At 36.9% G+C, this 72,089-nt stretch overlaps 1 protein-coding gene across 2 annotated transcripts; it reads right to left on the reverse strand.

The window, feature by feature from the left end:
• Positions 1-13,992: 13,992 nt before the first annotated feature.
• Positions 13,993-22,747, reverse strand: LOC142164190 (uncharacterized). 2 transcript variants are annotated; one of them, XM_075221506.1, is made up of 6 exons: positions 22,608-22,747; positions 22,278-22,423; positions 15,167-15,420; positions 14,775-14,859; positions 14,462-14,528; positions 13,993-14,365 (listed from the first exon to the last, which is right to left on the reverse strand). In XM_075221506.1, exons 2-6 carry the CDS (start codon positions 22,343-22,345, stop codon positions 14,312-14,314), a joined length of 528 nt encoding a protein of 175 aa, XP_075077607.1. In that variant the 5' UTR covers positions 22,346-22,423; positions 22,608-22,747; the 3' UTR covers positions 13,993-14,311. The 2 variants fall into 2 exon arrangements, with proteins under 2 accessions (XP_075077607.1, XP_075077608.1); XM_075221507.1 differs by having other exon boundaries at positions 15,167-15,425.
• Positions 22,748-72,089: the final 49,342 nt, after the last annotated feature.

The following is a 72,089-nucleotide window of genomic DNA, read 5'->3' on the forward strand; positions in this document are numbered from 1 at the left end:
ATAAAAACTTCATTAAATAAGTATAATAATAAATTTCGAATCAAAGTAATGTAATGTACGAGAATTTCGAATTCGAACTTATAAAATTTAAATCCCGAATTCGCATCTAATTAATGCTCCCTTATGATAGGTACTTATTTATTTGTAAGCAACCAAGACAAAAATCAAATAACTCGTAGAATATAAATAAAAATTCTGAATTGTAATATTCAATCAATTGTAAATTCTGTTTTTTAGGGAGTGGAGTTATGAGATAATTATTTATCCGTAGTTGATGTCCTTTTGTTACAAATAAACGCTTAAAACATTAAACATCCACTTCGACGTGGTTACTATGGTTATGAACGGAGGGGAGTGAGAATTTAAAGTTTATGTGTTTGAAATTTTAGTACGTTTAAGTTATTAAATTCTAAATAAATAATTTATATATATTAAATAAATTTCTTAAAATAAATATAGAGTTTGAACTAAAATGATTGAGTTGGACAGAACTCGTACCGTTAATACAAGCTCTGCCACTGGTTACGAAAACTTTGAATTGAGAAAAGGGAGATAAATACAGTGCACTGACTCCACCAAAAGTTAAAGGAAAGGAGAGTAGTTGTGGGAATGATTAATGAATGTCAGAGTTAATTACATAATACATATATGTCTCAGTTAACTGAATCTAATTTTGGCAATTGGTTAGAAGTTCTGTTGATTCTTCTTCTTCAGCACAAGTGACAACATTTCAGCAACAATAGTCAACCTTTGTGTATCTTGTCTTTGTCTATGATATCCCAAAATTTCTTTACTCTTGACTTTTTTATGCCTTATTTATCCACTTGCTTAACAACTCAAGAGGCGGTTTGGTATAATTGATAAGTAAAAGTAATTCTGGAATAAAAATTTAGTATAGTCTTATTCCTTATTTGGTTAATAATTCTGAGATAAGTTAAAAATAGTACTGGAATAACTTATATATATCAGAGGGTGAAATAGTAATCCCATGATAAAGTAGTAAAATTAGTAAAATTGACAATTCCAGCATAACTTGTCTTCAAACCAAACAACCCCTTAATATTTTGCATGTTTGCGGCGGGGATGTTTAGAGAGTAATTAATATCTAGATCGTTTACACTCAGAGGCAGATTTACAGCATAAAGTTCACGAAAACTCAATAGTTTTTGCTCAAATATAATCTTGTATATGTGTATCAAAATATTCATTAAATATCAATAAATATTTGACTATAAAATCTAGTTGTTATTGTTTATTAATTTAAAATCGACATAAAAACTCATCAACTTTAAATCATGAATTCGCCTTTGTAATGGGTACTTCCTTTCCTACTAACCTTCTTTTCCCTATTCTTCTTTGGAATTAAATCAAAATGATCACAATAACGAAGCAAGTGATCTAGAAGATCACATGACATAACATTTCATAAAATCTCAGGAGAGGTTCAAGTACCTGAAAATATGAGTGAATAGATCTCTGTGTTATGTCTTTATAAAAAAGAAGGTTGGAACTGATATAAAATGTTCGTCGACTATATCTATGATAATACTAAATATATATGAGGATCTTAAATCTGGAGAAACAGTTCAAGTAGAATTGGTTTCATACGAAAAATATTTAGTTTTGGATCTACAATTCAAACACTAGAAAGTATAAAGTCAATGGTGTGTGCAATTATCTTTATCTATCTTATATGTCTAGCATGACATGAAAACTTGATACACATCTAAACTCTATTTATATAGCTTATATGACTTAACTTATATGACAATCCCTGAAGTATTTAAATCGCTTAAAGCATATACAATTCTTGGTCCTGAAGTACCACATCCTAAGTACAATTTATGCAAATATATATCTTGCTATAACTACAACATGATAATATGATAGAGAGAATCTCTATTGTGATATTGAAAAGGCCATTCCACGGTATTTTATAAAGACATTACATATCTGTCAAAAATGATGATTTCAAGGTACAACATATTCATTCAAGTTAATATGGCTGATTTATTCATTAAAACTCTACCAACGATCTTTTGAAGATGGTGCACAAGATTGGAATGCGAAGGATCAAAGATGTGAATTGATTTTCTCATCATGATGAGTTAATATGCGTTGTACTCTTTTTTCCTTACAAGGTTTTGTCCCACTGAATTTTTCTTACAAGATTTTTAACGAGTAACTAAAAGGCATATTTTTAAACATATGTACTCTTTTCCCTTCTCTAAAATTTTTTTTCCACTGGATTTTATTTTAGTTAAGGTTTTAATGAGGTACATTATCTTTTGAATAAATGTTCAAGGAGGAGTACTACAAATAGAATTGTATTTAAGGTGATTGTCTGTATTTTAGAGATATTTTAGGGTTTGTTACTTTGTGGCTAAGTCACTTTTTGCCTATAAATAGAGGGGCTCTATTCAATTGTATTCATCCCAAATCATTAAGAATTCCATCTTTCTAATTTTCTCTGCAATACTCTTCTTCTTCTTTTATTGTTTTATAACGACTTCTTCTTTTTTATTTTACTTGTCATGTTTACTAAAATTAGTTATTCCAAAATAACTTGTTGTTTAAGAAAAATATACCTTTATTTTAATAAATATGGAGATAGATTAATGTGGTGAAAGCAAGAAGTAGTGTTAAACTGAAATTCTAGAATAAATAAGGATAATTTAGTCAAAATATCTTTTTAATTAATATTTTCTTAAGAAATACCAAAAGGAGAACGTGATAAGTAAAATGAAAAGGAAAAATATTAAAAATAATTACCTCTAATTAATTTTTGAAGTAATTTGATTATATAAATATTCTTATACCATTCCGCATAGAGATCGAACTGTTTAAAATACTTGTTGGGATCAAAAGGCGGAGCTAGGATTTGAACCATATGAGTTCGAGATTATAATCCTTTTAAATTACTGAGTTCTAAATTAATAATTTGCACATTCATTGGATTTCTGAATGCAAATACAAAGTTTGAATAAAAGCTACCGAGTTCGGCCGAACCCGCAAACACCACTGTGGCTACGCCCCTGTTGGGATCACTTTATTGAAAATAGTTGTTCGAAAATACTTATTGTTTAAGAAAAATCATTTTTTTAATCTTTAGTTTTACCCTTATTTTAATGCGGTGAAAGCAATCTTAAGAGGTGTGAAAGGAAAAAGTGACAAGTAAAATAAAAAGGAGAAATAATATATATAATTACCTGCAATTATTTTTTTAAATAATCTAAATATATAAATATTTTTATACCTTTCTGCATAGAAATTGAACTGTTTAAAATTTTAGATTGGCCTTCGAAAGCAGTGTGTGTAAAAGTAAAAACTCTCGGCTGGACAACTTTAGAAAGGGGTGTGGGTATTAGAGCAAATGTACAATGTATTTGCTATTAATTGTGTAGACAAAAACAATTAATTGGATAAATCCACTGCATGTCTCAAAGAAAGACAAATAGACCCAAATTTGTCTAAACCACAAGTTTAAAAAACCTTCTGATACATTCTAACCTTTTTCTTTATTCCTCCGGTCCTTTTCTTATTTTCAATCAATGGGTCCCATCTTTACTTTCTATTTGGGCAAGTCTTTAGTTTATTTGTGTATTTAATTAACCATACATTTATTCATTTTCATTTTTTAATTTAAGGTTAGCTTCATGTGAGTTTTAATTGTATTTTAATAAAACCTTGCCTGGTTCACGAAAAGAAAGGAAAACAAAAATAATGTATGTCGGTAGTATCGGCATGAACAGGATATTATATTATTTTGCTTGCCATAGGCGAAACAAGGTTTCATGTCGACTTGTCTCAACAAGACATATTTGTAATAGGTATATTTTTTAACTTCTAAACAGATTAAGGGTATCAGTTGGGTTAGGGTAGCGGTAAGGGGTTAGAAATATTCATTTAATTGCAAGCTATATTCATTTTGAGACACAAGATGATGTGCTTTTTTCACACATTGTAAGACTTTCAAACAAGATATGTCAATGTAATCAAAAATATGAAAGAGCTGAAACCTTCGCAGGCAGATAAGAAGTCAGAATTTGAAGTTTATGGGTTCAGGATTGTAGTCAGTTTAAGTTATTAGATTCTAAATTAATAATTTGTACATATATATTCAATGAATCTTTTAAGATAAATACATAATTTTGACCAAAGTTACCGAGTTTGACCAAACACGTAAGGCACATGAGCTCCGCCTTTGTTCGTAGGACCTCACAGATAAATATATATCTATCGGTGAAGACGAATTAGCAGGAGAATTTGAAGAATAACAAATTTCTTATAAAGAGGTTTGAAAAAAACTTAAAAAGATTACATAATAGGAATTAGAGGAAATAAATTTGTAATTAGATTAACTATCTCAAAATGTAAGTTAAGGCACCCATAGAATTCTTTTCAGTCTCCATCTTTTAAAAGTGGTTACATTTGCCCCACCTAGGGAAAAAAGAAAAAGAAAATAAACGATGGATAAAGCAATAAAAAGAGCGCTATTGCATTTCAATCGGCTCTTTGAGTGCATGATTCACAAGTGTCAACTAAGAAATTCATGTACCAACTGTAGGATTGTTGCATTTTTCTTTAGTCATCTTAATTTAAAAATTTATTAGTCCGATTAAATATACTAAGTAAGTTCGCTAAAAGAGGTAAAATGCTCTTTAATTACTTGAAAATTCTTCATTTTCAGAACCAGAACTCTTATATAAAGGCGAATGCTGGGTATAATTATTGATTCAATTGAATCCATCATTTTCGTGAAATATAAGTGTGCATTTTAAAAAATAAATATTAAATTATAAACTTATAATTTTAAAGTATAACGATTCACGATTCATTAATAATAACTGTAAAAAGTTGAATTATTAACTTTAAATTCCGGATTCATCTTCTCTAAGCCTAGTCACTCACCTTAGTCCTTAGGCGAATTTATCATAGAACACACGAGTTCACGTGAATTTAATAGTTTTTATTTAAATAATATATATATGCGTTAAAAAATCTACTAAATATTTATAAATATTTGACTGTAAATTCAAGTATAATTATAAATTTATTTAAAATAGTGCAAGAATTCATAAATTTTAAATCTTAAATATCGTTACTTAAAAGATCAAACAAGCAAATCTGACACGATTAAAAAATGACAAAACAGAAAACCAACCAAAAGGAAGCAATTCCAAAGAAGCTAATTTTGCAGAATATTTAATTCTTTCGGTTAAGATTTGTACAAATTGTCAGCCCTAAGTTTAATTTCCCCCCTCTATACAGGCCACCTGTTGAATGTGATTAATATGCTGCTGTTGACAAGGAAGCAACAGCTACTCCCTAAAAAGATTAGTACTTCACGTAAACTTTAAATTCTATTGTCAATTTTGTGTCTATGTACATGTACTAGAAGTTTTGAATTGAGATCTATATATATCTAGACTGCTTACCAAATTTATTTTGGTGGACTTTAATACTTATATAAACGTCAATTTTAACTTTTGTTGATAAATTCACGTAACAATGCACGCTAGCGCTTTAATTTGTACATTGTAATGAATTCTGATTTCAAAGGATTTTGTCAGCAACAACGGCTACTTAGTGTACCATTTGACGGAGGGAATGAACTGTTATTTCCTTATATGGTATTGGATAACTTTCTGCGTCTATGTGTTTTTTTCAGTTAACAGATTGATATTCGATATTTATGTTCTTACGAATGAACTCATTCCACATTTAAAATTATAGGTTTAAAATCTAATATTTATTGAAATGTTCATGTTTTTCACATATATATCCATATTTTGCATAGAAAATACTAGATTTTGTTAAACCAAGTAATTATGTTCTCCGTCTGCTACTAGCTCTATTGTCATATTGGTTACGCTCAAGATGTCTACGCTTCAACTTGCCATATTAATAGAGGAATAAATTGTTGCCTTGTTATATGTTCTTAGTTGATTCTCACTTTATGAATTAATTTTTAGATTGAATTAGATTCAAACATCAATTTATTTACATGGTAGAAGAGCTAGACATATCCTAATTTTTATTGATCAATGTTGGGGCTCCACATATCTATATTGTTCACGTTCCAAATGTCCAACCTAGGGAGGGAAGAACATAAGTTGAATATCCCACGGTGAGTAGATGAATTGTCGTCTCGAAATTCTCACCTCATAAACTAACTTTTAGTGTTTGATTAAATTTAGTCTCCATCTAATATTCTACAAAAAATTAAAAAAAAGATACATTGTGTCTATGTACATGCACTGAAAAGACTAAATATCAATACTGCTTACCTAATTTATTTGGATAAACTTTCATAGATTATATTATCATTCACTTGCCGATGCATGCCTTTTTTGTATATACATACAGAAAAGCGTGCATATCCAAATGCTTTTTCTCTTTACATTGGAATGAATTCGGATTTCAAAGGAAATTGTCAGCAGCAGCAGAATAGTACTTCACGTAAACTTTGAATTCTATATATATATATTGTGTCTATGTACATGCATTGGTAACGAGATGGAATACAAATTTAAGACCTTTAATCATTTGGATATGAATATATCATCATCAACTTTAACTTTTATTGATGAATACATTCACTTATGACTTAACGGTGCATGTTTTTGCTAGCTATCGATATATATATATACTTTTTGAAATAATGAATTTGTATACCAAATAATTGTTACGTTTGGTTGTTGCTAATTTGTCTTTTTACGCTCAGTTTTTGTAGGAATTTAGCCAGAAAAAGCAAGAAATGCGACTATGTGTTATATCATGCGTTCCCACGGTGTAATTTCATTCATGCATCTTCTTTGTTCTCAGGATTAATCCTTTTGCTTTTTCTTCTTTCTCAGTCTATCTTTTGTTTTCTTTTTTCTTTTACTTTTAATCTTAAGAATGAAGTTGAACGGTGCCTATTACTTGAGCAACCCTCTCTTATTATCAGCAGTTAGTTTGATATTTCAACTACCTCAATCAGGACATTTTTTAAAAAAAATATTAAAAAATCATGTTTTTTTTCAATTGAGGAATTGGTAGGTTTAAGATTTAAAGTTTAGGAATGTCTTTAACAAAATCGTTCAAGATGTATAGAATTTGTTTAAATATAATAGTACTATGAAGAATAGTAGTAACTTTTGTATTGGTAAAGACGTTAGATAAATTCTAGTTTAAACACTCCATGTTTAATTGCATAATCTTTTTCCAAATTATTAAGGAGTACAAATCTTGAATACAAACTACAAAAGAAAAAAAAAAAAAAAAGAGAGAACAAGATTCTATACGCACGTGTCAAACACATGAAAAAAATTGCAATAATAGGTGGAGACAGATAGACATGATGTTGCAGCTCTTAAGTCTTTTGTGTTTCATCTATAAACTTTAAAAAGATACAAACTGATATGTTTATTCAGTTACATTATTGCCAAGAATATAAAAGATTAAAATAATAATAGATGAGAATGAAAGAGCGAATGCATCATAATTTTTATTTAATGTTTGTTTTCAATTTTAATTTGGGGTTTCCAAGAATATAAAAGATTAAATATTATAACCAAATGAGAATAAAAGACCAAATACCTCAAAATTTTATTTAATCTTTTTCTTTTTTGACTTAATACTAGTATATGTTTTTTGTTTCCAAGATAGGGTAAAATAGAAGAGAAAAATTCATATAAGTAATACCTATTAGTGGGAATCGATTTTAGACTTGGTAAAAAACTTCTATAATGATAATAATAATAATAATAATAATAATTATTATTATTATTATTATTATATTTATTTATATATATTTATCTTTTTTTACTTGCATGTTCATTTATTAGTTGATGGAAAAAGAAAAAAAAAAGAATCTACGAGATATTCCATGCATTATTTATATAAGATAAAAATAAAATAATCCCCTAATTAAGGATGTGTGGGTGGTGGAGAGGGAAGTGTACATTGAATATTACTTGGGAAAGGGATGACATGTAGGGCTCTATGCCTTTCAATTCCTCATATACTATATAGTTATCCTTTCATATGTCTAGGGTATGGTCTCTAATACTATAACCCTAGCTCTGAAATAAACTTAAAGCAAGACAGAGGATAGGGTGGTTGTATCTCTCTTTCATCATTTCATTGTGCTTTTCAATATGTATTTAGTATTTTTATTGGTGCTTCGACTAATTCGATATAAAATTCATTAAAGAGGATATCCCTCCTTATTAATTAGGGCTACTTAATTTTTAAGGCTCAAACTTGAAACCTCTTATTAAACATGAAGAAACTGTATCCATTTCATTGTGCTTTTCAATCTGTATTTAGTATTTGTATTGATGCTTCGACTAATTCAAGTGCGTGCGATATAAGATCCATTAAAGAGGATATCGCTCTTTATTAATTAGGGCTACTTAATTTTTAAGGCTCAAACTTAAAACCTCTTATTAAACATGAAGAAACTGTATCCATTTCATTGTGCTTTTCAATCTGTATTTAGTATTTGTATTGATGCTTCGACTAATTCAAGTGCGTGCGATATAAGATCCATTAAAGAGGATATCGCTCTTTATTAATTAGGGCTACTTAATTTTTAAGGCTCAAACTTAAAACCTCTTATTATACATGAAGAAACTGTATCCATTTCATTGTGCTTTTCAATCTGTGTTTAGTATTTGTATTGATGCTTCGACTAATTCGAGTGTGTGCGATATAAAATCCATTAAAGAGGATATCGCTCCTTATTAATTAAGGCTACTTAATTTTTAAGGCTCAAACTTGAAAGTTGAAATCTCTTATTAAACATGAAGAAACTGTATCCATTTCATTACAAACGTAGGCAGTATATATATATTTTCTTTATATGAGTTTTCATATACTCTCATAGCTATGCTATTATAAGTTTCTTGTTTTTCAGTCTCTCTATCCAGGGTAGGGGTAAGGTCTGTGTACACACTACCATCTCAAACCCTATTAGTGAGATTATACTGGGTTGTTGTTGTTTCCCACTTGTTTCTTGATATTTATATCAGAATCTTTTTCTCAGAGAATTATATACAACAATATGGTCTGGGTTCAAGGGATGTTTCCATTATGCAACAACTTGTTGAAAACATTATCAGGGCTATTGCGAAATTGTGAAAAATCAGAATATTTTTCTAATTGTTATGCCTTTTGTTTTGTCGAGAAAATAGCAATTTTATTTCTCTGAAAGATAATGACAATCCATGGTACTTCAAAACAATTGCTAGCTAGTAACACTCTAGCGATTCCTTCTCCTCATATTATACCTGTTTTATATTTACAAAAGATAATTTTAGAAGAATTATATTCTTTTATTCAAATTGAAATGAATTATTTTGAAACATTTCCTCTATTACAAACATTTTAGCTCTAGAGGTGGTTTCCACTTTCCTCTACTTGGTATTTTTTCTATAAAAAAAAAAAATGGTTCAAAATCCAGCTGCTCCAAAAAAAAAAAAAAAAACAACTAACAATAAAGTTGTCCTTTTACTTCAACTTGTATATTAAAATTTTTAAATAAATAAAGTAGATCAACTTTGAGCCCATCTTACTCACTAGTTGTCCAGAGCAAAGCAAATGGGGTGTCAATTGGCAAATTGCTGTTTTCAATGCTAAAAAAACAATGCCAGTTCATTATCTATTGTCAAGATAGCAGTACAGATTAATTATTTCTAGATCAAATTGCTGGATTATAATTTAATTAGGGTTCAAATCTAGCTAACTTAATCTTCTTTTTAGCTAACACATATTGGTAATTAGTTTTTCCGTTGTGATTCTTTCAGATTCTTTAATACAAGTGTCCTAATCCCTTTCCCAACTCCCTTTTTTTTTTTTTTTTTTTTTTTTGTGGATACATAATTAACCAACTTCGAGTAGACCAAAATGATTGTGAGAAATTTGAACTATAATAGTTTTTTTTAAAAAAAATTACAAAATCTTACTCACCCAAGTGCTGCAAAAAATAAAACCCAAGTAAGATATCACGTATAAATTTTTAATCAGTTAAGTCATCATAGAATTACAGGGAAATAAGGACGAATATATATGTAATTCCCTTCGTCCCATTTTAAATGTCGTTTTAGTTCTTTTTATGTCTATTAAGAAAAATAATAAATACAAATATAGTTTACTAAGTTACTTTTATTAAATACTTTTCGAGAATTGAGCAGTTTTAAAAAGAAATAATATAGTTGAAAACAATAATAAATTTCACCTTGAATTTCTAAAGTGATAATTATTTTAGAATAATTTTTTTGAGCTAAAATGACCGTTAAAATGGGACGGAAGTAATAAAGAACAAGGACAGTTTAAGGGTTGCATTTATATCAATGCCTGCCATATTTTACTTTCAAAAAGCTCAACAAAAATATTAAAATAAACAATCATTTAAGTAAATTACTAGTTTTGGCGGTATTATATGATATACTAACATACACTCGTATCAATTCTCAAGCAAGAGAAAGTAAACCGAGATTAGTGACTCAGAGCTCAAAATACAGTTGTACCCTACTGTAATAAAATTCTAGGACTTAGTGTCAAAAGAGCTTAATAATCAATTAAGTAAACATCGGTAATTGTTTAACACGACTAAATTATTTCATCCGGTCCATAATAAGTGATTTATTGGTCTTTGGCACACCCCTTAAAAAATATTAACTCCTAGAAAAAAAAGAGTACTTTAACTAAATTACCATTAATTAAAATTTGCATATTGTTAACTTGACACATTGAAATATATAAATAAGGACAAATTTGGAAAAATAAAATTAATTACTTTTTGATTATGTAAAAGGGCATTTATTTTGGATTAAAATAAAAATGTCAAAAGATCACTTATTATGAACTTGAAAGTAATTTATTAGCGCAAGGCTCATCATTAGTCTTAATTAAGTATTACTAACTCTTATACACAAAAATAATGAATATGCTAGAATAAATAGAATCTACATAGAATAAAACAATTAATTGCGAGGAAAATCAGGCAGATGTAATGTGGTCAAATGGATTTGTTGAAATAGGACATTTGGAGACCAAATACACTGTAATCTTAACTTAAGACATAAAAGACCAGATTTTTAAAGAATTAGGATTGGTTTTTATAATTTTCTAACACATTGAACGGTACAAGAGAACGATATATTATATTTGTTTAGTGTAATATTTTATTAGCAGTTAATCAATTCCAAATCGCCTTATTATGCGGGTGTTAGAGTGTAATCTGCAGGAGATTATTTTCTTTGTCATTTACCAAGTAGACTCGTGATTTTATACACTGACAAAATCATTTGAGATTTTTGCTTTGAAGTTTTAAAGATATGATTTTACAAAAAAATGTGTGATTATTTTAGCAAAAGGAAATCAAAAGAAGATTTTCTCATTTCTTTATTATAAACTCCATATATTTTGAAACAAGGTTAGACTGGAGAACTAAACTTTTTTGTGAGTAAAACAATGCACATTTGAGGAAATCTTTGTTGGAGATTACAAATCAAATCGAATGAAATAATTTTGATTCGAGGAAAATTCACATTGGAGAAGTTAAACTAAAGATACTAATGATTTGGTATTACAACCTGCTCATTTAATTTTATCTGGCATAAGAAATAATATTAAACATTGCCGATTTAACTTCTTTATTGGAGAAAATTAAAAGGAAAAATAAAACAATTAGTGGAAAATAATGGAAAAGTGAACTCTATACATGAAACTTCATAGTTGGTTGTGATAATTAAGACATTTTGTTAAAAATAATTTCTTAGCTATAGTGTCCAACTAAAATCTATGTAGATGGATCTGAAATCATATTCAACTTCATAATGAGTGAGATTAGTAATCTAAAAATTAAGCCATGTAACCAGCAATAAGTCTATAACAAGTTAGAATACACTAATAATATAAAAAATATACTTAACTCTATTTGTAATATATATAAATTAAATCCAAGAAAAGCATAAAAAAAAAAGGCATAAAGAAATGAACACCCCCTCCACCCACACACACAGAGGGAGGGAGGGGGGCATTGGGCCTATAAGGACTTATTTGGGATAGAAATGACACCAGGTAGCCACTTTAAAAGACTGTTATTTAAAAATTAGTCAGTGCGTCCTCAATTTCAGTTTTTCAGTTTAAGTTTTCGGGAAAAAAGTGTCATGAATTATCTTGAATTTAAGATTTTTAGTTTAAAATTTCAGGTTAAAATAAGTACTGACTACTCTCTAAATAACATCTCTGAGAATGACTATCTATGCACTTGCCCCCTTATTTGGGCTAGTGCATTGCATGTTGGACTTTAAATCTCGTACAAAGTCCTCAATCCAGAAAATTTTTAAAGAATTCTACAACCAAGAATTAACCCAAACAGCCGCAAATCCAACCGATTCGGCTAAAAATAATTGGATGTATAATAAGTATATAATCTTATATTATTAGTATATAATCTATGCATATCGGCTAAAAAGATTAAACAACAAATCCGATCGTCTCTTTTCAAGAAAGTTTTAGAAAAATTACAAAATGTGGAAAAGTTGGGGACTACTGTAATCTATGGGACTGTGAATAAGCTCAATTGTTTCTTGCAAACTTACATAATTTGCTCAAGACTTGCAGTTAAATATTGTGGTAATTCTCATCATCTTATTGCTCTTCATTAAGTGATTGTCAAGTTGCTTTTACATCACAAATAATGCAATACAATATTTATGGGGAGAACTGCACGGATAACCACTAATTACAGATGTTTTTACTTTTTAGCCACTGTTTTAAATGTATTTACTCTCTAGCCAATGCTTAATATATTTTTACCCGCCCAGACAAAAATACCCATGTGCTAGACATGGGTGCTGTGTAAATATTAAGGACATGGTGTCCTTAATTTCATGAATGTTGTGTAAATATTAAGGACAAAGTGTAATGTATTTGCAACTTCTGTCAGTGTAAATGTTAAGGACATGGTATCCTTAATTTCATGTGTGCAATGTAAATGTTAAGGACATAATGTCCTTAACTTGTATTTGCAACTTCTATTGTTAAACCTTAGGACATCATGTCCTTAACTTCATATGTGCAGTGTAAATGTTAAGGACATCGTGTCCTTAACTTCATGTGTGCAATGTAAATGTTAAGGACATCGTGTCCTTAATTTCATGTGTGCAATGTAAATGTTAAGGATATAATGTCCTTAACTTGTATTTGCACCTTCTGTTGTTGAACTTTAGGACATCATGTCTTTAACTTCATATGTGCAGTATAAATGTTAAGGACATGGTGTCCTTAACTTTATGTGTGCATTGTAAATGTTAAGGAAATAGTGTCCTTAACTTTATGAATATTGTGTAAATGTTAAGGAAATAGTGTCCTTAACTTCATGAATGATGTGTAAAAATTAAAGACATGATTTGTCCTTAATATTTACACAACACTCATAAGAAAGGGTAAAAACGACTTTTCGTATCAATTTTAATAGAGTAGTGGCTATTTTTGCTCAACATTAAAAATACTGGCTAAAAAGTAAATACCACTTAAAAAAATAGCCATACCACGCCATTTCTTGATATTTATGAAAGACAGTTTTTATTAGTCAAAATTGAAAATTACTACTCCCTCGGTTCCAACTTGTTTTATTGGGTACGGAGTTTAAGAAAAAAATAAAAACTTTTGAAATTTGTGGTCCTAAACAAGTCAAAAAGGGACCCAAAATATTTGTGTTGTTATAAAAGCTTATCGTAAAAAATGAATTGTAAATTTACGCTAAATTGTTTCCAAATTTAGAAAGGGGTCATTCTTTTTGGAACATACCAAAAAGAAAATAGATTTTGGTAATATATTCACATAAACTGGAACGGAGGGAGTATTATTTTTAAAAATTACTCCATTGGCCGCTGGTATAGTTTATCCTAAAAAAGAACTTAGAAACGTCGAAACAATATAAATACTAAATAGCTCATTTTGTTGCAACCAACTCCAACACTCACAATTATGTCATTTCCAGAAAATCTGGAATCTATTATAAGCAAATCAAATTTGACCAAATTAGCAAAGCAGCAACATATATAATCACAGATTATGCAGAGTAAAATAGCTTGCCATTTACAAAGCATATTCAATCCCTATATAAATATTTCCTTTACTTTTAGCCCTCTCATTTCCTATCAGTTAAATCTTAAGTTTTCTAAACATACTTCCATCCATTGCCTGTCCCTGTATTCTGGAAACTATACACAATTTTTTCAGAGGTTAAAACAACCAGAAAAATTCAGATAACACAGAAGAAAATCAATACACAACTCGGATCAGTTTATGGTTAATCGTACAAACCCTCGTGCTCCCAAATATCAGCAAGAAAGTCGACCATGTCCTATAAAGAACAACCATTTGGAAAAAGTTAATCCGAGCCTTCCCTTGAAATAGAAGAGAAAAGATATCAACAAATATTTCAATAGGTGACACTCACCGAGAGAGGAATTGGTTGAGGAAATCGCTTGTTAGTCCCAAATAAGCTTTCATAAGATACATTCCAACTACAGTGACACAGAACAAGCAAAATTAGCCGATAAAAGTAGACAAACTTAATATAATGTGAGAGAAACAGAAATCTGGAGTTATAAAAATTATAGCGTCTATTGGAAAAGTCTAGCAGCGCAGTCAATCATGTCTAATCGTGAAGTTAATTATCTCCGATAATCTTCTAGTGACATTATACCACTTTAAGAAAAGTCCTAAATTTTGATTCCCTGAGAAACATGAAGATGAGCAAAGGTTCTCACTTTAACATGGGTTCTTCAACTCTTCGGTTCTCGGGCTTTTTACTTGCTAGCCACTGAAGTCTGGACTGGTTCCAAAGAAGATAGCCTGCAATCAGCAGACTGTCAACATAGCAAACACAACTTTAAAAGTCCCTATTCATGCAAGTTGGAAACAAACTCGAACGTAGATGAAAATGGCTACTGATTTTTTTTTTTAACCGTGGCATTAGGGCCAGCTTGCGCTCACCTCGACTAATTCCACGGGATACCTGCCACCTCCCATTAGCAAGGTAATTTGTTCCAATAGTTTTCTTATATATATATATATATATATATATATATATATATATATATATATATATATATATATATAAAGGAAGAAAAGGGAAACACCGGTACATCAATGAACTTGCCTTGATTTACGAATTCATTATTGGTAGTAGCACTGCCAGTGCCACTGTGATGAGCGAGGCTATTTGAGATACTGATGGAAGACATGCTTCTTTGAGACTGAACGGTACTGTTCTCCATCTCACATGTACTTGTGCTCCAAAAATCATCTGATATACTCGGTTTTCTCACCAACCTTCCTTGAATTCTCAGTCCTTTAGATGGCTCATCCACAGCAATAATTGGATGAGATTTGGAACAGCAACCAAAACAACCTCTGCTCTGTTCAAATTCAGGTTTATTTGCATATACAACCATATGGTGACAAGAAGAAAAATGTTTTGATGCCACAATAACTATGGTGACAAGAAGAAAAATGTTTAGAGGACACTTGAACTATCAAACAAGCACACAGAGTCCCAGATTAACAATATATACGTGCAAACTATCAAAACAAGAAAACGGGGGGGTTGGGGGGGTTGGGGGGGGGGGGGGGGTTACTCGAAGGATGTCTTACTACAGCAGTTTGAAGAGATGAAATGTCTGTCTGATTTAAATTCAAATTAGTTACGGGTCAAGTGAAAGGGCATATGGCGAATTTTCTCACAGTAGGATATTTGTCCTTTCTTTATTGGAGTAGGGTGGGAAAGGTGCAAAATAAGCATTAGTAGACTCTGTTTTATTAGAAGAAAAACTTGCTTCAAAATTCCAGTGCTCTAGAGCACTCAACGATGAATTAAAGGGAAAGAATGGGAAGAGGGGAAATCTCCACACTGTATGTTCTCAAAGCTGTTCACTGGTAGCTCCATATTAACAACAATCGACATCCAAATTGTGAAGAAAAAAAATCTAAGCATCCGACTCATTATCTAAACACTATAAATGGATGCTGGAGTAGCTCATAACCTAGGAAAACCTTTTTGAAACCCTTATACAACCGATATGGGACATGCTCTCTAAAACTCTCCCGTGCATAACCTGTAGATATTTTCTTTTCACTTTTTTCTCTCTTCCACTTTTGCTTCTTCTTTCCTTTTCCTTTTTTCTTTATTTGGAGAAGACTGAAGTGGCTTAAGTCAGCATGGAGTAGAGAGAAGGCTCAATAGGCTAGGAGTGTGCCTGCAAATGGCTCGATGGACTGAATATGTAGAGGCACAGATCCATAGAATAGGCAAAGAGAAGACTAGTGAAAACTAGCCTACCAAAGTTCACTTCTGAAACCATTGAAGAGGATTTGAGCATAAAAAAAAGTTAGAACTATGGGTGCAATAGCCCATATAGACTATATTTTGAAATCCTTAGACAACCGATATGGGACAAGTTAACACTAATGATCAATGAAGTTTTCGCTCATTGTGAGTTCAGCCTTGTTAAGAAAAATAACTCATAGAAATAAAATTTCACTGGTAATAACAAGAATAAAATGGACCACCAAGATACGGTAATCAACGAGAATAGAAAGAGTAATACACCGGGATTTTAAAGTGGAAAACCCTCCTCAATAAGGAAAAAACTTACGGCCCAAGCTCAGGAGCAAATCTAGAATACAATTCACGGGTTTGGCAGAACCCAATAGTTTTAGCACAGGCTGTGTTTGTGTTAAGAAATTCACTTAAGTGATCTTGTCCTAGAATCCATAACTCATAAGCTTAAAATCCTGGATCTGCTTCTGCCTAAGGGGTGCAAAATAATATCGATATAGTACGATAATCTACACTTGATAGTCTCGAGTAAAATACTCGAAAGACCACTACACACTCTAATGAAACAACTTTATTTTGTACACCTAAAAATGATACCACTCACTCTCTATTTTATTATATGCGAATTGCTATCTTCTCTTGTTTTTGTATTCTATTCTGTGTGTTGAAGTGAGAGAAATGCCTTTATTTATAACAATAGGAGCTATGAGCTCCAAGAACAAAAATAGAAAAAGAAAGGAGAAATTACCAAAAATTTCTCTTCCACACACTTCATATTGTTTTGGCACATGGCGATTTAACAAGTAGGGATGGATCCCACAAATCTCTTCTTCCAGACTTATTCACCTAAAGGAGGTAATACCGGACTTATAATTTGAGCGCATGCCGACAAGGTTTTTGCACAACTCAAACTTGTCTCTTGGTACCATCTTGGTCAACGTACTTGAAGGATTCTCACATGTGGAGATCTTCAAGAAATGCAAGGATTTGCCCCCTGCCTTTTGTCGAATCCAATGAAATCTTGAGTAATGTGTTTAGTCCTTGCATAGTACATGGAGTTCTTGCTCAAGTCTATTACACTTTGAGCGTCACTCCTTCTAATGCAAGTCAATTTCTTGAAGAACCATTTGAGCCATATCATTTGAGTGAGCGGCACTTATGCAAATTCAACTGCCATGATATAGCTCCTCCTAAGAGAGTAAACAAATATCCATTAGTGGATTTTCCATTATCAAAATCACCTATCATATCAGTATTTGTATAGCCCTTCTAAATTGGATCAGATCTTAAAAAACACAAGTAGTTCTGAGGTACCTCTCAAATGTTGAGTATCCACTTGACTATTTCCTAGTGTACTTTTTCGGGATTTTAAAGAAAGTTGATGATCAGCGATTGCATGTGCAATGTAACATCTAGTGCTTACTATTTCATATATCAAACTCCTAACGATAGAGAATAAGGAACTTTGGCGTTGCTGTCTTTCTCTTTTGTCGTGAGACATATCTTCTTGCTCAACTTCATGTAACCAATAAAAGTTGTGTTGACTGGCTTAGCACTCTTCATGTTGAAGCATTTTAATACACACTCAATATACTTGTCCCGGGACAACCAGAACTTTCTACTCGTTCTGTACTTCTATCTCGACTAATCTGCATTCCTAGAATTTATTATGTTGTACTCAAGTCTTTCATGTTCAATGACTTGGACAAGTCTCCCTTCAACTTGGCTATTAGATTTTTATCATGTCTTACAATCAACTTATTATCCACATATAACAAGATAATATTGTTATCAAAATATCTTTTGAAGTATATATATTTGACTTTCATGAATGAGTCAAATTTCGTGTACCACTGTCTTGGTGCATGTTTCAACCCATAGACTCTTCTTCAATTTGCACATCATGTGTTCCACCATTTTGCTTTAAATTCTTCCGACTGCTCTATATAAAGGGTGTTTGGGTGAAATCAGCTTTTAATTTCTTTTTAACTTTTTGCGGTTTTTGGCAAAGTCAAAAAGTACTTAAAATAAGTTTAAAACTGCTTAAAATAAGCCAAAAACAATAATTACTTTTTTGCTTAAAAGCTATTTCTACTGAAAAACCACTTTTTTTAAGCCAATCCAAAGTCCAAACGGGCTCATAGATTTATTCCTCTTTATCTCCATTAAGGAATCCATTTTTCACATCCAATAACTCTACCTCAAGATTTTGACTAGATGCTAAGCTCAAAATAGTTCGAATAGACAGCTTGCTACTTCTTTCTAAACAAATCGCTATTTTGATCTTTCATGAGTTTCAAGACTACTTTGCATTTGACTAGACTTTTTTCCTTTGGAAGTTCAGCCAACTCGTGCAATTTCTATAGAGATTCCATAATCTTCTTGCATAACTTTCATCCACTAATGAGAGAGCATCTCCTCAAGAATTTCTAGTTCCACATCATCACTAACGAGGACACAATTTAAGAAAGAATACATCGACGATTCTACTATTTGCCTTTCTGATCACTTCAATGGTCGTTGTATTTCACAAGTAGGGTGAGATCTTCCTGGAGGGGCAGATTTATGAAATCCATCTCCAACTTATTGAAAAGCCATATGTCAAAAAACACTTTTGAAATTCATCCTTGGAGGCCAAGAATGAAATGTGTGGAGAATTTTGGCAACTTCTCCCATGGTTGGAGCCCACAACTCCTATTGTTATAAATAGAGATATTTCCCTAATTTCAACACACACAAATAGAATACGGAAGCAAAAGCTGAGAACAATTCACATTCACAAACAGTAACAAAAAGTAATTTGTGAGAAAAAAATATAGAGTGTAAGCGATATCATCGCGAGGTGTGTAGATCAAAAGAAAGTTGTTTCTTTTGAGTATAGTAGTCTGTTGAGTATTTTGCCCGATACTACCAAGTGTAAATTTCTTTATTATACTGATACGATTTTGCTCCTCTCAGGATGTGAGTTTTTACATTATTTGGAAGTGTTCTCCACGATAAAACCACAGTGTCTTTGTTACTCTCTTTTTTCTTGTCGATTACTGTGTCTTGGTGCTCTTACTTTTGCTCATGTTATTCACCGTATATATTTTTTATAGGTTATTTTTCACAACAAGGTTGATGTTACAATGAGCATAAACTTCATTGGTCATTAGTGTAAGAGAACTTGTCCCATGTTGGCATATTTGGGTCAATTAAAAATGACTTTAAATTTGCAATTCTATGGAGCAATCGATGATGGATTTATAACTTCACAAAATGATAGTACATGATACAAGTATGTTCTTCCACCAACTTTGTTACAGGTCCTAAATACAACTTATCGGCTCCTTTCTAAAACCCAATGACAGAGCTAGAAATGGGAAGAGGGGAATCACCAGATCATATGTTCTCTAATTTGTCCATAGGTAGCTCCACATTTACAAGAATCGACATTCTAGTTGTGAAAGAACCCAAGTATCCAATCCAAAATCTATACAAGTGGAGTAGCCAAGGACCTTATACACCCGAAACCTTATACAACTGATGTGGGACAGATCCACTATACCCTCTTGTACGTGTAACCAGTTCTTGGGTTTACACGGGGACTTAAGACCTTTTTTACTCCTTTTTTTGTATTTTTGTCTTTCTTTTCTTGTTTCTTTTCTTTTTATTTTATTTTTATGACTAGACGAAAGTGGATTAAGTCAAAGTAGAGAGAAATGGCTCAATAGACAAAGAAGTGTACCTATTAATAGCTCGATGGACTGAATTAAGAGATGTCGAATCAGAAGAATAGGTAAAGAAAAGACAATAGTTTAAACGAGCTTAGCAAAGTTTGATTTTGATACTATTTGAATGAATCTGAGCATCCAAACCAACACCTTACAACTATGAGTGGAGTAGTCCAAAACCTTATAAGTTTCTTTACAAACCCTTAGGCAACTGATAGGGGACAAGTTCTCTCACGCTAATGATCAACGAAGCCTGCTCATTATGGCATCAGTCTAAGGCTCCACTGTTATGACTTTCTATGCTCCCTTTATCACCTATTATATGACTCCGTTCAATTATCACATAGGAAAGGACAACCAGGAACGATCTTTAACACAATTTAGCTAAAACATTTTTTCAGAATAGAGTTTAAATGTGCAAAACAAGACAAACGTAATATAAGATAGTAATGTATTACTATATAAGTTTAGATACTTGGTGATTCTTTTTCCTTTATTAAAATAGATTGGGATGCACTAAAAACAAGTTGGTAAGATAATTGGGGATGAAGAGTGAGCACTCCCCTTATAGCAGCCATTCAAAATCATGTTACAAACATCCACCATCGATGACAAAATCTTCAAGATAAAGTATGTCGCAAGAATACTGCAGTTGTCAGATTTAATTTCAGCAGTATTCATAAGCTACTCCTAAGTCCTTGAAAACTCTCCCCTTTCCGCACCTATCTCCTCCCCATCCCCCTCCCAAATCACATACGAAAGGCTCTCTTTAACTTTGGAGGCTCATGCATCAGCCTCATCACATACAAAAGTAACAAGCACTAAGAGTCTAAGACAGTGACTGGTAGGAGGTGAATTAAAGGAGGAACGAGGAAGGGCTATTTCCTTTGTTTGCTTAGTAGTACGAGGAATGTGAGATTACTGAAACAGTATGCTTCCCTTCAACATAAGTTTTTCTGATCCCTCCAGAATTAGAAGGAAAGAAGAAAATAAATCTTGTACTTTCTTTTTTAGAAGTACCAAACAACCAGAGGAAAAGGCTAAATACTCCTGAAGTGCAAGTAAATTGGAAGGTTCACCTCCACCCTCCTTCTTTCCCTTTGTCCCCCTTACAGGAAGAAAACAAAAGGTAAATACTAACAAAATATACACTCAATCACTTTCTAATCCAACATAACCCCTTCAAAACCAGCTCCAAGAATGCTAGTAAAAATACGCTCGATCACTTTCTCGTCCAACATAACCCCTTCCAAACTAGCTCTAAGCATTAGTTCCCAAGGAACTTATACTTATTTAAAGCAATAGGAGAACAGAAGCAAGTTCCAAACAGAACATATGAAAAGATAGTCATCATCCCATGTCAAAAACGATATCTACTTTGGTAATTTTATATGCCAAGATTGATTGCTCACATGCTCATTTTTACATTTTTCAACCTCACAACTAAGATGAGGTACATAAAGAAGCGCCTATGAGATCGTTCCAACTATTGATTGTATAAAGACACTGAAATTACAATATCCTCCCCAAACTTTGTCAAAGATTTTTCGAATTTATTTTCCGAGCTATGTTGCGCGGACTCTCCGGGTGCGTGTCGGATGCTCAAGAAGTAGTGTATTTTTGGAGGATCCAACACGGGTGCGGCAGCACTTTGGAAGGTCCGTGCAACATAGTATCCAAGTTTCCTGCAATTCGGACTTTGTGGAGAAGCTCAATTTCATAGTAGTTAAGACTTGAATGTTTTCATAAAACAAAGATAGGATTAGCCTTTTAGTAGATGGACTTTACTTTAACGACAACTCTTTAGCCAACAATTTGGAAGATCAAACACCACACTTTACAAAGGAATAAAGAGAAACTTATGTTTCTTATTCAGTTTCCTCCATCTAAAGAGAGAAAAGTTCTAAACCTTCTCATTCTTCCTCTTGCATAAGCAAAACCCCTTCTCCAATTCTTTTTTTTTCCTTTTTCTTTTATGGGTATCCTATTGAGTGGCTAAAATATAGAAACAGCCATTAAATGATTCCAAATAGGTAAAGGAATCACAATTTTCAGAAAAAGTCAATGGTAGCAAATAATGTGTTCACAAACAACACACAATCACTTAACAGCCTGAATTCACCAAATTTTGAAGACAAAACAGAAACAGAAACAGAAACTAAACTACACTAAGAATAAACAAGAAACAAAAATTGATCATTAAGAATCTGAATACATACCCCATGCAAGCCAGAAAGTGACTGATCCAAGCACTGAAAGAAGTGTAAATCATCATATATCTAAACATACAAGAATATCCAATTGTTCTTTAAGGCTCCAAATGAACCAGATCACTAAAACCCAAGCATAAAAATCCAATCTTTTTCTGCACCCAAAAAAAAAACCTTTTTCAGTTTCAAGAATCAGATTAATACAGAAAAAAAAAAAACTTTTTTTTCCTTACCTTAGAGCAACCATAATATACATATGGATAATAAATACAATACATCAATTTATTATTAAAGATATAAATGGTAATGAAACTGAATTCCAAAAGGGTGTTTCTATACCTGGGGCGCCCCTCTCTCTCCCTCACACACACACACAAACACACACAGAGACACAATGTTTCTCTCTCTGCTTTATCTGTGGGTTTGATATTTTAATAGTGGACTAGGAAGTGAGGTGGCCTAGGTGGTGAATAGTTAGGTGTCTCATGTCTCTGAGGTTAAATTATTTTATCTTTATAATACTGAATGTTGTAATCCAGTGATTAGTAAGATAAAGTGGTGAATTATGAGATTTTAAGTTTAATTAGTGGATATAAAAATATTAAATTATTTTTTTATTTGCTTTAAATATTGAGTTGTTCTCACAATAATAGTCGAAAATATATATATTATATATATATACATAATTTTTTTTTTATATATTCTGTATATTATATATAAAAATTTTATATATTTTTTCGACTACCAAATATAAACGGCGCGAGATAAAAGCGAATAATAGCACAAATTGGCCCAAACAGAATCATTTTATCTTTATCTTTATGCGTATTATCATGTGTGCTTTGTGGTAAAGTGGTATTACTACAATTTTTAGAATCAAGAATCTGATGGGATGGGCCACGTGACTGTGATGGTTAACTGAATGGAGTATTCAGTAGTAATTGTTGATTGATTCTTGTGGATAATACTATACTGTACTATGAGTTTGGGAATATATGGACTGCTTGATTTTTTTTGATTTTGGTAATTGTAATGTTTCGGTAAATTTGCGTGTACCTCAATTAATTTTACAAATACATAATATACAAGTATCTCAAATTTAATTCATAGTTTTAAACCCATTTTATTGATCACTAAGAAGTCACATTTTTGAGTGCATGCAGTGTAAAGCTAGAATTTTTACTAAATTCTAGCTATAGAGAAGTAAGCACAGGAGGAATCCAAAGGAATTCAACAATATCTACTATTAAAAAATAAGTTTGACAATATACAATGTAATTTTCTAATAAACGTTAATCTGCCCCTAAGTGCATGGAATATTGGATCTTATTGTAGACATAGGATAAACGAACAAATTAGAAAATGTGCCCCTTGCTAACATCTTTAAAATGTACATTTCATATAATTGGTATTATAGTAGAGCGATGTTCATTCAAGAGCTAATATTACAAGTTAATAAGAGCGTATTGCAGACATAAAACAAGTAAATAAAAAGTAACAGTACTCCTACAGTTAAAAATTATAGATGCAATATTTCATACCTCAACCCAGCTTTATCTTTCTTGGTGGAGCCTTTTTCTATTTCCTTTTTGACTTTTTGAGGGTGGGGTGGGGGTGGGGGTGGGGATGGGGTAGTTGGTGGACCAAGAGAGACAAGAGAGGGTGACAATATGAATCCTTATGTAATTTATGAATATACACTTGTTTGCACAATTTTTGGTCAAAAACATTAATGTACTGAAATTTCTTGATCTAAAACAAAAGAATAAATCTTCATACTTGCGCAAAATTTCTCTCGTGTGAAACAAAAGGTACGCAAATTTCTCTCGTGTGAAACAAAAGGTTGCAAGTCGTACATAACAAAATACTTCTTGGAGCAATAATGAGGCAATAAATAACATTCAAGTAAATACGGAATAAGTTTCACCCGACAAGGGTGAGATTTCTCACTGATTCTTTTAACTATGATGGATAATGACAAGTGTTTGAATATTTCGATTCCGATTCCTCTTGGATCACGAGAGAAAAGATGGATACATAGGTATAAAGGCAAATTTTGTATGTATCTTATAAAGAGAGAATTTTCAGAAAATGTCAATATAGTTATTTACAAAAGTGTTCCATCCCCCCTTTTTAGGATTACACCTATTCCTATTTATAGGGGTACATGAGTCACAAAACTCTAGATAGTACAACAGAAAGAAATATTCACTAGAATATTCTCTAGGGAATTTGACTCTTTAAACTATCTGTTACTGCACGCCGAGCAAAGGTGCTCGTCCTCGTCTTCTACTAAGCCACCTCGACCTCGACGCTGATATGCCTTCATTATACGACCTCGACCTTATGATATGTTGTCATGCTAATGCACATTTGACTTCCGAAGGATTTTATACCCATTGACCAAGTCAAATATGTGACGTGAAGTTTTTCGCCCATACAGTTAGTTCCTCCGCTTACCGAGGACGTCCTCGCGGACAGGTTCGGTAAGTGGCTAATAATGGTCGTCGTAAAAAAGGAATGATGTGGCACTTCGAGGGTCACATATTTCAAACCCTTAATCTTCCGGGTAACTTCTTGGAACTAGCCTGTCAGGGAAAGGATGTGACGTCTTGACGTCACTCGTCATGATGACGCATGTTCCTGATACGTTGGGTCGATACACGCGTGGCCTTTCATTGATTCTACCGTTTCGATTTTTGGTTGCAATCACAATGAACCGTTTCAAATTCGGTGTTTCTTCTCTATAAATAGGGAGATAATTAGCATTGTTTGAGTTTTACCTTCATTGCAGCTATTAAAACCGCCTTTGCTTTCTCTTATTTCTCTTGCTTATCGTCTTCTGGCTTTTCTTCCCATATTCTTAGCCTTTCTCATCTAACTTTTCCAAACTTCATAACCACGTCGAATTTAACTTCTGGTATCAATGGGGAAGTCAACCCGCTCTACTAGCTATTATAGTCCCTATTCATGAAGGAGATGCCATCTCCGTCGTTGAAGAGGAGGTTCTCCCTTCAGTAGATGAGATTATCCCCTGCAACCATGATGCAAAATCGGATTTTCACCGGCCGCCAGAGGCGATAGTTGAGGTTTTCCGGTCTTCTATGACGGCTAAGTGCTTGGCGGATTTCAAGGACAAGTATGTCCTCCCCAATCAAGTGGAGCTTGTACCTGCCAACAACGATGAAGTGTACGATCGTCCTGGGTATTGTGCACTCTACGCTTATCCTTTCACCATTGGATACTCGTTCCCTCTTCCTCCTCTAGTAGAGGAGTTTTACCGCTTTTATCGGGTCTGCCCAGCTCAACTCGCCCCTTTCGTCTATAAGGTGATTAAGATGTTGTCGAAGTTTGCCGAGTTGGCTGGTGTCGAGATCACCGTGCGGTATTTGGTGCACCTGTTCGCGCCCAGCTTTTATCGAGGCACGATGTTGAACCTTCGACATCGTGGGGGCAAGTGTTTGGTGGTAAAATGGATGACAAAGGTAGTTGACAATTCTGACTCGACTTCTTCTTTGTCAAAACTGAGGCCGTCGTGGCCGATGTGATAAGCGCAAAACACAATACGAAATTGATGCTCGCTGTTTAAAGATAGTATAGTATGATTAACACTTTGGTTGGCATGATTAATAACTAAAATTAACTATGACAACTAAAGCAATTAACAAATGATCACAGAAAGATAAGAATTGAGCAACACCGAAATAGTCAATGGGTGAAATAAGGGTCGGGATGGGATAGGTGCAAGATAACTATTCAGGATCTAACTCTAGTTCAATTTACTCTAATGTCCTAATGATTCTCACGAATTCACTTGATGATCAGTTCAAACGTGTAGCTAAGACTTCTCTGTCGATTAAATCCTAACTCTACGAGGTGAACTAATATAAAGCCTTGTGAAAATATGCAAGAACGCGTAAATGGATTAGTCTTTAGGAAAACGTCTCTTGAATATTCTCCTAACTTGATTTAATCACAATTCAACAAGCTCTTTCGATTACTTAAAAGAATCACTGAATTAAACCAAATAAAATAATACAAAGATAATCACCAAAATATTCCTCGTTCGATTAAATTAACCGGTGAATAAAGTTGCAATCAATTCAAAGCTCCATTAACGAATTCATACAAAGATCTAGAGTTAAAATCCAAAAATATTAATCAAAACACCATATCCGTCAAACCATAAGGTAAACTACTCTATAATCATGGAGAAAGTCATCACAAATAAAGTTGAAGAATAAGAAAACATGAATTCAATCCAAACTCAGGTGTTGAGTTGAGGAAAGAATGATGAATCCTTGTGCTTTGAGTCTCCAATGCTCTTCCAATCTTCCGTCGGTCCAAAAGTCCTCTAAAAATCATATTTTTGATGTATTTATACAATGTAGGAACGAGCCCGGACGAAACTATCCTTTCCAAGCCGAAGTGGGAAATTACTCTAAGGAAAATACTCAGCGCGCCCCGCGGCGCCCCATGTGCTGCACCAGTGGGAAAGTTCAGAGATCATTTTTTTTCACTCTACAGGAATTTTGCACTAGTACCTTGTGCCCCGCGACGCGGTAGTGCATTTTTCTCTGAGTAATCTTTTTTCTCACTTTTTGTCATCTAGACTTGGTCCTCGACCCTCGAAAAGTGATCTGGCTTCATTTTTTGGAATTCTACTCATACTTCAAAGCTCCAAGTCATCTATTTTAGCTCCAAACTTGCTTCTTCACTCGAAATCACATCCTACCCAATATAACACACGCAATAAGTACAAAGAACTAACAATTAGGCTCAAATACATTCAAAGTGTAGTAGGTAGAGTGTAAAATATAACCAAAATACGGGTTCCTAGCCTACCATCACGATGTCACCGATTTTCCTGAAGCCTGGAACCGCACTTGTAAGTATTTGCATTTTGCTTTTACCTATTTACGCAGTCATATACTCCAAACTTGCGAATTAATCTTTCTCATTTTGCAGCTATGGATCGGCCTCTTCAGTTGGTGGTGCATCTTGCTGACTGGGTTAGACAAATCCTCCTCTGCACTGCAGGGATTCGTGATTGGTTGAGCTACTGGCAGAAGTTTAAACCGGTCCTACCCTCGACAGGTAATTTCTTCTTTTGGTCGATGTTACATTTGTACTCGCTTACTTTATCATGACCATCTTTCATACTTCCTCTAGGTTCTATCAGGGGGCTGCAAGAAGGAACATGGCGCTGACGCCTTCCTTCAGGAAGAGAAGGGTTACCGCTTCCTCTGGCCATGCTTCTGCCTCGCCTGCCGTGCTCATTCCTTCTCTGGCTCTGCCTCATGTTTAATAAGAGGAGGTTTCTTCTCATGACGCAGACTTAAGACCTCGCAAGAGGAAAGCCGTAGCTACAGGAGAGGGTATACCCACGGACGTTGACTCGTCAGAGGCCGAGATCGTGGTGCGGTAAACTGTGATCATTTCTATCGATGAAGCATTGTGGCGGCCCCTAAGATGCCTAGTTTAGAGGGGGTTAGTTCTGCCGTACCTTCACAACCTGAAGATGAGGAGGCCGTCGTGGGCGCCTATGGTGATGGTTCTTTGTGTCCTGGGCGGGGGGAGGCCTCGTCTTCTAGGATGGCCCGGGATGTTTCTCTTGCCGATGGGGCGAGAGGCAAAATGCTCGTTGAACAAGATGCGTCTGATGGTGATGAGTCCGGCTCCGACCTCGACCCTAAGGACCTCAAGATGATCGATAGTGGGACTACTCAGGTCGAAGTTAGGATAGAAGAGGGTCGAGGACTATCATGATTTCAGTGAATCGTGATTTGCTGAAGGATACTAAGGACGTGGTTAATGCCCCCGGGCCCCTTTGCTCCAAAGCTGAACATACGACCCTTCAGGAGTTGAGAGATAGCACCTTGTCAAAGAGCATCGCCGACCTTGCTCTCAGGGTAAGTCTCTTCTTTTTTTATTCTCTCCTTTTTTCTTTGGTTTTGTGTCCAAGTGGTACTCTTACTTATCTTTTCTTTGGTTTGCAGACCATTATTTTGGAGATCGATAACGTGTAGAGATAGAAAGAAAAGGCAAAAATAGATCTATTAGAGGTTGCAGACGAAGTACAAGGAGTTCCGCGAGAAGTACAGGTATGCTCAGAGGCGGCTTTCACGAGGAGGGCGACGCGCCTGCCTTGAGAGAGGAGCTGAGGAAGAAGGATGAGGAGTTGCTCCCGTCTGTGAAGTGACTCAGTGCTCTCAAGGGCTCTTTGAGGAGAAAAGAAGAGGAGCTTGAACTGAGCAAGGGCGTGGAAGCCCAATGCAGGCGATCTTTAGAGCCAAATTGATAAACTGCAAAGTCAGTTGGATGAGTGTCAGTTTGAAATAGACACGCTCAGGGGAGAGGTCACTGACAGGTAATAGTTGCTCGAGGAAGCGGAGTCTTCCCGAATGGAGGCTCGAAGGAGGGACGAACTTTTAGAGTTGGCGAACAGAACTCTTCGCTCTAAACGAGATAATGTTCAGTCCACTACTGAAGCTAAAGAGGCCAGGCTCTGGGAGAGGATTGGTGAATTGGAGAAATAGAACTCTGAGTTACTTGAGAGGATATCCGTCGTAGAGGGTGAGAATGCCAAATTGCTTGAACGACCCTCTATTTCTCATGCCTCTGAATTTCCCGTCGTTCCCCGGGAATAGTATGAGGAATGGTTCCTCGCCGAAGCTCGAGTAGATGTGATTCGAGATCTGGGTTGGACGGGCTTTGTCTTTGAGACGGTCCTGGAGGAGGCCCGAGTCAAAGCTCGTAAGGCTCGGTTGTCCTGCGGTTATGATCCCACGATGCTTCAGCCTGGTGCCGAGGACGATGATGAAGGGGGATTTGGTTAGTTTGAGGACAGTGCATGGTGTGACTCCGCCTACAATCGAGGCGAGGATGGAGAGGACGACGGGGACCGTGCTGGTGATGACCATTAGATGTTCTGCTTCTATTTTTGTTTACCTTCCTGTACTATACCTTTTGCTGGCGTCTTTGAACTCCATTGTAAATAAATCAAAGTTGGTTTTGCTATATGCGTACCTTCCTTATCTATGTATGTTTTTCTTCTGTATTTGTTTTTTTTCTTATGCACCTTCTTCCCTCGTTGTTATCTTTTAGGTTGCGATAGTCGTGGGGTTGAGTGGCGATAGGCCGTATCGGACCTTGTTCGAATTAGTTGAATCGTGTTTCAGAGTTGAGTCGTGGATGGAGGCCAATAAGTGTTTGTTTGAGCTGGTCGATCGTATTAGTTAGTTAAGTCGCGGCGGAGGGCCGATAGGAGTTGTTTGAGTTGGTTGAACACACCTTTTAGTTAGGTCGAGGTCGAGGGCCGATAGGAGTTGTTCAAACTAGTCGAACTCACCTTTTAGTTAGGTCGAGGCTGGGGGCGGTAGGAGTTGTTCAAACTGGTCGAACGTACTTTTTAGTTAGGTCGAGGACGAGAGCCGATAGGAGTTGTTCGAACTGGTCGAACGCACCTTTTCGGTAAAGTAATTTCAATCAACGGGTATCTCATTTATTTCAACATCATCGTGTTAGTTACATCATTTCGCCCTGAGGCTAATTTTGGAGAAAAATACAAGTTTTTGGTGATGGCTGACGTTCCAGTCCCAATATATCTAGTCCCTTCATTGTTCGACTTGGATATTCTTGAGGAGTCGGGCATTGAGAATGTGTCTGTCTTTGCGTACTCCAATTCAAAATGTTCCATTTGTCGCCTCGTTAAAAACCTCCTTAAGAAAACCCTATTGGGACAAAACTCAAGTGAGGAAAAAGGAGCACAACTTATAAGACACTCCTTATTTTTCAGAAGTTGAAGTACTTGAGGTGGCTGATGTTCCAATTATTCGGTAGGAGCTTCCCTTCTATAGCCTCCAGTTGTAAAGAACCCCTGTCCGCTTTTCCTATGATTTTTTATGGTCCGTCCCAATTGTCTCATAATTTTCCTTCTCGCGGATCTCTTCTTGCTTGGGTCATGGCTTTAAGCATGTAGTCCATCATCTTGAGTAACTGGAATTTTTGTTGTAGTAGCATTCTGCTTGTTGTTTTTTTGTGCGACCATTCTTATGTATGTCATATCTCGTCGCTCTTCGACCTCGTCAAGGTCTTGTCTCATATTCTCGTCATTGTCGGTGTCGCTTTCACTGGAGTACCTTAGGCTGGGCTGTCCGACTTCGACTGATATGACCGCTTCCATTCTATAGACTAGGGAGTAAGGTGTTTCTCTTGTGCTCATTTTTGGGGTTTTCCTGTGCGCCCACAATACTTCTGGGAGTATTTCCGGCCACATTCCCTTGGCTTCCTTGAGTTTCTTCTTCATGATGTTTAAGATAGACTTGTTGGAGGTCTCTGCTTACCTGTTGCCCGGCTGGGTGGTAAGGAATTGAAAGTATCCTTTTAATATGCCATTTCTCAAAGAACTCCGTGGTTTTTCTTCCTATGAACTGGGGTCCGTTGTCACAACTTATTTCTTTAGGTAGGCCGAATCGGCAGATGATTTTTTTCCATATGAAGGCGATTACTTCTTGCTCACGAACTTGGGTGAATGCTCTTGCTTCCACCCAAATAGAGAAGTAGTCAGTCAAAACTAAAAGTAATTTAACATTACCTCGTCGTGGCGGAAGCGGTCCCACAATGTTCATTCCCTATTTAATGAATGGTCATGGAGAGGTGACAGGGTGGAGGTGTTCGCTTGCTTGGTGAATTATCGAGGCCAACTTCTGGCACTGTTCACATGTTTTTACGAATTCCAGAACATCTTTCTTTATTCTGGGACACTAGTATCCCGCCCGTATGAGGCACCTGACTAGTTCTCGGTCACCAGAGTGACTGTCGCAATGGCCTTCATGGACTTCCTCGAAAACGCGTTGGGTTTGATTCGGGCCTAAAGACTTTGCTAAGGGGATGTTGTACGTTCTCTTATATAAGTCTCTGTGAAAGAAATTGTATCTGGCAACTTGCATTCTCAACTTCCTAGCTTTCTTTTTGTCGTTTGGGAGGGTTTCGTCCTGCAAATAGTTTACAATACAATTGCGCCACTCCTAGGTTAAGTTTGTAGATTTTACCTCAATGTGGTCTAATGTCGAGCTGAGAAGATGTACCACGCTCCTGTCCCCAGGAGTTATGCTTTTTGTTGCGGCAGCCAGTTTCGCGAGGCCGTCCGCCTCAACGTTTTGAGTTCGTGGAATTTGGTCAAGCTGGCATTCGTCGAATTTGGGTAGCAACTTTCATATATCGGTATGGTAATTATGCAACCTCTACTCTTTGACTTGGAAACTCCCAATAACTTGGTTGACGACAAGCTGAGAATCGCAGCGTAGCTGTAAATACCTCGCCCCATTTTCGAGTGCTAATCCCAATCCTGCAATTACGGCCTCATAATAGGCCTTATAATCGGCCTCGTTGTTAGTTATATTTGGGCATCTTATTGATTGAAGAATGACTTCACCGGTAGGAACTTCGAGCATGAGTCTCAGTCCGGACCCGCATGCGTTGGATGCAACGTCAGTGTGTAGGACCCAGAGGTCTCGTGTTAGGTGAGAAGCTTGATTGGCTTCCTTTTCGGCCTCGAGCATCATTTGGCACTGAAGTCCGCGACAAAGTAAGTCGGTGAGCACTTGTGATTTAATCGTTGTGCGAGGCTGATAAGTGATGATGTGCTCGCTTAATTCAATCGCCCACTTGGCCAGCCTCCCCGTTAACTCAGGTTTGTGCAATATGTTTTTTAATGGAAATGTGGTGACGACCGAGATTGGGTGGCATTGGAAGTACGGTCTAAGCTTTCGTGAAGCTACGACAAAGGCCAAGGCCAGTTTCTCGAGGTGGGGATACCTCGTCTCGGCGTCAATAAGTATTTTATTGATATAATAAATTGGAGATTGCGTACCTTAACCTTCTCGAACTAGGACCGCACTTACTGTTACTTCTGAAACAATGAGGTAGACGAGGAGAAACTCTTCGGTCTCGGGCTTTGAGAGCAAGGGTGGTGATGACATGTATGCCTTGAGTTCCTTCAGCACTTGCACACATTCAGGCGTCCATTCGATGCCGTTATCCTTTTTGAGTATGTTGAAGAACCTGTGGCACATGTCAGATGACCTCGAGATGAATTTGGACAGGGCGGCAATTCGACCCGTCAGTCTCTGGACTTGTTTCTTAGTGGTAAGATGTTCTGATATCCCATCGATGGCCTTAATCTGATCTGGGTTGACCTCGATTCCTCGTTATGATACCAGGAAGCCCAAAACCTTTTCTGAAGTTACGTCAAATGCGCATTTCTCGGGGTTGAGTTTCATCCCGTGTTTCCTTAATATTTTGAATGTTTCCTTTAGGTGGTCGATGTGATCCTCGGCCCTCAAGGATTTGACCAACATTTCATCGTTGTATACCTCAATAGTTTTGCCGAGCTGGTTTTTGAACATCTTCGTGACTTGCCTTTGATAGGTAGCTCCCGCGTTCTTCAACCCAAATGGCATGACCCTGTAACAGTACGTTCCCCTGTGAGTGATAGACGTAGTTTTCTCTTGGTCACCTTCCTCCATGAGTATCTGATTGTAGCCCGAGTAGGCGTCTAGAAAACTTAGCAACTCATGTCTTGCTGTTGTGTCGATGAGTTGGTTGATGTGTGGTAAGGGGAATGAATCCTTTAGGCAGGCTTTGTTCAGATCGATGAAGTACACACACATCCTCCATTTCACATTCTTCTTTTTGACCATTGCTACGTTGGTGATCCATTTGGGGTATTTCGACTCTCTGATGGAGCCATTGGCCAATAGCTTTTCTACCTCCTTGTGGACGGCCTCGTTGATGGTGGGTTGAACTTTCGTCGGACCTGCCTTACCTGGGGTTAGAAGGGGTCGACATTTAGCTTGTGTGTGGCTATGTCTTTGGGGAGGCTAGTCATATCTGCATGGCTAAGGCAAACAAATCCGCGTTAGCTATTACGAATTGACTGAATTTACCTGGGTTTTGGAGTTCGCAGCCGATGTAGGATTTTTAGTGAGGTCGCTATGGTCTAGCTGAACGAGATCGAGGTCTTCTACGACAAATCCTGCGGCTGCGACCACTTTTGGGTCTGTAATGGTATCTTTGGCTTTGATTGGTAAAGACCTCGACCCTACTGATTGATATGCCTCTTTTTCCTTTTCTTTTTATTTTGTTGAATTGTCGTGTCGTCCAAGGCGATTCGATAGTATTCTCGGGATGTGCATTTTCCCCTCGTATCCTGAATATTCCCTAGGGGGTCGGGAATTTGATCACTTGGTATAAGCTAGAGGGGACTGCCCTCATGGGATGTATCCATGGCCTCCATACGATGGCGTTATATGTGGTGTCCTGATCCATGATAGAGAACGGGGTCCCTAATGTTACTCCACCGGAGAGGACGGGGAGCGTGATCTCACCCGACGTCTGTTCAACTGCGTTATTAAAATCGGTTAGTGTAATGCAGTGCAGCATTATCTTTTTCTCAAGTCGCATCTGTATGAGGACTCGATGATGAATGATTCATGCTCTGCTTCCATCGTCTACCATAATTCTTCTAACATCAGTATCAAGAATTTGTAAAGTAATGACAAGTGCATCATTGTGAGGAAAAGTCAAATCATCGGCATCTGTCTCATCGAAGATAATACTTTCTCTGAGGCCGTCATACCGTTTGCGGGATTGTTCTCTTGAGTTTGTGAGTGGCAGTGAAGGTTATGCCGTTGATGCAGACGTCGTCTCTACCACCAAAGATCATGTTGATTGTGCAAGCGGGAGAGGGCGGCTTTGGTGGGATTGGACGCTCTCGACCCTTTGCTAATGTGTTCCTGCCTTTGTCGCTGAGTAATTCTTTGAAATGTCCTTACTGCAACAAGTTTGCTACTTCTAACCTTAGAGTGTAGCAATCTTCCGTTTTTTGTCCGCGTTCTTGGTGGAACTTGCAGAAGGCGTCAGACTTCCTGGTGCTTGGGTCGGACCTCATCTTTTGGTTTCCACTTCACCTTTGTTCCGAGTTCTCAAGTGCGTAGACTATCTCTGTAGGTAAGACACAAAATTATGAGCAGATAGTAGGGGGAATACCTCGATCGTTCCTATTAATATCTAATCTTGGCCTAGAGGGGCTGTCTTCTCGGTAAAAATTAGGGACGGGTGACTTAACATAGGGTTGGTGTCATTCTCTACCTGTCCACGGTGATGGATGGTCTCTCCTCACATTGTACCTGCATTCCTTTCTGGCTCGGATTGTACCGAGATGAGTCGTCAGGTTGGCCCGTTGAGGTCTTTATCGTCTACCACGACCTTAGCACAGTAGGCATTGTGGATCTCGTCCCACATGGCTGGTGGGTACTTCATCAACCTTCTCAATAGCTTTCTGGTCGCCCTCGAACCTTCCCTGCTCAGCCCATTCTGAAAGGCTGATACGGCCATTCCTTCGAAGACATTGGGTAAAGTCATCCTTGCCCTGTTGAATCGGGCGAAGAAGTCTCTCAGTCCTTCCCCTAGGGATTGCTTGATGGCGAAGATGTCATTCACCCTTGTTTCAGCTTTCTTGGCTCCTGCATGTGCCGTTAAAAATTTGTCGGCCATCTCTTCAAATGTTTCTGTGGAACAGGCTGGCAGCTGTGAATACCACGTCAACGCCCCTCCCGTGAGGGTTTCACCTAATGTTTTCAGCAAGATGGAGGACACCTTCTCTTTAGTGAGGTCGTTTCCTTTTACAATGGTTACGTAGTGAGTTATATGATCCTCGGGATCAGTCGTTCCGTCGTAGACTCGGAGGAACGGGGGCATCTTGAAAGTTTTTGGTATGGCATGAGGAGCCGCTTCCTCCTTGTAAGGTTGTTCCCTAAACCTACATGCGTCTTTTTTTTGGTAACAATTTGGGGGCACCTAGTATTTTGTCTACCCGTTTCTCGTGCTCCTTCATTTGTTCCTTGAGCACCTTATTATCGTTTTTCATTTCCTCCATTCTTTTCAACACGACGACGAGGACATTGTCACTTGCACTGTCAACAATTGTATGAGTTTTACCTGAAGTGGGAGGGTTTGGTTAGTCGTCTCGTTCAATGATGTGTTGTGCTACATGGATTCTCGTGGTTTCTGTGGTCGTGCATGGGGCTTGTTTACTCATCACGCTAACTAGAGTGTCGGTTAACCATTCTTCGAAGAGCTTCTTCATAGCGGGTGTCGTCCCCTCTCCGCTGGACGTAGAGGCCCCCTTTCCATTTGGTATGGTTGTGATGCAGAAAAGGTGTAGGCGACTTCCCTAATCTGGGGGATGACGTGGGGGTCACCTCCTCATCCTGAGTGTCGTACTCTGCATCGATGGCGCTCATAAGGTTGAGTGGGACGTTGTCCGTCGCTTTTGTTCTCTTTCCTTGATTACCTGCCATGGAGTTTTCGTATACAAAGAGAGAAAGGATAACTATACAGCTCGTTAGGTTAGCAAGTCACGAGAGTTATAGATCTGAAAGGAAACTAAAAACTTGACTAACAAATCCCCACAGATGGCGCAAAACTGTATGAACCAAAATTTAGATTTAGGTTTTATACAATTAGATTTATAGAGAAAAAGATTAATCTAAGCCAATATTAATATCCAAATGATAGATCTAGTATATTTATGACACAAACTACACGTGTGTTGTTAGATAGCAATATCTTGGAGCAATAATGAGTCAATAAATGATTTACGAATGTGAAAGAAAGCAATAATGACAATAAATGGCATTCAAGTAAATAACGGAACAAGTTTTACCCGACAAGGGTGAGATTTTTCACTAATTCTTCTGACTTTGATGGATAATTATAAGTCTTTGAATATTTCGATTCCGATTCATTTCGGATCGGGAGAGAAAAGATGGATAAAGAGGTATAAAGGCAAATTTTGTATGTATCTGATAAAGAGAGTATCTTCAGAGAATGTTAATATAGTTATTTACAAAAGTGGAGAGGAATATTCACTAGAATATTCTCTAGGGATTCTGACTCTTTAAACTATCTGTTACTGCACGCCGAGCAACGATACTCGTCCTCGTCTTCTATCAAGCCACCTCGACCTCAACGACGCTCTACCTTCGTTATACGACCTCGACCTTATGATGTTGTCAATACATAGTTGGCTTTCGAAGGCTTTTATACCCGTTGATCAAGTCAAATATGTGACGCGAAGTTTTTTGCCCATATAATATTCTAACAGAAATAAATGACAATTTTCAAATGTATTTATTCAATTAGAAAATTCATTGAATTTTTGGGCATACAAAACCATGGTAATGTGGCTTGTAGCAGAGTACGTTAATCAAATGCCTGTCTATAGTGGTTAAAAATAAAAAAGAAAAGATATTTAGTGTTGCCTTGTCTGTGTATATTCGTGAGGTATACTTAAGTCTGAATTAATGCACAATGTGTGAGTTATACATACTCAGTAAATTATATAGCACGATGAATAATCAACTTCGCAAAAATGGACCGAAACGAAACACAATAAGAAAATTTAATGGAGGATAATAGTTCCACCTCCGATTATGAGACCATCTAATTTTAAATAAGATAACACAAGCAATTTTGAAATAAAAAAAGTTATATTAAACACCTTGATTGAGTTTTGAAAGGCATATGCATTCATTTAATGTGATTTTCTACTGTTGAAAATTGACCAGAAAAACAGAGACGTCCCGTAGAGATGTGGAACTACTTGAACACAAACCAAAGCTGAAATGTAGTAATCAAAAATAATTGACATCCAATAATTCACCTAACAAGGGCTCCAATAATGTTGACACATGCTATAAATATATTATATCATGAATGTCCATCTAGTACTCCGTTGTAAATAAGTTTTCTCAAGAAACTTATCCATATTGGACTCCGCCGTAAATATATTTATATATTTAGTACTCTATTGGAAATAAGCCTCCTGAAGAAGCTTATTATTTCGGCACTCTGTTGTAGATAATTATTACTCATGTAGAAGATTATCTATAACTGGTACAATAACAACTTACAAGAAGCTTACACAGCAGCTTGCAGTAGGAGCTTACAAGCAGCTTATACAGCAGCTTGCAGTAGCAGCTTACACAACAACTTCCTTTCTTCTATAAATAGAAGAGATTTTAGTTCATTATGTACATGAGTTTGAAGTTGAATAATATATCAATCTCTCTCTATATTTGTGTTCGATTTATTTACTTTACAGTTTTTATTTTATTACACATTATCATCACGAGACTCTACCATATCGAGCACTTACTTTGAATTTTGTTTTTCTATTTCAGGATAAGAAGTAATTCAAAGTCACAATACTGAGGGAACTAATAGATGGTGCCCAACAGAAAATCCGGAAGAAAAGCAAGTCTCTACATAGTTAGAGAAATCAAAGGCTTAGCTTGTGTATTTCTAGCTATTATGATTATTTGGTGCCGAAGCACCGATTGCTCGGAGGTATCAAGTATTATTTGTTTCATTAATTACTCATCTTAGCTATTAAAAGTGTTATAAAGAGCAATCATGTATATCATGTAAGAGAGAAATTTGCATCGGTGCATGCGTATCGCTAATGATTGAAAGAGATTTGTCACCTCCAATAGGTAATTTTTTTAAATCCATCCAATCTTCCTATTATCACTAGGAGTGATAAATTTGCTCCTGCATAGCATTGCTTGAACTCCAGTAGAGTTCATGAGAAATATAAGATCACTAGAAGTGATTATATATTTTATATCGTCTTATTGTAACTAAATTTTATTAACCACCAGAAGTGGTATATGCCTATGACCACTAGAAGTAGTAATAGGCTTTTATCGTTACAATTGAAGATAATCTAGAGAAATATTCTCTATATTACATGCATGCCTCAATTTACTCCCGAAGTAGCATTATCTTAAAAGAGGTTCTAAGACATCACACAATTTGGTGTGATTAATGCACGTTCAGATAATTATGTTCCATTTCCTGAAGGATGAGAACTTTTGATAAATATTAATCCATTCCCTGAAGTGAATATGACAATATTAATAAAGCTCATAAATATGAACGCGCTCTTGATGTAAATATATTACAATTCACCTCCAGAAGAGGTAATATGATTGAGAGAATATATAGTCAACATTTCGTATTTTAAATTTGCTCCTGAAGAAGTAACACAATTAAAATTTTCTCCTGAAGTAGGAAAATATTATGAAGAGGTATTTTCTTGTGCTTAAACAATTGTTTTATATTGTTTATTTGATTATGATATTCTCTCATGCTACCAGAAGTGTATGAACAATATTTGATAGTACAAAATGTATCAACAATTCCTGAAGAGCTAACTGTTTGTCTAGAAGACACATGACACCAGTAGTGTCCGATAAATATTAGATTGTGGATAATAAATGAAGGTTCTCTAACAACTTATATACAAATATGTTATTCATATTATATGATTATGGTCAAAACATATTTTGTAGTAAACCTGAAGTTTACTAATACAAATGGCTATCATATTGAGACTACAAATGATTAGAAGATTGAAAATCTTCATGTTTGTGAAATAGGGGGTAAAATAATATGTATGTGAGAAGTGACCCGCCTTATTCTTCAATTTGTACTATATCATGTATCACAGTAAACCAGAAGTTTACTAATGCAAAAGCAGTCACAGTAAATCAGAAGTTTTACTGAGGCAAAAGTAGCTATAGTAAATCAGAAATTCGCTGATACAAAAATAGCCACAGTAAATCAGATGTTTACTAATGCAAAAGTTTATGCCATAGTAAACCAGAAGGTTACTAAGAGATAACACATGCCATGATAAACTTGAAGTTTTCATTTGCCATTTTTAAATGAGCTATTTGAGAATTCATATAAGCATATACTGAAGAACTAGAAGATTGTTCAAGAATTCTCTTGTGTTGCTTGTTCTCATAATAAATTGATTATACCAACTAAAGTTAGGACTAAGACCCCTGAATTCTGGAATATATAAAAGGTGAATATTGGCCGATTCACCTATCATGTGAACCACTTATAGATGCATATATGAGATGGTTACATGTGTGTTTATTGTCAACCTGCAATTTGGCATTTGAAATTATTTTTTCTCAATTAAGAGCATAATTTTCAGATTATGAAATCAAGATAGTTCATCTTGATGATGCTGGTTTATATCTAAGCTAGTTTAGCATTGAATACCTCATATTAATGGCTAAACTATTGATTATGAGAACAAAGCCTCATGTGTTGGCCTAAAATTTTCTAAATTGCATACAACAACACTTGTATGCATTAGACCAACAAAATATGATAAGTCCTCCCCTCACAATTGGTTTAGGATTAGAAACCAAATATTTTTACTATCTAATAACTTTTGATGTGTAGTATATGATTAATTTCTCTACCACAATGCACAAAGATAGATTTTCCAAAGAAGATTGGGGATATGTGTTAGTTTTTCTAACATTTGGGGGGGTGGAATAAACAACTGAAAAATATGCTATATGAATCGAATTATCATTAATATTATCCTCACTTAGAAGATAATTCAAGTCAAATGCCAGAAGCATTTGCTAATCAAAAATTAAATATCATATTTCAGTTGCAAATGCTTCTATTAAAATTAAAGTCCTTGAAGGATAAAGTTTACTGCATGCATGAAGCGTAGTAAACTGGTCGGTTCCAAAGGTAACAATCCTTGAAAAATAATAGGAGCAAATGATCAAAATGATCAAAATGAGAAGGAAATGAGCTCTAGAAGAGCCCACGACATAACATTTCATGAAACTACAGAAGAAGTTCAGGTACCTGAAAATAAAGAAAGTGATGAGATCTCAACAAGTTATGTCGCTTAGGAACCGATACAAAATGATCGTCGACGATATATTTGATACAATATAGTTCACAATATTGTAAAAGATTGTGAGGATCGGACCTGTAGTGCAGACACCTGAAGATGCCATGCCATCTAAATGCAAGCCATAACCTATATGACTCATTTGTTTAAGTCTATATGAAGATCCCTGAAGGATTTAAAATGTCCGAAGCATATAGTTCAAAGTATCGTGAAATGTACTCAATCAGATTACAAAGATCTTTATACAGTTTAAATCAATCTGGGCGCATGTGATATAATAGCCTTAGTGAATATTTGCTGAAAGAATGTTACATAAATGATGTTATTTGTCTATGTATTTTTATAAAGAAAATGACATTAGAATTTGTTATACTTGTTGTTTATGTTGATGACATAAATCTTGTTGGAACTCCAGAAGAGCTCCAAAAGGCAATTGAATATCTTAAGAAAGATGCAAGATCTTGGAAAAATAAAATTTTATTTTGGTATGCAAATTGAATATTTAGCAGACGAGATCTTTATCCATCAATGTGCCTATACAAAAAGTGTCTTTAAACGCTTTTACATGGACAAAGCGCACCCATTAAGTACACTATTGGGTATTCGATCACTTGAAGTGAATAAGGATCCGTTCCGACCTCCAGAAGAAGATGAGGAACTCCTTGGTCCTGAAATACTCTATCTCAGTGCAATTGGTGCACTTATGTATCTTGCTAATGCTAACAAAGGTGGTGTAGATTGTATTGGTTATGCAGATGCAAGTTATTTATCCGATTCCCATAAAGCTCGATCTCAAATCGGGTATGTGTTTACATGTGGAGGTACTGTCATATCATAGCACTTCACAAAGCAATCTATTGCTGCTACTTCTTCGAAACATGCTGAGATAATAACTATTCATGAAACAAGTAGGGAATACGTATGGTTGAGATGAGTGATTCATTTTATTCGAGAAAAATATAGGTTGGAATGTGATAAAAAAAATTCACAATATTATATGAAGACAATACTTCATGCATAACCCAATTAAAGGAAGAATTCATAAAAGAAGATAGAACGAAACACATTTTACCAAAGTTATTTTTCACACATGATCTCGAGAAGAATGGTAAAATCATTGTGCAACAAATCCGTTCAAGTGACAATCCAACAGATTTATTCACTAAATCTTTACCAAATTCAACTTTTGAGAAGATAGTATACAAGATTGGAATGCAGAGACTCAATATTTGAAACAAAATTTTCATCAGGGGAGTAAAATACGCGTTGTACTCTTTTTTCCTTACTAAGGTTTTTCCTATAGGGTTTTCCTTATAAGGCTTTTAATGAGGCATCTAGCAATGCGTATTACTAGATATGTGTACTCCTTTTCCTTCACTAGAATTTTTTCCCACCGAGTTTTTCCTAATAAGGTTTTAATGAGGCACATTATCTTTTAATGAACATCCAATGGGGAGTGTTATAAATATATTATATTATGGATATCTATTTAGTACTCCGTTATAAATAAGCTTCCTGAAGAAGCTTATCCATATTGAACTCCACCATAAATATGCTTATATATTTAGTACTCTATTGGAAATAAGCCTCATGAAGAAGCTTATCATTTCGGTACTCCGTTGTGGATAATTATTGCTCCTGTAGAAGATTATTTATAACTGGTACAATAACAACTTACAAGAAGCTTACACATCAGCTTGCAGTAGGAGCTTACAAGCAGCTTACACACCAGCTTCTTTTCTTCTATAAATAGAAGAGATTTCAATTCATTATGTACATGAGTTTGAAGTTGAATAATATATAAATCTTTCTCTATACTTGTTTTCGATTTATTTACTTTACGGTTTGTATTTTATAACAACACATTTATTAAAAGTTCAGTTCAGATTTTCACTGACAAGCAAAGTCCCCATTCACACACCTCTCTATTCTACAACAAAATAAACTGTTAGCAGCCTTCCGTTTATTAATTTTGCGGTCCAACACTGTAACATTGTGTATGCGCTCCATTGAATAGCTCAAGCCTTAGCAACCTGCTTCGATGGATAATTCATCGACCTTTATTTCTATTCTGATGGACCAATCAAATAAATGAAAGTGAACAAAGTTGCATTTCCGCAGGAAAAGAAAAGAAAATTAAAATTCATCCTATTTTTCCTTCTCCGACGGATAAATCACTCTCATGGTCAGTAATGCAAAGCAAGGAGAGGGACATCTGCCTCGGAAATTAACAAGAAGAATAGAAGGAAGGTACTAACATACTTATAGTTCATTGTAATTGTACTAGCACACATAACACATGTACTTAAGGGTATGATGGGTTAAGAGGAAAAAACAGAAAGCAAAGCTGAGCAAAATTCAAGAACGCATCGATGTTTAGGAGTATCTGAGTGTTACACTCTTTGTGGTAAATTTTTACTGCTTACTGTTGAATAGAACGGAAACCAGACCCCTTTTCCACCAAGGTGTCACAGTTGGCTCGGTCTTCCCAGGAACAAGAGAAGTCAAACCTGTGCGAATACTTTCGGTTACTGAAGTATCCTGCTTGACCCTCGTCACTACAGGCCTGAAGAGGTATCAGTAAAAAGTTTAAGTAGTCTGGCATCTCTTTTACTTATGCTTGTATGAAACAGAGCATAAGGGACTAAATATTTAAAGATGGTTGTGCAATGCAAGAAAGTAACAGATTCATCCAACATGAAAGCATAATGAACATATTTCATAGAAAGGTATAACAACTTCTAGACATGGATTCTTGCACCACATTCGCATCCAAATATAACACAACAAATCAAGATAGCAACAGAAATTTAAAATGTAGTTAAAGGCACGGTTAGTTTCTCTTTTCCACATACTTAGTGTAAACAACCATGAGCTGTTTCAACAATTCAGACTTCAGCGGTTCTCTTTTTCTTCGGACGACTAATGGAAGCAATGTTACGGCTTTGAGTTCAATAACAAGGTGTGAACCATTGGTATATCCAATTTTTATACAGCAACTCTCTCCATTCAACTTTATTATTTGGCCTGGTTCTGTTTTTATCCATCCCAAAATTATGAATTATTCTTAGATGGCAAAGCTACCCACTTTAAGGAAGTCAATATAATACTTAATTCAAATCAACACCCAACGAAAGTACAGAGATGATAAACAGTATACATGAGACTGTTCAGAAGCAAGGACTTATAATGTTAAATACGCATAAAATAATCTGATAATTATGATTCCGAGAATGTGTGCAATGTGTGCCGCTCTGTGAGGCTCCCTTTCTTGATCGGAAGTCTTCCCTGCCGCAATTCAATTTTGATAAAATGAAATGTTCCCAAACCAAAATCTCTAATTTTTAAAAGAAAAATGAAATGCTACCCCAGTGCTCACCACTTAGGATGACAAACTCTCATGTGAGAGCTATCTCTATCCCTGTCTATACTTGGCATATCTCTATTTTAGTTTGTGTTAAACAAAATGAGATTCAAGTACTAGAAGCTTCAGGTTTTTACCTAACTGCATTATTTTTAATATTAAAAGAGATAAATAAGCCTTAGAATGCATACATGGTTGATATGAGACCTTCGGACGCAAATGTTGAATAGCCTTGTCTCTGTTTGTGCTTGGGATTAGCTGTGCATAGAACATATACTCGCCCACGCCGCTTGACTGTGCGACAGAACTCGCACATCTTCTTCACTGATGCCCTAACCTTCATGGCTGTTGATGATCCAAACCAGAAATGATGAGAAATTTATCCATGAGCATGACTAGGAAATACCACAAGCATTCACCAAAGTAAGATTTTAACTTTTCATAAATCAGACTAAGCAAAACAACGAAAGGAACTATAGCTTGATTAGCACAAAGTTTAGCTTGCTTTCTGCCTAAATTACAATGTCCACAACTGCCAAAATTCACCTAAGGTACCATGCCATCCAATGATGGATTCAGGAATGGAAGTCCATATATAGATCACAATAAAGAATTTATTAAGTCCTAAAATCAAAATCCTTGAAAGTCTTCATATTTCAATCCCCAAGCCAATAGTTATTTATAAATTCTTAAAAAAGAAATGAAGAGTAAAATTAGGGCACAAGTTGAAGGAGATAACTGAACAAAATATTCAAGTAGAATAGTCAAAAGTGAAAAGCGCAAAAAACACCAGAGTTTGTTCGGTCTTTAAGCGCAAGGCGAAATTAAAGCATGGGCTTTAACAAAGAAAGGTGCTAATGAAGTATGTGTGTGTGTGTGTGTGTGATGTATTACCAAAAAAACAAAGAGAAACAATACCACTTGGAAAAAAGAATCGAACTAACTAAAATTATGCTAAATACATGAAGTAAAAATTATGTCAATCAAGTCTAAAACAATTTTTAAATTTCTGATTTAGATGAAAAGATGCAGTTTAATGTTCTCAAGAGCTAGTTTTTACATGAAATTTAAATTTATTATTCTTAATAACTAAAAATTTTACTCGTAACATTTCCTAGCAATTAGTATATCAGCTTCCCAACAATACTAATTGTTTACTACTACTCCTCTAAAGATAGAGCCCATGGGTGATGTGTTCCATGCCTTAGCACCTTAATGCCTATTCCAAATCGTCACTTAAGTGAGGCGAAGCACACAACCTGGGTTCAACTGAGCTGCAGGGCTTAAACGCGCTTACAAGTCTTTAGCAACAGTGTCTTCAATTTGAAGGTCCATTTTACATACAATTCACCCTCTCATAATAATATTCCATATTAATGATCTTATTCTTTCATTCTGTTTTCATTTTCTGAGATGTTTTTCAGAAAATTTACTGGAAATAGATAAATACATAATCAAAACTTTCGAGCCATCACAAAATGGGTTTGCAATAAGGGTTTAGGGTTTTAGCATATATGAAACATAAATAAGTAAATATGGGGGATGGAGAGAAAGAGAATTAGGGGTACCTACTTGATTTTGCCGGAGAAAGAGATCGCCGATGAGTTCGCCGCAGAAAGATACAGAGATTAAAGTTTAACAGCCGACGGAGAGGGGTGGCTATGCAAATTCGATTCAATCGATTTCACCAAAACATTCAAAGGAACCGGTGGGCCAAAATCTATAGCAATTTGGATCTAGAATTGAAGTCCATTTAGAATTTGGGCTTATTGATTTGAGGATGTGCAAGTCCAAATTATTCCATACAGTTTGGTCCTAGATTATTGGGATTTTTTCGTTCCTATACAATATTTGAAATTTATTTATCAAAATTATTCTATATTTATATATTACCCAACCTAACTGTATTTATCTTACGATTTATTATTAATACCTTAAATTAGGAGATTCAATTACACAATTTTCCTTTTTTCGCTCCTTTCCTCTTTCCCTATTCTCTGCCGCCTCTCTCCATAATCAATATATTATTAATGCCTTAAACTAAGGGATTCAGTTATGCCCTTTTTTCCTCCTCTCCTCTTTCCCTATTCTCTATCACCTCTCTCCACCCAAAAGTGTGGAGAGTTGAATATTGAATCCTCGATGCACAACTCCGTGAAACTCAAAATTTAAGTAAAAATGTTCAATACCTCCACCACCGTCGATGTAACACCAGCAACAGCAATAAAAACTCAACGATGATAAATTTGTATAGTACATCACTATACAAATTAAAAATAAAATTTCGTACAGATTTGATATATCTACAATAACATATAAACTAAAAATAAATTTTATAGAACTTATTTATAACTTATCTACAACTTTTATATATTATTTTTACCCAATTAAATATAATTACAACATCATATAACTTAAGTACAATTTTCATACAAATTTTACACAATTTATCTTTTGTATGTATTTTTTTTATATGATTTGTATATATTTTGTATGTGGTGTGTTCTTCCTCTCTAACATTCTAATCAAAACTTTCTCCTTTTAATACAATTTTGATACATATCAACGACTTTTTGTATACAACTATCTTTCAACTTTCATACAATATTCAAAAAAAAATTTAAAACTATAACAGAATACAATTTAAATACAATTTACATACAACTATAATATAACTTTTATACAATTTTGTATGTATATTGAATGTCGTGTCTTCTTCTTCTTCTTCTTCGAGTTTCAATCTGAAATCCAGCCAAAATCAACTCTAATCTTCACCAAACACCCTCAAAATGAGATATAAACTTCAAAAAATATTTTCAATTATTTGCAACAACACCCAATCCAAACAAATAATATTTTTTTTAAAACTCAAATTCGAATTCAAAGTTTCGAAGTTTTTAATGGTTGTCAATAGTAGAGAGTCAAACAACTTCAAAATTTATTGTTTGACAATTTCAATTCGAACACCAATTGTGCAACGTGAAAGGAAGTTGCTAAGTTAAAACTCCATAGTAAAACGATTGAAATCTATTGATGAATTTTCTAAAGAAAAAAATGGATAAAGTAGATGAGAAAATAGAGAAAAAAATAGAGAAAATCGAAGGAAGAAAAATAGGATTGGGGAAAGAATAGAGAATGTGTATGTATGTATGTGTGTGCGTGAGAGAGAGAGAGATGGAAGAGAGAATAACTAATATTCCATTTCAATTCCTAATATAAAATGATACTTATTAATACTAATTTGTATATAATTGAAAAATTATATATCAATTTGTGATTAAATTAACTAAATCATAAACAATGAGAGTAAATAAGTTTCTAATATAGTATATATAGGTAAAAAAAAAATCAGATTATATATACACATACATAAACAGAACACATATTTTTCTTGAAAATCTACACAATATAGCCGCTCAACAAATAATAGCCGAATATATATATTTTGTACATAGTTCATGTATATGTTTTTTATAAATTTTGGCTAGCGGATATAATTATTTTGGCTGACCGGCCAATTATGTTAAAAGCCCTATTGTTTCTTGTCATTTTTCATTGTTATACATTAAGTAAGTACTAAAAGTTTAAAATTAATATAAAGTCACCAGACATGTAGCGAAATTGAACAATTCTTTAGTCTGACTATGATATAAGCTTACAAAATTTCGTAATTTAAAGAATAGCATGATAGTTAACAGGAAAGACATGAATCCAATTGAGCAGCAGTGACAGGAGGTTGTTGGACTCAATACAGTTCAAATTGTGATCCCTTAATACTCAGTTTAATCCTACACGAAGAGATAGATAGATTTTATGTATAAGTCTATGAATAAAGCTTATATGCACCCGATGTTTAAGAAATAGTGACGATACATTTTTTCTTCTTCATAATTTCCTATAATAAATAACCATTTGGTCCATTTCATCAAATGCAAAACATCTAAATCACTTGAATGAAAGATTGTTCAACATCCCACCTATATTTTGTTTATGTTATATGTGTATGACCCAAAATTTAAATCTAGGTTTTAATACAGTTAGGGTTAATCCAAGTTAATATTAATACTCAAATGATAGATCTAGTCTATTTATAAAGAATACCATATGTGTGCTAGTGGATAGCAATAAATAAGGGCAATAATGGAGTAATGAATGATTCAAGAATATGATAGAAGATAATTAATGATAATAAAAGATATTTGAGTAAATAAATGGATAAAGGTCGCCCGACAGGGGTGGGGTTTCCCCAATTATTCTTCTGACTATGAAGGATAATGATAAGCATTGGAATATTCCGATTCTTCTTGGATCAGGGAAGAAAAGATAGATATAGATGTAAAAAGGCAAGCTTTGTATGTATACGATAAAAGAGAGAATCTTCAGAGAATGTCAATATTGTTGTTTACAAAAAGTGTCCAATCCCCTTCTATAACTACATATCTTCCTATTTATAAGGGTACACGGACCATAAAACCCTAGATAGTATAACTGGGAGAAATATTCACTAGAATATTCTCTACAGAATATAAATCCTGGAACTAGCCATTACTGCACGCCGAAGAGAGGTTCTTGTCCTCATCCTTATCTTTGTCATTATAGAACTACCTCGACCTCGTCGACGACCTGCCATCTTCTCGTGATGTACCTTTTGAAATCAAGTTAACATGTCATATCGAAGACACGTGACAACCTCCAAAGATTTTATTTCCGTTGACCTAGTCAACATATGATATGAAGTTTTTTGCCCATACAGTTAGTCCCTCCGCTTATTGAGGTCGTCCTCATGAGCGGGTTCGATGAACGGATAACCTCGATCGTGGTCGTTGTAAAAGGCGAACGACGTAGCACTTCAAGGGCCGCAAGTTTCAAACCCTTAATTTTCCCGGGTAACTTCTGGAACAAGCTTGTTCTTTTACGGGACGTGATGTCATGATGACGTCTGTTCCCGATACGTCGCGTCGGTACATGCACAACCTTTTTATTGGCTCTGCCATTTTTATTTTCGGCTGCATTTATGGTTACCCACACCGGTTTCGAGATTTCTCCTCTATAAAAAGGGAGATGATCATTCAAACCCGAACTTTACCGTCATTGTTTGCAGCTCTGAATTGTTTTTGCTTTCATCGAATTTTCCTCCCCACTTATCACCTTACAACTTTTCTCTCCATATTTTCAGTTTTCTTCTTCCAACTTTTTTCACATTTCATAATCATGTCAAAATAAATTCTGGTGTTATTGAGGAAACTCAACCCACTCCGTTGGCTGTTGTGTTTCTCGTTCATGGAAGAGACACCATCTCCACCGTTGAAGAGGAGGTTCTCCCTTCAGTAGAGGAAATTATTCCCCGCAATCCTGATGCAAAATCGGATTTTCAACGGCCGCTAGAGGTGATGACTGAGATTTTCCAATCTTCCATGATGGCTAAGCTTCAAGTACGGCCTTCCCCACCAAGTGGAGCTATTACCTGCAAATAACAATGAAGTGCACGCTCACTGCCTCGGGTCCTGCGCTATCTACGCTTACCCGTTCACCATTAGCTATTCGTTCCTTCCTCCTCCAGCGGAGGAGGAGTTTTGTCACTTTTATCGGGTCTGCCCCGCTCAGCTCTCCCCCTACGTATACAAAGTGATTAAGATCCTGTTGAATTTTGCCGAGATGGCTGGCACCGAGATCACGGTGCCACATTTAATACCTCTGTTCGCGCCCAGCTTTTACCGAGGCACGATGCTGAACCTACGACAAAGTGAAGGCAAGTACTTAGTAGTTAAAATGGACGACAAATGTAGTCGACAATTTTGGCTAGACTTTTTTTTGTCAAGACCAAGGTCATTTTGGCCGATGCCGAAGATTTCCCTGGGGCCTGGAACTGCTCTTGTAAGTATTCGTATTCTTGCTTTTACCCTTTTTGAACAGTCGTATAATCCGAATTTGTGGACTAATCCTTCTCGTTTTGCAGCTACTGATCGACCTCTTCAGTTGGTGATGAATCTTACTGATTAGGTTAGACAAGTCTTTCCCTGTATTATGGGGATCCGTGATTGGCCGAGCTTCTGGCAAAAGCTCAAACTGGCCTTCCCATCGACATGTAATTTGCTCTTCTGGTCGAGGTTACATTTGTACTCGCGAATTTTATGATGCTCATCTTTTTTTGTTTCCTCTAGGTTTTGTTAGGGGGGCTGCCAGAAGGAACATGTCGCCTACGCCTTCTTTTGTTAGGTCGTCTAAGGATGCTTCTCAAACTAATAGGGAGAAAGGCAAGGGTCTCGTTGAACAAGGTGATGAATCCGGCTATGATCTCGACTTCGAAGACCTTAAGATGATCGATAGCGGAACTAATTCGAGGTTAGGATAGAGGGGTGATCAAGAACTATCACGATTCCCATGAATAGTGATTTGTTAAAAGACACCAGGGACATGGTTAATGCCCTCGGCCCCCTCTTCTCCGAAGCCGAGCATGTGACTCTTCGAGAGTTGAGAGACTACACTTTATCGAAGAGCATCACCGACCTCGCTATCAAGGTAAGTGTCGTCGTTATTCATTCTTTCTTTTTTGCTTCGATTTGCTTCTAAGTTTTTTCTTACTTTTGTTTGGTTTTCAGAACATTATCCTAGAGATCGAGAGTATGCAGAGAGAGAAGAAGAGACAGGAGATCTACCAGAGACTGCGGACTAAATCTGCGGTATTCTGCAGAAAATACAAGGATGCTCATAGGTGGCTTCATGAGGAGGGCGACGTGCCTACCTTGAAGGAGGAGCTGAAGAAGAAGGATGAAGAGTTGCTCGCGTCCATAGAGCAGTTCAACCTTCGTGAGGGTGCGTTTAGGAGGAAAGAAGAGGAGCTCAAATTGAGCAAGGGTGTGGAGGCCCAATGCAGCAACCTCTACAGTCAAGTTGATTAACGGAAAAGTCAATTGGACAGGTGTCAATTCGAGATGGATGCGCTCAGATGAGAGGTCGTTGAAAAGCAACAACTACTTGAGGAGGCGGAGTATTCCCGAATGGATGCTCGAAGAAGGGCCGATCTTTTTAGAATTAGCGAACAGAACACTTCATTTTGGGAGGGATAACGTCCAGTCGATGACCGAAGATAAGGAGGCCAGGATGGAAGAGACGATTGGAGAGTTGGAGAAGGAGAACTCTGAGATTCTTGAGCGGATTTTCGGTGTCGAGGGCGAGAATGCCTGATTGCTATAACAACCATATACTTCTCATGCTTCTAAATTTCGTGACGTTCCTCGAGAGAAGTACGAGGAATGGATCCTCGCCGAAGCCTGAGTAAACGTAATTCGAGTGTTGGGTTAGAAGGGCTTCGTCTTTGAGACGGCCATGGATGAGGCTCAAGTTAAAGCTCGTGTGGCCCGGCTGGCCTGTGGCTATGTTCCTGCCACACCTCAACTTGATACCAAGGAAGACGATGAGGGAGGTGTGGACCAGTAACCCAATAGTGCTTGGTATGATTCTTCTTAAGGTCGAGGCGAGGGAGAAGAAGGCGGCAGAGATCAGGGTGGCGATAGACACTAAATATTTAGCTTCTGTTTTGTTTTTCTTTTTGTTGCCTTTGTAAAGACTCTTTCATGAATATAAAAGTCGATTTTTGTTGCGTATGCATCTTTTTATCTTTGTGCATTCTTGTTTTTGTACTTGTATTTTGCTTCTCTACTTTCTTCATTGTTATGTTTCAGTTGACATGCGGCCAAGGGCCGGTAAGTATTGTTCGAGCTGGTCGAATTTGCCTTCGAGTTAAATCGAGGCCATGGGACGGTAAGTGTTATTCAAACGGGTCGAATGCGCCTTTTAGTTAGGCCGACCCCGAGGGCCGATAGAAATTATTCAAACTGGCCAAACGCCTTTAGTTAGTTATGGCCGTAGGCCAATAGGAGTTGTTCGAGCTGGTTGAACATACCTTTTTGTTAAGTTGTGGTCGTGGGCCGATGTGACTTGTTCGAGCTGGTCAAACGCACATTTTATTAAGTTGTGGTTGTGGGACTTTAACAATTGTTTGAGCTGGTCGAATGCACCTTTCATTAAGTTATGGTCGTGGGCCGATAGAAGTTGTTCTAGCTGGTCGAACACACCTTTCATGCTCGTGAGCCAATATTAGTTGTTCGAGCTGGCCGAACTCACCTTTCATTAAGTTATGGTCGTGGGCTGATAGGAGTTGTTCGAGCTGGTTGAACGCACCTTTCAATAAGTTGTGGCCGTGGGCCGGTAAGCGTTGTTCGAGCTGGTCGAACATATCTTTTCAAGAGAGTAATTTAGATAAACGAATGTCTCATTTATTTCGACATCATTGCATCAGTTACATCATTTCACCCTGAGGCTGATTTTGGAGAAAATTACAAGTTTCGGTTGTTGGCTGGCGTTCCATTCCCAATCCTAGTGTATCTAGTCCCTTCGTTGTTCGACTTGGAGATTCTTGAGTAGTCAAGCAATGAAAAATGTGTATGTTCTCGTGTACTCCAACTCAAAGTGTCCCGTTCGTCGCCTCATTAAAAACCTCATCGAAAAAATCCTACTGGGACAAAACTCAAGTGAAGGGAAAAAAAGTACGACTTACAGGACATTCCTTGTTTTTCAGAAGTTGAAGTATTTGAGGTGGCAAACGTTCCAATTTTTTGGTAAGAGCTTCCCTTCCGTAGTTTCCAGTTGGAACAAACCTTGTCTCTTTGCCTACGATTTTCTACGGTCCGTCCCAATTGGCTCTTAATTTGCCTTCTCGTGGATCTCTTCCTGCTTAGGTTTGGCTTTGAGTATGCAGTCCCCAATTCTGAGTAACCGTACATTGGCCTTTTTGTTGTAGTAGCATTTTGATTGTAGTTTTTGTGCGACCATTCTTATGTATGCCATATATTGTCACTTTTTGACCTCGTCGAGGTCATGTTTCCTGTTTTCGTCGTTGCTGGTGCCACTTTCATTGGAGTATCTTAGGCTGTGTTCTTCGACTGGTATGACCGCTTTCGTTTCGTAGACTAGAGAGTAAGATGTTTCTCCTATGCTCATTTTTGGGGTTGTTCTGTGCACTCATAATACTTCTGGGGGTATTTCCGGCCACAACCCCTTGGCCTCCTCGGGTTTATTCTTCATGATGTTTAAGATAAATTTGTTGGAGGACTTTGCCTTCCCTTTTCCGGCTGGGGGGTAAGGAGTTGAAAGTATCCTTTTGATGTGCCATATTTCGAGAAGCTTTGTGGTTTTTCTTCCCTTGAACTAGGGCCCGTTTTCGTAGCTTATTTCTTTAGGTAGGCCGAATTGACATATGATGTTTTTTCATATGAAGGCGATTACCTCTTGCTCACGAACTTGGGCGAACGTGCCTGCTTCTACCCATTTAGAGAAATAGTCAGTTAAAACTAAAAGGAATTTAACATTGCCTCGTCCTGGCAGAAAAAGTCCAACGATGTCTATTCCCCATTTATTGAACGGACATAGAGAGGTGACATAGTAGAGGTGTTCGCCTGCTTGGTGGATTATTGGGGCATATTTTTTACACTGCTCGCATTTCTTCACAAATTCTAGGGAGTATTTCTTCTTGGTGGGCCAATAATATCCATCCCGTATGAGACACCTAACAAGTGCTCGGTCACTGGAGTGACTGCCGCAATGGCCTTTATGGACTTCCTCAAGAACACATTGGGTTTGGTTTGGTCCTAAGCATTTTTCTAAGGGGCCACCGTACGTTCTCTTATACAAGTCGTTGTGAATGAGGTTGTACCTAGCGCTTGCATTCTTAGTTTCTTGGCTTTCTTTTTGTCGTTTGGGAGGGTGTCATCCTGTAAATAGTTTGTAATACAATTGCACCAACCCCAAGTTAAGTTCATAGATTTTACCTCGATGTGGTCGAATGCCAAGCTGAGGAGATATACTACACTCTTATCCCCAGGAGTTATACTTTTGGTGGCGGCGGCCAATTTGGCGAGGCCATCCTCTTCGACCTTTTGAGTTCGAGGAATCTAATCGAGCTGGCATTCGTCGAAATTGGGTAGAAATTTGCATATCTCGGTTTGGTACTTCTGCAATCTCTACTCTTTGATTTGAAAAATGCGAGTATCTTGCTTGACGACGAGCTGATAATCGCAGCATAGCTTTAATCGCCCCGCCCCATATTCGAGTGCTAGTCTCAATCCTACAATTACAAACCTCATACTCGGCCTTGTTGTGAGTCATATCTGGGCATCTTATTGATTGGCGAACTACTTCACTAATGGGATCCTCGAGCACGAGTCCCAGTCCGGACCCCCATGCGTTGGATGCGCCATCGGTGTATAGGACCCAGAGGTCCGGTGTTCGGTGAGAATCTTGAGTGGCTTCTTTCTCGGCCTCAAGCATCATTTTTGCACTAAAGTCTGTGACAAAGTCGGCGAGCACTTGTGATTTTATTGTTGTGCGAGACTAATAAGTGATGTCATGTTCACTAATTCGATTGCCCACTTGGCCAGCCTCCCCGATAGCTCGAGTTTGTGTAATACGCTTCTTAAATAAAATGTGGTAACGATCGAGATTGGATGGCACTAGAAGTATGGCCTAAGCTTTTGTGAAGCTATGATAAGGGCCAGGGCCAGTTTCTCGAGGTGAGGATACCTCGTCTCAGTGTCGATAAGTATTTTACTGATATAATAAATTGGAGATTGCGTACCTTTGTCTTTTCGAACTAAGCCTGCACTTAGTGCTACTTCCTAAATGGCAAGGTAAATGAGGAGACGCTCCCTTGGCTCGGGCTTTGAGAGTAGAGGTGGTGACGATAGGATTTCCTTAAATTCTTTAGCCGCTTCCACACATTCAGGTTTCCACTCGAGGCCGTTATCCTTTATGAGTACGTTGAAAAACCTGTGGCACCTATCAGATGACCTCGAGATGAATCTGGACAAGGAGGCAATTCGACCCGTCAGTCTCTAGACTTGCTTCTTAGTGGTTAGATGTTCTGATATTCTGTCGATGGACTTAATCTAATATGAGTTGACCTCTATTCCTCACTGTGATACCAGTAAGCCCAAAAACTTTCCCTAGGTTACGCCGAACGCGCATTTTTTGGGGTTCAGTTTTATCCCGTATTTTCTCAATATGTCAAATGCTTCCTTTAAGTGGTCGAAATGATCCTCGGATCTTACGAATTTGACCAACATGTTGTCGATGTATACTTCATGGTCATACATAGCTGGTTTTTTAACATCTTCGTGACCAGCCTTTGATAAATAGCCCACGTGTTCTTCAACCCTAAAGGCATGACCTTGTAACAGTACGTTCCCAAGTGAGTAATGAACATAGTCTTCTCTTGGTCTTCAATCATGGGTATTTAATGGTAGCATGAGTAGGCGTCCAGAAAACTTAGAAACTCATGTCCTGTTGTCGCGTGGATGAGTTGGTCGATGTGTGATAACGGGAATGAATCCTTTGGGCATGCTTTGTTCAGGTCGGTGAGGTCCACAAATATCTTCCATTTCCCGTTTTTCGTTTTTGACCATTACCACATTGGCGATCCACTTAGAATATTTCGACACCCTAATAGAGTCGTTAGCCAATAACTTTACTTCTTCGTGGACGGCCTTATTGAAAGTGGGGCTAAAATTTCGTAGGACCTGACTTACTTGGGTAGTAGGGGTCAACGTTTATACTGTACATGGCAATCTCCTTGGGGATGCCCGGAATATCTGCATGGCTAAAGGCAAACTAATCCGCGTTAGTTATTAAGAATTGAGTAAATTTACCTGGGTCTTGGAGTTTGCAGCCGATGTAGGCTTTTTTGCTGGGGTCGTTGTGATCTAGCTGGACGGGATTAAGATCTTCTTTGGTCTACCCTATGGCTTTGACCACTTCTGGTCCACAATGGTATCTTTGTCTTCAACTAATAGAAACCTCGTCCCTACTGATTGCTATGCCTCTTTTTCCTTTTCTTTCTTTTGTTGAATTGTTATGCCGTCTAGGGCGATCCGATATCATTCCAGGGATGTGCGTTGTTCCCCTCGTATGCTGAATATCCCCCAAGGTATCGGAAATTTGATCACTTGGTACAAGCTGGAGGGGACTGCTCTCATGGGATATAACCATGGTCGTCCCATGATTGCGTTATATGCGGTATTCTAGTCCATGATATGGAATGTTGTCTCCAAAGTGACCCTACTGCGAGGATGGGGAGCATGATCTCTCCCAAAGTCCGTTTAACTACATTGTTAAAACCGGTTAGTGTAATGCATGACGATACTATCTTATCCTCAAGTCTCATCTATGCGAGGACTCGAGGATGGATGGTGCACACCCCGCTTCCGTCATCTACCATAATTCTCCTAATCAGTATCTAAACTTCATAAAGTAATGATAAGTGCATCATTGTGAGGGAAAGTCAAACCGTCGACATCTGACTCATCGAAGATGATACTTTCTTCGAGTCCATTATACTGTTCGTGGGTGATTGATCTTTTGATTTTGTGAGTGGCAGTGAAATTGATGTCGTTGATGGAGGTGTCGTCGCTTCCACCTGATCACACCCATAACACACTTCAATAAGAGATATGACACGGTCGTATGCAATAATAATTACCCAACTAGGAGTCGGGGTCGAATTCACTGGAGTTATGATGGGAGTTAGGAGTACATATTTGGAGCAAGCAAACAGGTAATTTATGATTGTACTTCCACAAAAAAGTTTTGTTTTCTATTTCTACTGTTACTCTAATGAATGGAAGATAAAGAAAATAGATTATAAATTAATATTTTTGAGGTTTTTCCAATTGGATTAAAGGCCTAGGGCTGTGACCATAACCTAGGTGTTTGCCTAATGAGATAAAGACATTAATGCTTATTTTATTGATTGTGGTGTCTAATAGCTTTCAACTCTACGTTACCCACTCAATACCTCTCGGTCAGAGAGTGATTTTACCCAATTTCCCTTTCTTAAGTCCAAATGGGTATCAACCAAAATAGTTGATAAGAGCACAAGTCAGGTTATTACTATCACTAGGTTGAACCCTTTAATTAGGTTAATCAATCTCTCAATTAACCAAATTCTTTGTTAGTCAAGTTTTCCTAGACTAGGTCTCTCTTTCTCAAGTAGAGACTAAGTCAAATAGGTATGAAACAATGTTTGTAACCATTAATTCTAAAATTGAAACAAGAACTAAGCTAAATAATCAACACCCAATCATAAACAAGCACTAAATTAGATACCCATAAGATCTACATACTAGGTTTGGGTCTCAACCCTAGTAAGAGTCTAGCTACTCATAATGGAAAGTACAGAAAATAGAGAAGAAAAGCTAATTAAACTCATAATGGAAGATTAAAATGATGAAATCTAATGTTAAACCACCAAAATAATGCAAACTTCCTAAAATAGAAAAAAAACAGCTACAACAGCTTCAGATGTTCAAAAACATGACCTAATTTTGTGAAACTCGTCTATTTATAGAGGGCCAAAAATCTCGGACAAAATGCCTTTCGGGAGGTTCTGCGGCTGCACAATTCCGTGTGCGGACGCAGATTTCTTCAGCTAGCAGGAAGTGGAGTTCTGCGGCCGCACATTTCTGGACTGTGGCCACGAGGCAATCATCTGCGGCCGCATATTTCTGGACTGCGAGCGCGAGGCAATCTTTGCGGCCGCACATTATTGGACTGCGGCCGGAAGGCAATCTTCTGCGGCCACACATTTCTGGACTGCGGGCGCGAGGCAATATTCTGCGGACGCACATTTCTTGTACGGTCCGCAAATCACAAAGGCTCCTCGACATGGACTTTTTGCATATTTTCTGATCTTCGACTCTTAGCCCAGTTTTACGGCCGCACATTACTGAAAGTTCTGTTAAATTTTTCTTCTTGGTTTGCGGCCACATAATTCCTTCTGGAAAACGCACATTTGTGCTTCTGCGCCCTTTATTGCCTTGTTCTTCGGAACACTCATTTTTAGTCGAATTTCCTCTCATTGGGACAAGTCACCCGGTTCACACAACAACTACCTTTGGGAAGAACAGTGGCATTAAGAAAACCGAAGACTTATTATCTACTAAAACATAAAGAGAAGCTATTAAATCAAACAAAGAAGCTACTAAATTATTACAGGCCAAACATAAAGAGAAGCTACTAATAAGCAAAAACTAATTTAGGTAGAATGGATATACATAATGAGAGAAAGCGAGAGAATATATACATAACAAGAAAAGAGAAAATAATATCAAATTATTACAGGCCAAATGTCTCGGGATGTATCAAATATAATCAATAAATTCCACCCCCCAATAAAGATAAGTATTGTCCCCAATACTTAACAAAATAAGAGTAAAAGAGGGGAAATGGTGAAGAAAACTCCTTATGGCTCATCCAACTGAATCTCATCATCCTCAACTCTGGGTGTGGCTGGGTTGGTGAACATCTGACGCACTGCCTCGGCAGTGTCGGCAACAAGGTCTGGCTCCTCAGACTGGCTAGCTGGTGCCACCGGTGCTGTTGGTGCTGTAGGATCTAGGCTTGAATGGTGTGGGTCAATCAGCATGTCAAAGGGGAGATCTTCAACTGTAGCAAGCCGGGTCACCTATCTCCGAAGCTTGTCTACTGACTTATTGCTGGCCTAGGACTTTCTCATCTTCTTTACTTCTTTTTCCAGCTCATCGATCACCGCATGTGTTGTACCAAGGTAGCCATAATAGTGTTCTGGTTCTCAAGGAGCTTCTTCAATGTCTCTTCAATTGTCGGAGGAAACTAAGGTGCATGAACAGAAGACTGCGTTGCAACAGTACTGGATAAGTCAGACAGCTTTGCAGTGGCTGTCTGCATCCAGTTGTTGAGACTCTCTAATGTTTGGGAGACTCGCAGTGCAGAAAGTGGGGTAATAGGCATAGGCACTGGCTTCAAAGTCGAGGTGGGAACTGTTGCAGGAACTACAGTAGGGGTTGTGGATGATGGCAGAGGCATAGCTACGACACTGGAGGAAGGCTCGGCTAAAGTGGATGGAACATCAAATGCCTCAGCATCTACCGTAGCTAGCTCATCAGACTGGCCTGCGGTGGTAGGAGGCTGAACTTTCTTCTTTGGATTGTTCACATCCATTAGTGAATACCAAGTAAAAGGCTTTTTCGGCCTTACCTTTGTGCCATAATACCTCGGTTTTACCGTTGCATCTGTGAGATATTCTATAATAGTGTTGGGATACGGGTAGGATGAGTCATCTTGCCGAGCAATCACTGAGATATTGGCTGACATCATGACCCCCACATTGATAGGATACTCGGCCATAATAAAAGCAACCAGAACTGCCCGAGGAATCGGAAGGCTGGTCTTATTCTGGATCGGGTCCAATCTGCTGCAGTGGATAGGAACCTCATCGGCAATCCCTGGAGGTGGTGGCCCTGGTGTTGCTAGAGTATCCGCTAACCAAGGTTGAGCTGCGTCTCCCAATGCATACTTTTCCAAATATTCCTTTAGCTCAACATCTTCATAGCCCAAGTACGTGTTGAGTGTATGTTGATCAAATCACACTTTTAAGTTACGTACTTTAGTTACTTTTGTCCCTTTTTTTATGTGAGACACATTTTCATACAATTCCTGGACCATGTACTATTTGGCGTCCACTACACTTTGAGTGAACTACATCCACCCCTTGCTTTCCCTGAATTATCTCAACACTGCTGGGTTGTACCTCTCCAAATATTTCTATCGAAACTGTCGCTCGAGAGTTAGCGATCTCACTGGCCACCATGTACGAAAGCTGGGGAAGGCAGCCAAGCTGACAAATTGGTCCTCCCAAACCTCTTTTTTCTTCGACCTTTCAAGGCCGGCAACTGTAGCATCTCTCCTTCTGCCATCATTAGGGATATTCTGAATTGGTGTAACCTGTGCCTGAGGGACATGCATGGCCGATGGCTCAGAAGCCTGACTAGCACTCTCCGAGTCCTCGGAAGTGCTATGAGATGAGTATGACTTGTCCCTGAGTTGAAATATCCCTGGCATCCTCGACTATATGGTTGGCTGCTCCTGAACAAAGACTGAGTTTCCCTCGGATGCTTCCCTAGATGGGACATATGAGCTCGTCTCGGAGAGATCTACACCTCTCCCTCTGCCAGCTGTAGCTTTCTTTAAAATTGTCTTTTGTTGGCCAAGGGGTAGGGCACTCTTGCCTCGACCCCGAGAAGGTTCAACCCTCCCTTTAGATATGTCGCCTCATCCCCTAGATCGAACCATTGTCTGTATCAAGCAAAGTCGATTGTTAGTTGCAATTCAGTGTTCAAACTTACCCAGGAGACATGCAAGTAAGATATAACCTAGAAGACATAGTGAGGGTACACAGTCAAAGCATGCTTATAGGAAACCAGATCTGCGATCCACACAATTTTCTTGCAGCCGCATATTTGGACTTGCCGGCCACACAAATTTGTATTGCGGCCGCAAAAGTGAAGTGCTATCCACATAATTTCACTTGCGGTCGCACCTCAGAATCCCAAAAAGTGCCAACTCTCTTATGACAGAGAATTGGTTGATGCGCGGCCGCAACCTATTTTCTACGGTCCGCAGAATTAGACCACAAAAAAGTACACATCATTGCTATTTGGTTGCCACATGGACTTACACACATGGAAAATAACTTTTTCATCACCAGCCCGAAATGTGAGTTCTCCGATTTCAACATCACAAAGAGCCTTTCCCGTAGCAAGGAAAGATCTTCCAAGAATAATCGGCACCTCATAATCAACTTAACAATCTAGAATGACAAAATCCGCTGAAAGAATGAATTTATCAACACGAACCAAGACATCTTCAATCTCTCCCAAAAGTCTTCATAGTATGATCGGCCATTTGCAATGACATAGAGGTGGGTCTTGGTTTCCCAATTCCCAAGGTCTTGAAAACCAAATAGGGCATCAAATTGATACTTGCCCCAAGATCACTAAGAGCTTTTGCAAACTCGGCACTTCCAACTGTACAAGGAATCGTGAAAGTGCCGAGATCTTCCAACTTATGAGCCATTGAGTGCACAATTGCACTCACTTGATGAGTGACTTTGATTGTTTCAAAATTCATTGACCGCTTCTTTATCGCGATATCCTTCATAAACTTTGCATAGCCTGGCATTTGTTCCAAAGCTTCAACTAATGGCACATTGATTGAGAGACTCTTCATCATTTGAATGAACTTCTTGAATTGATTCTCGCCATTTTGCTTGACAAGTCTTTGAGGGTATGGAGGTGGAGTCTTAGGCAATGGTGCCTTAGCCTTTTGCACTACCGACTTAGGTATGTCAATAATGTGATCCCTAGACGGGTTCACCTCCTATTGAGTCTTTTCCACACTATCATCATTTGATTGAAACATTGTTCGGGACCTCTTCTTCTTGTACCTTTTGCTCATCATCCACGAGTTGCCTTTGACTTGAGGTGGGTGCATTCCCACCTCTTTCACTTCTTGTAGTAACGGCCATGGCACGCCCCGTGTTGTTTCCACCCTTTGGGTTTACTACCATGTCACTTGGTAGTGCCCCCTTAGGACAAGAATTTATAGCTTGAGAGATTTGCCCCATTTGCACTTCTAAATTGTGGATCGATGTGTTGTGTGAGGCAAGTTGGGCGTACGAATCAGCATTATTTTCCATCATTTGCTTGAACATATTCTCAATACGCCCCATCGCATTGTTTGAAGAACTTGGACCAGGGGAAGGATAAAGAGGCGGGTTGTTCGATTGTTGATACATTAGGGGCCTTTGAAAACCCAACCCTCGGTTGCCTTGATTATTGTTCCATCCACTTTGATTGTTACCCCCCTCCCCCCAAATTTCCTTGATTATTGCCACTCCAATTTTCTTGATAGTTAATGTTATGTCAATTCCCTTGATTGCTTCCACCACTCCAATTTAATTCCAATTGCCTTGGTTGTTTTGAGGTCGCCATTGTTGTTGGTTGGGGCCTTGGAAGTTGTTTCTTTGACCTTGAAAGTTGTTCACATATTGCACCTCCTCTTCTTGTTCATTATAAGAATCTTGTTGATCAAAACCACTATCTTCTTGCACATAATTATCCACTCGATTTTGCACTTGTGGACCTTTAGTCCTTTTGTTTACCATCATGTTCACCCCCTCCATGGTATTGACTTGCTTAGGATTTTGCACTTGTTGAAGTTGAGTCGTTGCTAGTTGATTCATGGTGGTAGTCAATTCAGCATTGGCTTGCCCATGGTCATGTAACTCTTTATGAAGGTGGATCACGTTCGGATCACCTTGTGAAACATTAGCCTGGGATTGCCACGCCGATGATGTTTCCGCCATTTCATCCAAAATCTCACACGCCTCCGCATACGGCGTAGTCATAAAGTTACTACCGGCAAGTTGATTCACTACACATTGGTTGGTTGTGTTAATCCCACGATAGAAGGTTTGTTGAATCATGTTTTATGTCATATCGTTGTTGGGACATTCATTAACCATTGTTCTATACCGCTCCCAAATCTCGTTTAGTGGTTCATTCGGCTCTTGCTTGAATGCCAAAATCTCATCTCGAATTGTAGCCATGTGCCCCAGAGAGAAGAACTTAGAAATGATCTTTTCCGCCAACTCATCCCAAGTACGAATGCAATGGTTCGACAATTGTTCTAACCAATCTAAGGCTTTCCCCCATAGAGATAAGGGAAAAAGACTTATCCTCAATGCATCATCGGAGAAATTTATTTGTTTGATCCCCCAACAAGTGTCCACAAACCCCTTCAAATATTTGTATGCATTTTGACTTGGAGCACTGGTGAAGAAACCTCGTTGCTCTAGCAAAGTGAGCAACACATTGGTGATTTGAAAGTTACTCGCCCTAATACTGGAAGAGACTATTGCACGCTCGTGGTGGAGGTGGAGGTGGAGCGGGGACATTGTCACGAGGCACTCGACCTCTTCTATTGGATTGAAGTTCAAGAGAAACCTCATCAACTTGCTCATCCTCGACGTCCATATCCCCCAAAGGCAAATTTCCGTGCTCATTGTTCGCCATGGTTGTACCTACGATTTCTCAAACAAGTTAGTAACACAGAAGGAAAAGAAGTTATTCAAAAAACACACCCAAATATATAACTAACACTATTTTAACCCCCGGCAACGGTGCCAAAAATAGATCACGTCCACAACATACCTCAATAAGAGATATGACACGGTCGTATGCAATAATAATTACCCAACTAGAAGTCAGGGTCGAAGCCACTAGGAGTTATGATGGGAGTTAGGAGTATATATTTGAAACAAATAAATGGGTTATCTAAGATTGTACTTCCACAACAAAGTTTTGTTTTCTATTTATATTGTTACTCTAATGAACGCAAGATAAAGAAAATAGGTTATAAATAAATATTTTTGAGGTTTTACCAATTGGATTAAATGCCTAGGGTTGTGACCATAACCTAGGTGTTTGCCTAATGGGATAAAGACATTAATGCTTATTTTGTTGTTTGGGATGTCTTATAACTCTCAACGCTACTTTACCCACTCAATATCTCTCGGTCAAAGAGTGATTTTACCCAATTTGGCTTTCTCAAGCCCAAATGGGTATCAACCAAAACTTCTGAAAAGAGCTCAAGTTGGGTTATTACTATCTCTAGGGTGAACCCTTTAATTAGGTTAATCAATCTCTCAATTAACCTAATTCCTTGTTAGCTAAGTTATCCTAGACTAGGACTCTCTTTCTCAAGTAGAGACTAAGTCAAATAGGCATGAATCAATATTTGCAATCATTAATTCTAAAATTGAAGCATGAACTAAGTTAAATAATCAACACCCAATTAAACGAATAATGGAAGATTAAAATGATGAAATCTAATATTAAAACACCAAAATAATGTAAACTTCCTAAAGTAGTAAAGAAAAACGGCTACAACGGCTTCATATGTTCAAAAACATGACTTAATTTTATGAAACTCGTCTATTTATACAGGTGTAAAAATTTCAGACAAAAATGCCCCTTGGGAGGTTCTCCGGCCACACAATTCCATGTGCGGTCCGCAGATTTCTTCAGCTAGCAGGAAGTGGAGTTCTGCAGCCGCATATTTTTGAACTGCGGCCGCGAGACAATCCTCTCGGCCGCACATTTCTGGACTGCGGTCGCGAGGCAATCTTCTACGGCCGCACATTGTTGGAATGCGGTAGCGAGGCAATCTTTGGCACCCGCATATTTCTTGTGTGGTCCGCAATTCACAAAGGCTCCTGAAAGTTCTGCTAAATTTTTCATCCTGGTTTGTGGCCGCAAATGGAATTTTGCGGCCCACAATTTCGTCTGCGGCCATTTTGCGAACCGCACATTTGTGCTTCTGCGCCCTTTATTGCCTTGTGCTTCAAAACTCTCCTTTTTGAGTCGAATTTCATCTCGGGAGACGAAACTTCCAGCATTCCTACAATTTTGCATAATTTTATTAGTTCCGGGAATACAATTCAATACTTTCAAACTAAAACAAAAGCTAAAAGGTGCTATAAGCATTCAAAAGCCCCACTTATCACCACCAATGATCATGTTGATGGTATGAGCTGGTGAAGGTGACTTTGGTGGGCATGGGCATTCTCGACCCATTGTTAAAGTATTCCTGCCTTTGTCGCAGAGTAATTCTTTAAGTTGTCCTTGCTGCAACAAATTTGCTACTTCTAGTCTCAGAGTGTGGCAATCTTTCGTTTTATGTCCACGTTCTTGGCGGAACTCGCACAGGGCGTCAAACTTCCTGGTGCTCGAGTCAGACCTCATCTTTAGTGGTCACTTCACCTTCGTTCTGAGCTTCTCAAGGGCGGAGACCACCTCTGTAGGTGACACACAAAGTTGTGAGCACATAGTAAGAGGGGCATACCTCAATCATTCATGTAAGTGCTTGATCTCGGCTTAGAGGGGACGGGTTCCCTGCCTAGCCGCGATAATGGATGGTCTCTCCTCGTGTGGTCCCTACATTCCTTTCAAGGTTCGGATTGTACCGAAATGAGTCGTCGAGTTGGCCCATTAAGGTCTTTGTTGTCTACCCTGACCTCAGCACAGTAGGCATTGTGGATATCGTCCCAAGTCGCCGGTGGGTACTTCATTAACCGACTCAGTAGCTTTATGGTCCCCCTCGAACCTTCTCTGCTCAACCCATTCTGAAAGGCTGGTACAACTATCCCTTTGGTGATGTTTGGTGAGGTCATCCTCACCCTGTTAAATCGGGCGAGGAAGTCCCTCCCCTTGGGATTGCTTGGTGGCGAAGATGTCGTTCACCCTCCTTTGAGCTTTCTTGGCACTGACATGCGCCGTTACGAACTTGTCGTCCATCTCTTCGAATATTTCTATGGAATAGGCTGGTAGCTATGAATACCACATCAACGCCTCTAGTAAGAGTTTCACCAAATTGTTTCAGCAAGATGGAGGACACCCGCTCTTTAGTGAGGTTGTTGCCTTTTACGGCGGTGACGTAATGGGTTATATGATCTTAGGGATCGATCGTTCCGTTGTAGATTCTGAGATATAGAGGTATCTTAAAGGTTTTTGGTATGGCATGAGGAGCCACATCTTCACTGTATGGTTGTTCCACAAACCAACCAGCGTCTCTTTTCGGTAACAATTTGGGGGCACATGGTACTTTGTCTACATGTTCCTGGTGCTCCTTCATTTGTTCCTTGAGCGCCTTGTTCCAATTTTCCATTTCTTTCATTGTTTTCAACACGGCGACTAGGACGTTGTCACCAGCACTGTCAAAAGTCGCGTGAGTGTTACCTAAAATAGGAGGATTCAGTTGGTCGTCTTGTTCATTCCTACGTTGTGTTACATGGTCCCTCGTGTTTTCTGTGGTCGTGCACAGGGCTTGTTTACTAATTAGGCTAACTAGAGTGTAAGTCAACCATGCTTCGAGGAGCTTTTTCATAGCGGGTGGCACCCCTCTCCCGTGGACGTAGAGTCCCCCTTCCCATTTGATTTGGTTGTGCTGTAGAAAAGTGTGGGCGACTTGCCTAGTTTGGGGGATGCCATGGGAGTCACCTCCTCATCTTGGGTGTTGTACCCTTCGTTTATGGCACTCATGAGGTTGAGCGTGATATATTCCGTCGCTTTTGTTCCGTTTCCCTGGCATGGAGTTTTTATATACACACACAGAAAAAAGGATAACCTTTGTGATTTGTTAAATTAGCAAGTCACGTGAGTTATAGATCTGATGGAAACTAAAAATTTGACTAAAAAATACTCATAAACGGCGCCACATTGTATGACCCAAAATTTAGATCTAAGTTTTAATACAGTTAAATTTGCAGTGAAAAGGGTTAATCCAAGTCAATATCAATACTCAAATGATATATCTAGTATATTTATAAAGAATACCACACGTGTGCTATTGGATAGCAATAAATAAGGGCAATAATGGAGTAATGAATGATTCAAGAATATGAAAGAAAGCAATAAATGATAATAAATGGCATTTTAGTAAATAAATGGATAAAGGTCACCCAAAAGTTGGGGTGGGCGTTCGGTACGATATTTTAAAACTACGCTTCGGTACTTCGGTACTCGGCATATCAATTGTGCATACCAAATACTGTACCAAAGTAGTTTGGTACGGTTCGGTATCTTCTTGTATGGTCCGGTATGATTTCGATACCGTACCAAGTCTTTGTAAACTAAACAGTGATGAACTACTGAACCCTAACTCACTAGAAAATTTCAAATAACATGATAAACTAGCATAGCAACAACATAATGTGAGCAGTTCCTTCTAATAATTTCTAATAAAAATCACTACATGAGCATAGCAACAGAATGTGTCCTTTGATTCTAATAAATTTATAACACAAATCTTATCATTATTTATTTTTCGAGCACTTAGTAATTCAATTTTGCATCACAATTAGGCATAGGGGACCTTCCAGTGTGCTGTCGAAAGCAATCAATTAAATTCCAAGAAAGCATAAACTATCATTAGGTTGGGGTGTTAGGCTTAGTCTTAGTGGGCTACTAGCTAGGGGTAAGAACTAATAAGTTGAATTTTTGGGCTGGAAATTGATAGTTTGGGCTGGGTAGTGAAGGAATGTGCACTTGTACAATTCGGTATACCGAAATATTGAAACCTTGATATCGAGAACCGTACCGAAATACCGAACTAATTCGATCTGGTTCGAAATTCGATTTTTTGTATTTTATGCCTACCCCTACCCGAAAAGTGTGGGGTTTCCCCAATGATTCTTCTGACTATGATGGATAATGATAAGCTTTGGAATATTCCGATTCTTCTTGGATCGGGAAAGAAAAGATAGATATAGATGTAAAAAGGCAGGCTTTGTATGTGTCACACCCCCTTTGTTTTTTTACCTTAACCCTCTTTAAAAGAGATAAAGTATTCAGTAAAAGCTCAAAGGGTTTTTAATTCTAAAAGTGACAAAAATATAGTATTCAATAAAAGCTCAAAGGGTTCAAAAGAATTTTTCAAAGTCGTCACTTTATATTTATTTCTGTGTGTCAAGTCACCATTTTTGTTGAAAGATAATTCTCTTCTAAAACATATTGAGACTCCAAAACCTAATCTGTACTAGAAATTTCAAGTAATGGGGTTCATTTGACTCGAAAAGAAGGTATTAGGCATTCCCCGAGTCTTGTTAAAATAACGGTTGCGTACATGATCTAGTTGGCTTTAAGAGTACTCTAATTGAGGTAAAAACACACAGATGCAAAATAAACATCAAAAGAGGATCAAGGTCATCCCCACCTAAATGGAAAAAAAAATAAAAGAAAAGAAAATTAAAGTTCTAAAAAAACCTACGCTAGCCTATGCTAATGCTTCTTCCATGATGATGTCGACGCGACCTCCTTTTACATTTACTTCGGGGCATCCTCAAATAAAGAGTATTATAACTTTTACATTTACTTCGGGTCATCCCCCAGATAAAGAGTATAAAAGTATATATACACAAGCTATACGGAGCATTCCCCTGATGAATTATTTAACTAAGAGGTGACCTCTCACCTCGAAACCAAAATTAAAAAAATCTTAAGATTGTCCATACAAGTATAATCGGTCTAAACATGCTACTAGCAAATACTATAATAAAATAAAGTGAATAAAAAGAACTAAATGAAAGAAAAATTCTAAATCATGCTCATGTTCTTTTAACTTTTTTATTTTTTATTTATTTAGATCGAGCCCAATTCCTAAGCATGCAACTAAAGTTTAATAGCTAACGGGCTCAATCTTTCCCATCTCCCACGGCCTCATATTCATCATAACAAATTTAAACTAAATACAATAATCATTCAAAACAAATATAAGGTCCAAAGCACATAGGAATAGTGAATGAAAGAAACTAATAGTAATGGATAAAGTAAAAGAAAGTGTATAAAAATATAATGAGAGTCATTCAAGATTAATCTAACCAACTCTTCGGTGTTGTAATGTGACCTTTATGAATACCTTACTCCTAAACGACACTCTTTATTCACCTCAATACATCTAAATGATCCCTGAAAATGGAACAGACTAAAACTATAATGCCAAAAAAAGAAAATCCCCTCTACACTCTAATAGGACAATGGAAACTCACAACGAGCAGCAAAGAAATTAAGAAAACTTTCTTGTGCAATGGATGATGCAAGCAATTACTTACTCATAATTAAACTGGGTTCTAATGTGTCGAGGAAATTTTCAGCAGTATATATTAAAATATAACATGCTAACAATATATTTACAATAGATATCTCATAGTACCATGCTAATCCTAATTTCAATCCAAATACGTGAAGATAAGATTGGATTACCCCACAAAGTTATACAACTAAGATTTTCCAAAAAAAGAATTCAAGAACGAACAGAACAGGAACGAAAGAAACAAGTAGTAGGAAAAGTCATCTTAAAAACTAAACATTAAGAATTAGATATATGACAAGATATGTGGCAAACATTAAGGTTAATTAACCAAACACGGACTCATGGGAATCGCGCAATCATCAGAAACACATATTACTCATAATAGCTTTGAATGTATTGAACATATATTAAACATTCAGAGCCAAAACCTGTAAGATCCAGATCACACTAAACCAAAGTGAATGTGCTCTAAACAAATGTATATTAAGAAAGTGACACCAATGGAATTTACGAACTATGATATTATTTTAGAAATCTTTATTCTTTCTGTTTTCAACAAAGAATTTGACTCAGAAGCTCATGTTCCTTCTATGAGTATAAAATTAATAACCCCGATCCTATCTTAAACGGCTTTCACCATATTTTAATCACACAATCATAAATCAATATCGAAGAGAGAGAGATGAGATGAACCTGTTGAAAGAAATTTCCTTTGATGACAAAATATGAAGAAAGTTGGCTACAGAGCTTCGAATCCAAAATCCAAGTGAGAAAAACAACAATTGAACCAAGAAATGCGTTCTCGAACCTCAGACGGCAACTAGAATTGGCTTCAAACCTCAGCTAAACTCCATTCTTGAACGAAATATTTATAGAAGAAACCAAGAAATTTTTGTATTTTCTATTTATCAAATGAAATAAAACTGATTTTTTTTTCTTCTGAAAATTCTGAGAAGAGCTCGAAATTAGAACCAAAAGGGGAGGCACTCCAAACCCTAGAACATTTCTGCCTCTCACTCCTCTTAAAATGTTTTTCTCTAAAACACTCGCAAAAATATGAAATTAACCTTCCTATATACTCATCTTTTGAAGCTTTTATGCTTCTGCTCCAAGAAAAACCGCGTGGGGGGGACACTCTCCAAATGAAACCAGAAAATTCTACCAAAATACAAAAATTACTTGAATTGGCGAGATAAGACAGATGAAGGGAGTAGATCGAGTGTAACTCGATCCTACGCACCCCATTTTTCCTATTTTCACCAAAAATACACAAATCCGAAAAGAAAATAAGAGAAAACGCGTGATAGAGGGATAACAAGGTTCGTTGTGTCTCAGGCCACGTGGAGAGAAGAGAAGGGAAGTAGGGGACCATGAGATAGCTAAGGCTGGCATAGATCGCCTGTTTTGATAATTTCCGGCGGGTTTGAGGCGGCTGGCGGCAACATGGGCGAGATGAAGGGGCTGTTAGGTTTAGGATTTGGGCTTTTGTAGTATTAGATTTTATATAGGGTAGGAAAGTAACTATGGCCATTAGATTTAGTTGGGAATGGAGGGCTGAGATTAAAAACAAAAAAAGGGTCTGGCGGGTCTATAGGTCTTGGGGCGGGTCAATTGGGTAAGGGGTCATGGACTTGGCCGAATTGGGCCTCTAATGGTTAAACTTTGGGGCTTCTCTATTGGACCTATGATTTAGGCAAGAACTTAAGAAAGATTGGGCCTCAAACCAAATATTCTTTTTTTCCTTCTTTTAAAACAAAGTAACGATACTACAAATCAAAAATAATAATAAATATCAAGCTAAGGTATTTAAATAAAGTATATCATAAAGCAAAACTATTTTGGCATTTTCCAAAGATTGTACTAATAAAAATAGAAGTAGATGAAACAATATTTACTAAAATCAAAATTTACACAATACTACAAAAATACTATAAAAAAATATTATAAAGATGAAATTATTTTTTGTATTTTTTGATATTTTAAATACTAAAACAATAAAATAAAATACTACACTAGAGTCCTAGAAAAATTAGCATAAACTCAAATAAATAAATAAATATAAATATATATATATATATATATATATATAATACTAAAATAACTCAAAAATATGACGGGTCAAAAATTACGTGATTACAGTATGTATACGATAAAAGAGAGAATCTTGAGAGAATGTCAATATTGTTGTTTACAAAAAGTGTCAAATCCCCTACTATAACTACATATCTTCATATTTATAGAGTATGGGCCACAAAATCCTAGATAGTATAACTGGGAGTAATATTCACTAGAATATTCTCTAGGGAATATAAATCCTAGAGCTAGTCGATATTGCACGCCGAAGAGAGGTGCTCGTCCTCGTCCTTATCTTCGAATGTCTTTATCAAACTACCTTGACCTCGTCGACGACCTGCCATCTTCTTGTGACGTCGATCTTTTGAAATCAAGTTAACATGTCATATCGACGACAAGTGACAACCTCCAAAGATTTTATTTCCGTTGACTTAGTCAACATATGATATGAAGTTTTTTTCCATACAATCTGCTCTTTCAAGAAATTGACAGAGAAAGAATTGGACGGGGATAAAGAGAGAAAATAAATTCGTATCATGTAAAATCGACAATCTTCATATTTCATTTCACCACTTCAATGATCTAAATTTGCAATTATAAGAAAAAATCAAAACAAATTAAACCAATGCGCATCAATTTATTAACAGTATTCTTTGGGGTTATTTTTCAAAACTTTGACAATTTCAGTTGATTTTTTGCAACAACCCATGGAATTAACTTCCATTCTTGGACAAACTGTGTATTATGGTTGATGAATTGATCTCAAGAATGATGCAATGGAAAGGTGGTTGAGAGTTGAGACTTATAATATGATTTCCCTCAAAAAGTCTCATGCAATATTAGTGAAAGAATAAAAGATACAAGTTGTTAATTAATTAAGAACTTAACCCTTCATTGGCTTCTATTGACCAAATCACTAGCACAAACAGTGCAAAATGATGTAATACATCATACGACCTAAGATCTTGGTAATCAAGAAACACTAGTATATGTCTACCTTTCTTTTTTAAGTTAGGGAATATATAAGAATTAGAATAAACAAATTTAAGTCATTTTCATTTGTAATTGTAGCATATAAAAAATGTAAAGAGCATGTCGATGTCATTTCAGAAAGATTATAAGATTGCATGTTGTCATCACGAAGCATGAAATCAAGTTTTGAAGAAAAGAAAAAACGCGAATTTTTTGTTTATGTCAATAATAATAATAATAAAATTATTATTATTTTAAACTATACATGTGAGTACCTGAAAATTTGACACAAATCACATCAACGTTTACGTCATTGAATTAGTGAACTACAAAGTGTAACTTAATTATAGGTTAACGATATTAATACTTATCCCAAAAGCCCAAGTCATCCTTCTTCTTCTCTTGTTTCTAGTTTAACCATATGATATTTGGAATGTACTGGCATGACTAGGTAATTCATGTTACGTAAAGTTCATTTAAGAGGAAAGTATTTTCTATTAGCACAACTTGAACTCAAAACTTTTAATTAAAGATAAAAAATCTAATTCATTCCATCGTATCTATTTGTGGTCTGAGTTACCTTCTTATTCCATGGCACGGTTTTCCTATAAGATTTCAAATCTTGCCAACCTTAAAGCAAAAGTACAACTCCTCTCCACCACCAAATTAGTCCTCCACCTAACTTGACAAATAAAAAATTTACTTTTACTATATACAATTATTATTAAATGCCTTTTTCCTAACGTTGAAGTGCATAAGCAAACGTAGTGAGAAGAAAAAGTGAATCAAGTACGTAATAAAGCATGCTAGAAAAATTAAGTGTCACATTTTGATAAGCTAGATCTAACTAATATAAAAGTTCTAATCAAGAATGAGGTGCGCTAAGTGACATTATTGGCAGCTTTAATGTAAAGTTCTTTAACTGAAAATACAAGTTTGCTCTATCATTGACCATTTGAGGCGGCCCCTTATGCCCAATAAGAGCCGTATATATATTTTTTATTCAAGATAACTCCCTCTTAAATTAATATTAATACTATGATCTTTTTCATTGGTGAGGTCAAGAGGAAGGATTTAGGAAGCATCAAAA

The sequence above is a fragment of the Nicotiana tabacum genome, chromosome 9 (assembly GCF_000715075.1).
Source record: "Nicotiana tabacum cultivar K326 chromosome 9, ASM71507v2, whole genome shotgun sequence".
Lineage (NCBI taxonomy): Eukaryota > Viridiplantae > Streptophyta > Magnoliopsida > Solanales > Solanaceae > Nicotiana > Nicotiana tabacum.

Bases quoted from the DNA above. Each gene is read 5' to 3' on its own strand.
- LOC142164190 (XM_075221506.1), bottom strand. From the start codon at position 22,345: ATGTTTAGATATATGATGATTTACACTTCTTTCAGTGCTTGGATCAGT. The intron at 14,529-14,774 runs GTGAGAACCTTT...GTGTCACTGTAG, and splicing joins GTTGAAGAACCCATGTTAAA to TTGGAATGTATCTTATGAAA. The intron at 14,366-14,461 runs GTGAGTGTCACC...TGTTCTTTATAG, and splicing joins CTCAACCAATTCCTCTCTCG to GACATGGTCGACTTTCTTGC.